The sequence below is a fragment of the Cupressus sempervirens genome, chromosome 5, assembly GCF_028749045.1.
Source record: "Cupressus sempervirens isolate cs-2001-9-10 chromosome 5, ASM2874904v1, whole genome shotgun sequence".
Classification (NCBI taxonomy): Eukaryota; Viridiplantae; Streptophyta; class Pinopsida; order Cupressales; family Cupressaceae; genus Cupressus; species Cupressus sempervirens.
In genome coordinates this window covers 555,235,963-555,308,051 of record NC_143122.1, presented here as the reverse complement: position 1 = coordinate 555,308,051, position 72,089 = coordinate 555,235,963, and the positions used below count along the sequence as shown (strand labels likewise).

The 72,089-nt window shown below is 35.6% G+C and overlaps 1 protein-coding gene across 1 annotated transcript; it reads right to left on the bottom strand.

Annotated features, from left to right (window-relative positions):
* Positions 1–27,797: 27,797 nt before the first annotated feature.
* On the bottom strand, positions 27,798–33,318 carry LOC149557139 (Ubiquitin carboxyl-terminal hydrolase family protein). The gene is made up of 4 exons (XM_089831855.1): positions 32,542–33,318; positions 31,558–32,367; positions 31,041–31,365; positions 27,798–28,431 (listed from the first exon to the last, which is right to left on the bottom strand). The coding sequence occupies exons 1-2, from the start codon at positions 33,236–33,238 to the stop codon at positions 31,748–31,750; spliced, it is 1,317 nt and encodes a 438-aa protein (XP_089687981.1). The 5' UTR covers positions 33,239–33,318; the 3' UTR covers positions 27,798–28,431; positions 31,041–31,365; positions 31,558–31,747.
* Positions 33,319–72,089: the final 38,771 nt, after the last annotated feature.

The following is a 72,089-nucleotide window of genomic DNA, read 5'->3' as shown; positions in this document are numbered from 1 at the left end:
ATAAAATTTTAATGACAAATCAGTTTAAAAGGATGGGCTTTGAAGGGCCCAACAGGTGTCCATTATGTGAAAATGTGGAAAAGGATAAAATCACATCCTTCTAAATTGTGAATATACTTATTCTTGTTGGGTTTGGCTTCTTAATAAGTTGAGGATTAACCTAGCTCTACCTAGCTATATCTTAAACCTTTTTCAATCCTGGCCCAGAAGGAATTATGATAACCTTTTCAAAGGGCTTCAAAGTGTGTCCTCTTCCATTATAATATGGGAAATATGGAAGGAAAGAAACATAAGGATCTTCAAAAATTCAAAGATGAGATGAGCATCTTACTTTTAAAATCGAAGTACTAATTATAGAAATTCAAATAGTCAATTGTTTAAGAATAAAGGGGTCTCTTAGCCCATTACCTCTTGGGATGGCAAGATGAGAAATAATTGGTTGGGACTATAACTTCCTTCCATTACAAGAGAATATGATAAAGCAAGTATTAAGAAAAGGGTTGAATGTAAATGACACGCACCTCTAACAAGGTGGTTTAAGCTTAACTTTGATGAGGCCTCTAGGGGTAACCCAAGGGCTACAGGTATTGGGTGTTGTATAAGGAACCAAGAAGGTGATATTAAAGAAAAGTGGTCTAAATCAATTGGTAACACCTCTAATAATGAAGCCAAACTCTGAGCTCTCCTTGAAGGACTATGGAAAAGTTCAAAATTAAATATCAAAAAAATGGAAATTGAGGGAAATTATTCTATTATTATTAATGCTTTCCATAAATAGATAATGCCAAATTGGAATTTGGGAGCATTACCATCAAAAATAGTGGAAATCTCTAGTTCATTCAGTGAATTAACAATAAATCACATATATGGAGAAGGCAACAGTTTAGCGAATAAACTTGAAAACAAAGGGGTAGATGGTATAAATGAAACATTTATTTTTAAATAGTCATTTTAATCAATTGGTGGTAGGATTTAAATTTTGAGTTGAGATAGTCATCATTGTATTTAATTTAGAATTGTAAGGACTGACTACTTTTAATTAATGCAGATTGTGTTATAGATTTTGTGAAGATAGTCTTTTCCCCATGCTTGAATTGCTAAATTAGTCTTTTCACTTATCACCAACTGACATAGCATTTATTTGGTTTGAGCAACTTAATATTTCATCTTAGTCCAGTAAATTTCTATTTATACACTTACAACCTCTATTATTAAGCACAAGCACTAAGGATGTCCCTTGAATGATTTGGATAGAGTGTTGGTCAACATTAGAAATAACCTTAATATTTCATTAGTAGAAAATTAAGATTTCCTCTATATCTAAGGAGAACTTGTACCAACCTACTTCATTATCTTCTTTAAAGATTTGGTAGGCTTTTGGGCTAATAGAGAAGTGTATGAAAGAAATCTCTACTTTCTTGTGTTCTTCTATGGTGCTTTGGATTCAATTAACGACAAAGGGCTCAAGGAATGCATCATGGTGGAAGGAATTCAAGAGGAAAGGCCACTCCAAGTGGCCATTTTAATCCAAGTAAGGCTCTTAGGGAGTTAGATATTTGACCTCTCATCTAGGCTAACTTGGGCAGTGATGTTAAGTTCTTTTTTTGGCTTTAGGAGGTGATTCTACATTTTAGGTTATCTCCTTGTTGGAGCATTCAATATGTATCTAAAGAAAAAATATAATTGGTTGTTTATTGCTACTTTGCTAGTTTTTTCTTAAAACTTTGTGATATATGGTATTGCTCAATAGTATATGGCTACTTTAAAATCATGGCTCTTTTTTGTATTAGCTTAATTGTATGCAATATCAGTATTTTAAAGTTAAAACTCAATAGAAATTCAACCTCTTCCGCTAACCTGGTTTCTTGGAATATCTAGAACCAAGAATTCACGCATAAATTAATACATAGGAAATTTGGTTGCATAGTTATTAAATAAACAAAAATAAACATGGTAGGGCTTATTTCCTGTTATCTTAAAGGCTTCATATTTTTTTTATTGGCTTTGCTTGGTCCTCCTGACTTTGTAAGATAGTTTGTTGGATTTAGTTCTCGTAGCTCAAACCTTTTGGGTGCAATTTTTTTACAGCTCTCAGTATAAGAAGTTCTAAAAAGGGCTTAATTAAAAATTGTCCTCATAGTTATATTGACAAACTCTACTAGTTGTAAATTTGTAGAGTGACCTGGCTTCAACAATTTCTAACTTTGTGAATATAACTTAGAAGAAGTTATTATATGTGGAAAATTTTGATACTATGTTGATTCTGCTATTTGTCTTTGAGTATTCTTTCAGCTTGCTTGTTTTTGGTGGTTTGTTTGGATAGGTTGGCAGATCTATTTTTTGGGAAAAAAATTCTAGCAAAGGTGAATTTTTCAATCTTCCTCAATTGATGTAATTCGATGTGTAGAGATGGAAAAAAAAAAATTAATGCCCTCAAAAGATAAGGTATATAAAATTATTTTTATATTAAGCATTGCATATCTCCCCTTAATGTCTAGTTAGAGGTGCAAAGGAAATAATTAATTTACGATTGTAAAAGAAGGTATGCTTTCTTTAAGACCCAATAATAGGCAATTTTATCTACTGTAGTAGGACTTTGATCCCAAGCTTCACTAGGGGTGCAAATGTTTAACTAATTTATAATTAAAAAAGAAAGCATGCCTTCTTAAAGACACAATAATGGACAATTGCATTTTTCTGGAGTAGGACTTCGATCTCAGGGTTTATTGAGGCTTTTCTTCTCCAATATTTTTCCCCTGGTGCTTGTACTTTGAAAGGGGCTAAGTAAAATGTGAATACTTTTGAAATTGATAAAAATAGGACATTTGCCTTTTTCTGATAAAAAAAATTAAGATGTAAAAAAATGAATTATATTACTCTAATAATTTGAAATTTTTTTACGACAATAGATTAAATTAATAAAAATTAATAATATTATACTCAAAATTTTAAGTCTTAACCTTTATAAGATTTTGAAATTACCTTAATATAAGTCTATATCCAATCATTAAGATGACATTTTATTAAAATGTTTGATCTAAAATAAATGAAAAATATGTAAATATTGAATAGATTATATTAAATATTATAATTATAATTAAAACAATTTTTTACTTACATTTATTAAATTTTATTTTCAATAAAATAATGAACTATTCTATCTAATTCAATTATTATAACTCGTGATAAATACAAGTCACTATGTGACATTAGTTTTATAGTAAATAAAATATAAAAGATAAAAAAAAATTAACAATGTAAAAAATAATTTATAGTAAATTAAGGATAAATTTTTTTTATACATTCTTCAAATTAGCAGGTGTCATAGCTTTGATTTTCACTTTGGAAATTCTAATAACAACAATACTGATAATTTTAAAAATATAAAGTTTAGGTATTCTAAAGGCAATTAGATGTTTTAATATACCTAATAATAGGTGTAATATTAGGATAAACATTTCATATTATATCTTCTACAAATTATTCCTCCAAAAATTATTAATTAGATTTGTACAAAAATGAATAGTTAAGTCCATTTCTTGTTTGCAACATGATTTGATCTTTTCATCATATGTAGAATAAAATATATCATTTACTATTGGTCATGTACGAAGGTTAGAAAATCTATTGAAGTAGAGCTTCTTCATATTACTAAGCCCTTTTAATGCTCCATAAAATAGATGATAAACCTCCCATAACTAAAGGTTCGTTTATTGTAAAGACTACCCCTGCAAAGCTAATGCCACATTAGAAATCTCCATAAAATGCAGAAGGTAAAAGAGAGTCAAGGTAATTGGAATATTGACCAATCAACATAAATATTTAATTAACACTAAATTTAAAAGAATACATATACCAGATACTAGATACTAGATAGTCTAAACATGACAACCAAAATGAAATGAGCTCCAAAACTTGTTTAAGAACACAAGGGCGTGAATATTGTAGGAGTGCTTTACCACCCTACCACGAAGCTATTAAGCTTCCTTGGAATATTTCTTGATATGAAAGATACTCAACCTGACAACAAGGAAGTCTAAATAGGTAAAACCAAGAGAGGTAATCGAAATGTGTGGTTAAAATAAATCATGTCCATCTCATAAGAAGCATTCTTTCATTTTCCCAAAGTACATTGCTAATCACAATAACCACCATATTTCATAATGAAATGCAAGGAACATCCAACCATAAGAAATCTAAATGCAACCACATAGGAAGATCAAGGATTATTTAAGTGTGGAGTTTAAAACTGAAATCCAAATGTGCTATCTATGCATAGGCATTCCAAAAGTTGTCTTCAATTTAAGGTACCCATCTTTTGAGAATCAATCCCAATGCAACTTTATTACCACATGATAATATCAATTGTTCCTTTCTCATTATCAAAAAAAAATCAAAACACTTGTTGGAAGTGAACTGGTTGTAAGATTTAAGCATACATTTCTACCATAAGGTAATTTAGATTCCATCTAATCACACACTGATCATTTCAAGCCAACTAAGTTTTGACAATTAAACTACCCCAATTGTCTTATTCGTTGTCAATTCTTAAATAATTATCATTCAGTAGATTGAATCAACTTGATTTATAAATAGTATTCTATGCTTATATTATAATTTTTTGTGCAAAACCATACAAGAACATCATATATTGCTTTTAAGTTGATGTGGTCAACCACCAAATATTCTGTGTAGAAAATCAATTCACTTTTGAAAAGAGTACAAGGGAGAGAAAATCAGAAATAACAATTTGACAATAGATGTATAAGTTTGAACATAGAACAAAGAATAAGTAAAGAGTGTATTAGACTAAGAGTCAACCTGAAGTAGTAATGAAATCATGTTTTAGTAAAAGGAAGAAAGAACATTAGGAATCCATATTTCCTTGCCATGTACTTGGTACAAACTGAAGTGGATTTCATGCTCATTTCATGAATATAGATAGGGAGAAACAATAATTCCCTTTTGCATGTAGTTGTTTACTAGCCAAGACTCAACTTTACAAGAGTAAGTTCTTTCTAAACTTTCCACCCATTAAATGAACCAATGTGATTTCTTTTGTCCTAAAAATTTGAATTCTAAGTTGAGGAGAAAAGAACATATTTATTGAAGTTTTGACTATTGATTCTGGCACTACACATTATCATCAATTTCCAGTGAAGTCTTCATGAAATATACATTGCTTGGCAATGGTCAACTAATTTCCATTACAGGTTACACATGTTAGTTTCGAGAGGCTTAACCAACCAATTCTTTTGGTGCTTGTATGAAGTTCTAATCTAGTCAAACTAAATGGTTATTGCATTAAAGATGATCAAAGGCCTCATGTTTGTGAATGCATGTCGTGAAAGACCTTTGGAAATAAAACATCTATTTAAAAGGTCCCTGCCTCTTTCATGGTCTATCAGAATAAAATCATTTGCAGTGCAGCAAGGCTCTGGCATATCTTCAAAGAGGGGCTGAAAGACCAATAATTATCGAGATTCCAAAACATAAAAAATCATCCTGTTGAATTCATAATATAATGCAAAACTTTCAAACTTTGAACTAGCGAAAGATGGATTTGTTGTTTGTGTGTCATAATCTTGTGAACCAGTTGACTAAGACATTAATCTTTATCAAACTCATGCAATTCAAAACTCAACTGAGTACAAATTAACATTCATGTCTACCACAAAGTCTCAAGCCTTTGAAATAAATTTAAGTGGCAATCAAATCTACTCTTATCCATACCTATTTATTTTAGACTAGTATAAACTTCAACCAAAATTTTATAGAGGAGAAACCTGGCAGATTTCATATGAGAGGTTTAAAAATGGGAATTCCCTCTGGCTATGCAGTCACCCCTCTAGTTCCTTTGAAAAACCAAAGCCGTCTCCTTCTTCCCTGACCAATCATGGAATGCCTCCCTCTTTCTTTTCCTTAGCAAAAACAATTAATATATATCTTAATTCCAGGATGTTTTTCCCCCCTTTCCTTCCTATGATTTCCTTCCATAGTCTATGGATTAAGGAATTCTAAGAAGAGTCGACGCACATTCACTAAACTGAAAGGATAAATTTTCCCCCCCACCCCGCATGCTAGGCCCAACCTCTTTTTTCCTAAAATAGATTCCTAACTAATCTATTACTTGTTTCAAGAAATTGCCAGCAAGAAAGATTGGTGGTGCGCATTATTAGGTTTATAACTGACTATTTTTATTTTTTTAACAATTACCTTCAAATATAAAGTCAATTTAGATAAAATTTGGCCAATCCTGAGATTCACCAATCCACATGGTAGAGGGAACACTGCTTTATTAGGTGTAAAAGGAACGAGTTGTGACATCCTTCCCCACTTAGAAAATGCATCGTTCCTGATGCTTGGTCAATATATGCAACATAACCAAAGAGAAACTAAGAAATTCATTTGAAAGTAATCATATTCCAAATTTTATTGCTAAAGATAGTTCGCATACATAAATTCAAATTCTATCACACTTCAATAAGATTATCTTTCATCTACTTTAATCAAGTAAGAGCTTTCAATTTAAATAAAAATTATCATGCACACCTTTCAAAGACAACATCCACATAAATTGAAGTAATGTAATAAAAAAATAAGTAGACACACTTGACATAGGTAATGCATCAATTAATCATTTCAACGATACTTTCTATGTGAGTGTGTGAATTCCATAACCATTCTATAGTTTAAAAAGGTTAGGCTACCTCTCTCAAACAATATTCTCGCCTTTCTTATTATGTGTTGTTCTATCTGTTACATACATAGGAACAACATCCAAGCATCAGTCCATTGCATATCATAATTTAAATCAATGAAATATCAAATCAAACACTTCATTATCTTAATGATCCTCAAAATTAAGTATCAACTTACCTTAAAATCACATGATATCACCCACATACCTATACTTACCATATCCTCGCATCACATGGATTTGACCTCACTTTTAGATAATTCATATCTACTTCCTGCCATACTCATACATATACACTTAACATAATTTAGCTCATTCACAATGTCAATAGCTAAGGAGGTAAGTTTTCAGTTATAAATATCAAGAGTGAATATTTTTCTTTAAACTCATCTTTAATTACACCTTGATCGTCAGTAACAAAAGAATCAATCATACGTACCATCTAACATGTGGTGCTTGCTAGGTGAAGAAGTGTCTACCTCAATAAATCAGTGTCCACAAAACACAATCAAATGATGCAATAAGACGTCCACATATAAATTCATCAATGTACTCATCAACATTTTATCATAATTTTTCATACAAATGCTTGCAGAAGTTGACATACAATGTAATTACATCATAATTCATCATATAACTCAGAATTAATGATATACATCTAATCAATAAGATAAGTAAATGGACAATATGAGGGCCACATAGTCAAATGTATCAAGCAACATTGACCCAAAATTTTGCATCAATAGGTAATAAAACCAAATCCCAACAAGACATATTGACCAAAGGTCTAAGTTGGATGCATAATAGCTAAGTCTATGTCATACAACATATCGACTAGGAGTCAAACAAATAACTCAAGATGACCAAATCATTGATCATCATTCATTGACCAAGTTGACTAAATAAAATGAGTCAACAACTTTCTATAAGGTAGAAGTCACATGCATCGTGGATCATCACATATGCATAACGCCATTTCAAAAATATTATTAAAAGTAGATAAAAGACGGATCTATACATACCCTTTTACATTCTCATAGGAAGACCATATTTCCACACACTTTCCACATAGGCCACAAAGTCAAGTTAGGTTAGTCAAGAGTCGACTACACATAGTTGAATGAACAAGTAGATACAATATCTTCCAATTAATTAGGCAACTTCATTCTAGTTTCCAACTTACATGATGACATGATAGGTACAATAATAATTACATTTATAAGCCAATTATCGACCAAATTGTTGAGCACAACATATCATCACATGAATATGACATACATGAATATGCTAAAGAAGTTGACCTACATGTCAAACTTTATTTCATCATCTCTACGAACCATGTCCTACTAAATAATTTCTACATCATCAATTGCAAGAAACATGAAAATAATCAAGCAAAACCCTAGTTTGAATAGTCAATAACTATTTCATTACCGTAATCAAGGATTAAAAAATAACTACCCATTCAAGAATGTAACACATGACATTATCCAAGGATGTCGACCTACACATCATCCATCCATCAAAATGCATAGTTTAATAAATACACGAAGTATAATCTAAGCTTATCATACCTCAATGGACATCATAGAAAATGTCGACTTACATGTTGGACATGGAACAATAAGCACATCATACAAGTGCAACACCATCTAGCATATGATCTGCATCATTAAGTGAATCATCTAGGTATGCTCATCAGTCACTTGCAAGGATTAGTAAATCAATTTGTTTTATCAATTTAGTGACCTAGGTCCTCAAGCCCATCTTGTCACCATAGTATGCTTAACCAACATATAACCACAAGTTGTGATGTATGGCCTTCATGCTATTTAATCATCACATAAAACATGGTTGAGGTGTTTTCCTGCCCAACCATGAAGCCTTACACTTCCATGTGATTCTACCTAACTCGTAGAATACCCAACTTTGTAATGCCCAAATATTACCAATAAGAATTTCCTTGGGATCCTACCTAACTCATAGAATTACCCAACCCAAAAATGCCCTAGTAATACAAAAGGTACTTTCTTGGAATCCTACTTAACATGTAGAATTTCCAACTATGGAATGCCCATATAGTACCAAAGACATGAGGTATTTGGTGTAACCATGAAACATACTACTTCACACATATGTCTAACCCCACATATGCCCATATAGCCATAATCATGGATGTGGCAGGGAGATGAAACAAGGGCAACATAGCTTTGGCCAAAGCATTTTGGAGTGTCAGTATTACACTAACAAATAGAGTAGAAAATGAGAGCATCACTTCTACCCCTCCCTGTTTGTCCACATTTAGCACCCACATTGGAAGGTAAGCTTTCCAAAATAAAAATAAAATAAAACAAATGCAAAAAAGAATGACATGGTCTTCACAATCTACTCCTTTCAACATCCTATCAATGTTCCACACTTAACATGATAGATGACATCACTTTCAAATCACAAGACTAGCATCATCAAAAATACATAGACACCCTAGCCACCTCAAGATCAAAGAAATCTTGAAAACAAGATTCATAATTCTCAATTCAAAGTCCAAAAAAGAAGTACAAAACCAAAAATAAAATTGAACAGGAGTCACAGTGAATAGGTCACATAAGAAATTAGTGGCTCAGTGGTCACAAAGAACATAAAATATCAAGCTAGTCCTTCATCACATCAAAGTTCATGAAACTAAACATAATAAAATGAAAACCCAATTCACTTAAAGCACAATGACTCTCACTAGTCACCAAGAGGGAGTAGATGTTTAATGACACCTTGCGTCCAAGGTTTGTCAAGAACATAACAAAACTTCACATGCATCACATGCAATTTATCTTGATAATAACACATTTTTAAATGCATAAAGGAATATGCAATACTTTTGCAAATAAAAGCCATGTTCTTCCTACTTATCATACTAGGTTACTCAATGAACCTCATGAATCTGGCATAAAATAAAAAATAAATTATTGCACCACATGTGCATCACATGTCATTTACACAATAAAAATACATTTCAATTGCTATCACAAGCCAAACCTTCATTTGGTAGCCACTCATAGCCTAGTGTAAAAGTCAACCAGTATTTGACTATTTCAACAGTTAACAAAATTTGACACTCTTCTGGCATCACAGTTACAAGAAACAAATACTTCAAATATAATATAGAGATATGCATATTATACCACCACATAATTTAAATCAAAATATAATCATAACCATATGAGATATGATAATTACCAATCACTGCATAAACTTTCCATTTTTGACAATCTTTAAAGGAATACAATTTCAACTCAAAAATTATGACATGCATAAGGCGCATCATATCCTTCTATGTCAAAAGAAATAATAACTGAGGGACACAACATGCAATCCATGTCATCAACTCATACAACATAAAGTAAACTAGTTGACTTACAATTGTGTGTGTTTAGCATAGTGAACTCAAGGCCCAAGTGTGGAACCAAGAGCTCTGATACCATATATAAAGATTGCCCCTACAAAACCAATGCCACATCATAAATCTCCATAAAATGCGAAAGGTAAAAGAGAGTCAAGGTAATTGGAATATTGACCAGTCAACATAAATATTTATTTAACGCTAAATTTAAAAAAAATACATATACTAGATACCAGATAGTCTAACCATGACAACCAAAACGAAATGAGCTCCAAAACTTGTTTAAGAACACAAGGGCGTGAATATTGTAAGAGTGCTTTACCACCCTACCACGAAGCTATTAAGCTTCCTTGGAATATTTCTTGATATGAAAGATACCTAGCCTGACAACAAGGAAGTCTAAATAGGTAAAACCAAGAGAGGTAATGGAAATGTGTGGTTAAAATAAATCATGTCCATCTCATAAGAAGCATTCTTTCATTTTCGCAAAGTACTTTGCTAATCATAATAACCACCATATTTCACAATGAAATGCAAGGAACATCCAACCATAAGAAATCTAAATGCAAGCACACAGGAAGATCAAGGTGTCATGTCCCCTTTTCAAATAATTAAAAATAATAATCTTTGCTAAGGCAGGCAGGCCCAAAAAGGTGAAGTTTTGGAAAAAGGGGATAATCTTTGGAAGCTAATGGACTAATAAATGAAAATTATTATTAAAATATGTTTTATTAACCCCTCTTGGACGTGAGTTAGGGTTATGCCCTCTTTTAAGGGGTTTGGAGGCATTTTGGGCTCATTCCAAAACTTGATTTTTGCTCATTTCTTTGTTATTCTTCAGAGGCTGCCAAACCTGTGGAGAAGGAGACCCAAGAACGGGAGTTTGCAAGTTTCTAGGAAGGCTAAGGACGGGAGTTTGAAGCCATTCCATGTGCATGCTCATGCAGAGTTTTCCTTTGTGCTGAACAGTGCAGATTTGTGGTTTTTCGGGTGTGTTTTTTTGTAAGAGTTTGGTGTTTCCGGTTGAGTATTTCATATCAGTTTGGGTTGCTGCTGTATTTCAGACTATTATATGTTAAAATAGAGCTGAATATATGTATTTGGTCGTGATTATACTTCTGTGATAGATTATTAGTATTTTTTGTGGTGTTTTCGGACTATTCTATGTTATTTTCGGGAGCCCGATGAGCATTGTTTTTATCCTCCATTTGGGAGCTGTTGTGTAAATGTTATACAGATCTGAAAATGTCATTTTGTAGGCTCTTATACTATTGAAATTTTTATAAAAATGCCCACTTTCAGATTTACTAATAAAATGTGAAGCTGTGAAGTTTTTGGCACTATTTTTGGCATACCCGATTTGGGGTTTATTGAGAAATTGGTGGATCTTTGAAAGATTGGTTGTTTGATCTTAAAGATCTGATTAGAGGCTTGAAATATCATATAAAATCAGAAAAGGGACATTTCAGTAGTATCAGAGATATGATCTTGCCAGCCTGAGGGTTTGTAGAAGTTTGCATGTCAATTTTGACAACTACCCAAATCTTGCATGTTGCTTCTAATCAGTTGCATGCCAAAATCTATGGTTGCATGCTACTTCTAATCATTTGCATGTTAGTTCTTGGTGAATTTGGTGGTTGCATGTTGCTTCTAATTAGTTGCATGTCAAAATCTATGGTTGCATGCTACTTCTAATCAATTGCATGTTAGTTCTTGGTGTTTGAAGAAGTTATAACCTATTGGGGTTACACTCTACTTTATCCAAAATGGACAGGTATAGTACAGAGTCTCAAAGGACACGATCTTGGACAATTGATATCCAGAGTTAGAACAGTAGAAAGGATGGTTATTTAGACATTCGAGATAAACTTAGGAAAATAAGCCATGACATGTCTGAACAGTTGGTTGAGCACCACCGTATAATGAAAGACATGTTGTCTGACCCAGCTAAGGTGGATAAGTTGACTGGATTTCTATTTGGCAGATTTTCTCACAGGGCAGATGACACAATTACCAAGAACTTGCATGAGGAGTTTGAGAAACTAGCTTATAGCTAGGCTGAGGTCTCAGATTCTACTCCACCACAGGAGGTAGTAAGAAAGGATATTACGCAGATTGATAGTAATGGTCAACTTGATACTCAAATTGAGACAATTGTATACAGGTCGTCAAAGGGTGATGTCACAAGTATTCAGGATGATATAGTTACAATAGGTAGTGACTATAGTGTAATGGGTTCAGATGATGATTATGAGGATGTTGTTGTGCATGATGGTGAGATACCTGGTAGAGATGAGCAGACATTGAGCATTCATGACTTTGCTGAGAAAGAGTACCAGGCACAGTTAGATGCTTCGACACATGAGGTTGAGGCTGGTAGTACTTCAAATGATTTGTCCAGCCAGCTGAAAGTGAACAAAGACAATATTTTGACTTTATTATCTCATCATGACAGGTATGTGGAGTTAGTTGGTATTGGTCATATTACTCAGGTGAGGAGTTTTCTTGAGTTACCAGCTGATTCTAGTTTACAGATATAAACTCGAGATTGTTATATTGGCATTTGGGATTCAATTGATTGGAGATCTTTAACACTTTTTGGTAGCAGTGTTTGTTTGGGTGCTATCATGGATTTGATTAGCAGATTGCACGGTGTTGTCTTTTCTTGTGCCAGCAGCTTGTCCGATGCTGGTATTAGTTTTTATACACCAGTGTTGGGCTTTGTTCATATATCCAATTGACCATACTTGCTGGAATGTGTTGATGATCTTTCATATTTGGCAGTGTGTACAGATGAGTCCCAGGATCATATTGGCATTGATGACATCCAGGAGGATGCAGTGGATAGTTTTGAAGACTTAGTTTCCTTGGCAGTTTCTTTTGGTACAGAGGAGTTAGACATCAGTGCTACAGTTTTTGATACTCCATATGTTGATATCAGCTTTGGAGTTGATTCACAGGATATGGATGGTAATACTCTAGAGACTAGTAACTTTGAGGATACTCCTTTAGACAGTGCATCAGAGGAGGTTTGTAGGAGACAGTCTAGCCAGTGCCATCATGTGTCTAATCAGTTAAGAGTTAGTGAGCGAGAAATTGCTATCGCTTTCCATCATTTTGATGCTGCTCGTCAGTTGTTAGCCATTTATGGATGGGGTTCTCCTACTAGTGATGAGCAGGGAGGCAGTTATCTTTCCTTGACAGAGTTTCACTCTTTATGGGAAGCTATCCAGATTCTAAGACAAGATTATATGCAGTTGGTAGCCGATAGAGATTATCTTATGGAGTGGGGCAGTACATCATACGATGCATTGTTGGCCAAGGAAGATGAGGTGAGTGAGCTTACTCAGCAGCTTGAGGTGACTTTTGAGATTCTTGAGAGTACACATTTGGCTTTCAAGGAGTCACAGTTTCATTTGGCTAAGGTGACCATGGAGTTAGAGCAACTACAGTCTTTACTAGATTCTATACAGTCACAAGCTATGGTGTCTGGTGATCCGAGGATGTCCATGGTCGAGATTGTCAAAGACAGTGGAGATGGGGATGCATCCATCCTTGATACTAACATTGGCATATCGGGTTTGTCCCCACTAGAGTTAGGTTTAGTTGAGTTGGGTGCTGCAACAGATTGTTGTGGTATGCCTGACATGGTGGTGACCTCTAGTACTAATGGCACGAAGATTAGAGATGATGTATAAAAGACCATGTGTGATGTTGGTGAGCCGACAGTTGGCATCGTTCTTGCTAGTAATACTACTCCCTTGGCAATGTCTTCAGAGGTAGTAGTCAGTTCCAACTTGGTTAGTGATCAATTGTAGTTAGTTACATCTGGATTGCAGTCTGAGCCACTGACTGAAATTGGCACATTCTATCGACATTACATTGTGAGGTATGCTCATCAATTCACCTTTGATGACCATGTTGATGAGATGATGATACAGAGATGTACTTTGGTTCCTAGTGCTTATCATCAGTTATGGGATAGTTTGATGCCTCAGGATGAGAGTTGTGATGGGCACGACATGGTGATAGGTCTTGCAGTTGATAGCTTGATAATACATGACTTAGAGAATGAGTTTTGGAGTGATGCTTCAGCGGGTGTTGTTATTGATTCTACTCCTTTGGCTATGACATCTCCTGACTTAGCTGGTGATCAGTCATAGTGGGTTGTATCAATTGTTCATGGTGAGTTGTTGACTGAGGTTGGTTTTTTTTATCAACATTATATTGCAGGGTATGTACATCAGTTAGCATTTGATCCTTGTGCTGAGGAGTTGATGGCAGACAAACTTGGTTTGGGTTCCATTTCTTGTTGTTTATCTTGTGATGGTTTTTCACCATCAGGGGTGCATGGGAGTTATGGTTATGAGATAGTGGCCAGTGATCTGCAGAGTTGTGTTGACTGCAGGAGTTGTACAGTGTGTGGATTCTCCATACTTGGTACAGTTTCATTCAGGAGCATTCACCATTGTTGCAGAGTTGGATTGTACATTCCGTATAGGCCAGTGGGATGCGTTGATGGTATTTACTATGTTGGCAATTTGATTTGTCCACTTTACTTGAGTTTTCATGTTCTAAGAGTTTGTGTCTTGTGGGTTTCTGACTGTGAAAGTTGTGACTTTGGAGTTTGGTTGAGTAGTAATTGTCAGTTTGATTATGGATTCCTCTTGGTTATATTGCAAAGGATATTGCAGGAGCCTATGTTAATTGACAATAGTATAGTTCATGACTACATTTGGGATCCAGGTGGATTGATTGGTCTATTGTTCAGCCATTGCTTGAGGACAAACAATATTTGGAAGGGGAGGACTTGTCATGTCCCCTTTTCAAATAATTAAAAATAATAATCTTTGCTAAGGTAGGCAAGCCCAAAAAGGTGAAGTTTCGAAAAAAGGGGATAATCTTTAGAAGCTAATGGACTAATAAATGAAAATTATTATTAAAATATGTTTTATTAACCCCTTTTGGACATGAGTTAGGGTTATGCCCTCTTTTAAGGGGTTTGGAGGCATTTTGGGCTCATTCCAAAACTTGATTTTTGCTCATTTCTTTGTTATTCTTCAGAGGCTGTCAAACCTGTGGAGAAGGAGACCCAAGAATGGGAGTTTGCAGGTTTCCAAGAAGGCTAAGGATGAGAGTTTGAAGCCATTTCATGTGCATGCTCATGCAGAGTTTGCCTTTGTGCTGAACAGTGCAGATTTGTGATTTTTCGGGTGTGTTTTTTTGTAAGAGTTTGGTGTTTCCGGTTGAGTATTTCATATCAGTTTGGGTTGCTGCTGTATTTCAGACTGTTAGATGTTAAAATAGAGCTGAATATATGTATTTGGTCGTGATTATACTTCTGTGATAGATTATTAGTGTTTTTGTGGTGTTTTCGAGCTATTCTATGTCGTTTTTGGGAGCCCGATGAGCATTGTTTTTATCCTCCGTTTGGGAGCTGTTGTGTAAATGTTATACAGATCTGAAAATGTCATTTTGTAGGCTGTTATGCTGCTGAAATTTTTATAAAAATGTCCACTTTCAGATTTACTAATAATATGTGAAGCTGTGAAGTTTTTGGCATTATTTCTGGCATACCCGATTTGGGGTTTATTGAGAAATTGGTGGATCTTTGAAAGATTGGTTGTTTGATTTTAAAGATCTGATTAGAGGCTTGAAATATCATATAAAATCAGAAAAGGGACATTTCACAAGGATTATTTAAGTGCAGAGTTTAGAATTGAAATCCAAATATGCTATCTACACATAGACATTCAAAAAGTTGTCTTCAATTTAAGGTACCCATCTTTTGAGAATCAATCCCAATGCAACTTTATTACCACATATTAATATCAATTGTTCCTTTCTCATTATCAATTCATAAGTACAAAAAAAATCAAAACACTTGTTGGAAGGTGAACTGTTTGTAAGAATTAAGCATACATTTCTACCACAAGGTAATTTAGATTCCATCTAATCACACATTGATCAGAATTTCAAACCACCTAAGTTTTGACAATTAAACTACCTCCAATTGTCCTATTCATTGTCTGTTCTTAAATAATTATCATTTAGTAGATTGAATCAACTTGATTTATAAATAGCATTTTATGCTTATGTTCTAATTTCTTGTGCAAAACCATACAAGAAAATCATATATTCTATAAAGCTTTTAAGTTGATGTGGTCAACCACCAAATATCTCCCTATTCTATGTGTAGAAAATCAATTCAATTTTGAAAAGAGTACAAGTGAGAGAAAACCAGAGACAACAATTTGACAATAGATTTATAAGTTTGAACATAGAGAATGAAATATCCCTTACTATAAAGGGCACTAAATCCCAATCTTGTACTGTGGCAATTCGTCAAATAATTTGCAAACAAGCTCTGATACCACTGAAATAACCCCGACAGGTTATTGCTTTCTCCAGCACCAAAATCTTAAACTTCAATGGTTAGGCATTTCGTCAAACAGTTATCAACCAAGGTTGTTTAACGAACTAGTTACAAACTGATGTCAAATTCTATTCTCGTAATCAGAGTTGTACTAATTCCCTATGAGATTGGTCATGAATGGAGTAATTTCTCACATAATTCACCAAGACATATCAAATGCAAAATGTAATCATACCTTCAATGTTCAGGGAGGAAGTCTTATTTCAATCAAATGTTACTATGCTTGACCATAATCCAATTTCCAAACCATAGCCCTGACTTATTGCTTATTGTAAGATTTGAAAACTGGATAATAACATGCTAAGGTTCTGGCTTCTGACATAGCTCCAAGCGACTTTGTCCAGTACCTACATTAGAGAGTTTTCAATGCAACTCTTCCACGCATTAATCATTATGGAGATCGAAAGGATGTCCAGCCAAACAAGAAATGTTTTCCCTGATTATAGTTTGACAGTTTGGGTCAATACTTCCACAATCTAGGTCGGCACTTTATCCAGCTGCCAAGCATGAATCAGAATGATTTCCCGTGCCTTATTCGTTGCCTTATTAATTCTGGATTGGAAAGCCAAACTACTAGTATCGTGGATGTTAATAATGAGTCCGGATCAATTGAACACTGTTCAAATTATCTCCAGAGAAATCCCGATCTCTGTGCTTTTTCATTTGGTTGGGCCCATGGACATGTAGACATTCGTTCTGATGGTAATCTTTGCCAACACCTCGATCACTGCTCCAACTACCCTTGTTATCGCTGGATCTTTGCTGCGTGCCTTTCTGTGTTCTTCCGCTAGATGATGATACCCGCACTTGTAATTGTTTCACCGGCCCCTCAGTGACCCTGGGTGGATTGATCAAAACCTTGTTTCTTAACTCGTCCCCTTCCAAACTGTAGGTGATCTATTGCGACTTATGACGTTGTGCCCAGATTCTATCGAGTGCCCTTATTCAAGATGCTAGTACTGATTACAGACTCGTCGTTGATACTCATATGTTGCAGAATTAAAGAGTTGTGATGATCACATAGATGACGAATGCCTGCCTATGATCAGGAATGGTCTAATACTATCTTTCAAACTGAATGAGACACTCGTTCCCTGATAATCAAATGTCCCTAGTCAATAAGTGCTTATCCGTAAGTGACATTTGCCTTTCGTCCAGGTTCGGCTTTAACGATTTGTGGCAGTGCCGCTGGAAGATTGACTTGGAGACTCGCCTTCTTTCCTAGATCTGTTCAATACTGCAACTGATCCTGTAAATCCTAGATTATATCTTCGAATATCAACCCTCAGAAAGATCCCCCGAAATTGTTGGTCTTGAGCCACAGATTCTGTCCTGATGAAATGACTGATTGTCACCTCCAATCTGCAATAATTCAGATGATATTTCACACCCTCAAAATTGCGTACCTATTGAGAGTTATCGTTCTCAACGGCCAACTATGACAACTGCGAAAACCCTAGGTTCCACAATGCACTTGTGATTAAATCACAATCTGAAAATCAAAGAGAGATAATCAACTGCCTGATTCGAATGGAGCCCCGGGGTGCCTATTTATTCTTTCCTCTCCATCTTCTCCAGAGACTTCTAGAACATTTTTTATCTTATCTCTTAAGTGACTTTATTAAATATTTTTATAATCCAAGTCACTTTATTAAATATAAAGTTATCTTTTAATGTTTATTTATTTAATTAAAATAATTAATTAGTCGTCCTTGGACAACCAGTATTAATTAAATTAATTAAATCGAACTGTTACCAAAAATTGGGGACATGACAATCCGCCCTTCCTGAAATTGCTTGTCCCCAAGCAATCGCTGAACCATGAACCAATTAGTCTGCCTGGATCCCAAATGTAAATCTGTGTATCATCCCAATCCGCATCATACTCCCATGGAGAAATCATCAATACCAGTAACTGAGAAACTGTACTCAACATCCAAACAACTGACACTTCTGATGAAATCATCTGAAAACCAACTGTAGATGCCGGTAGAAGAAAACATTCTGTGGAACTCAAGCCAACTGAAACATCAACTCTATCAAAACTCAAGCCCCTGTCAAAAAGACACCTGCACCCAACTGCATTGTAGATATGACAACAGCCATAGGTACCTGAATCATTGCCATCAAATCCAATCTCTGAAAAACTACTCCAGGTGTGTCGATGCTGCAGGCTGAGTAACTTGCTACTACCAATTTTATTTTCAAAAGATGGTGCCAATCTATCCCCTAATGGATGGTAAGAAACTGGAGCCAATCTACATCTGCGTGAAATAAAATCTTCTATCTCTGTGTCAAAAGAAAAATGATGAGCGTACCCTACCGTATAATGCCGGTAAGAACCTCCAAACTCTGCTGCTGGCTCATCATCACTGAACTGGGAATCAACAGATGGCTCCATTTTCTGACTCCGAGTGACTGTAGGCTGGATAGGATCCCGTGCATTCTGCTCAAAAAACCCTTCCTCGAGATCCTTGTGAGGTAGCATAGTAGCAAGGACCCCTATAATCTTCTCAACCAATCTGCAAATAACACTAGTATCTCGGATGAGAACACCTTCTGTCACTTTATGCAAGTCCAAATGAACACATGCACTATCCATCAAATACTCCATGAACGGTTCAGTGCAATAAAAATTATATGAGGAAACATTAACATACTCCCCTTTACACCACATACTCCCCTTTACACCACAACTGGTCCTTCTGTAAGGGTGGCATATTCAACTGTACCACACTATCAACTATTTGAGAAGAATCAATCTGGAAACTAGACTCTACAGGTATCTCGAACTCATTAGAACCAGCGCTTTCCAAATCCTGGACATGTGTGTCAACATGCTCCTCAGTAGAAACTGCAGGAGTGTACTCACCACCAACCACCTCAATAGACAAATGAACTGGGTCTGGGGCTGGTTTTGACTGCAAATCCTCCAACTCCACGGTCACCTTCTTTAACTGAAGTTGCGACTTTTGTAGATCTCGCTGTGTGTCCTCTAAAATCTCAGTAGTCGCTGTGAGCTCCTGGAAAAGCTCGCTCACCTCTTCTTCACGATCCAAGAGTGCCTCATAAGCTGTACTTCCCCACTCAACCAAGTGATCACGGTCGGCTACCAATCGTAAATAATCCTGCTTCAAAATCCGAACAGCTTCACGCAAGGCATGAATCTCTGCCAAAGAAAAGTAACCACCGCTGGACTCATCTGTCATAGAAGAACCCCAACCAATAACAGTCAACAACTGACGAGCAGTATCAAAATGCTCACAAGCGATAGCAATGTCTCGTTCACTAACTTTCAACTGGCTAATCACATGATGGCTCTGGCTAGACTGTCTTCTATAAACTCCTTCTGACGCATTGCCTAAAGGAGTGTCTTCAAAGATACTGGTCTCTGGATTATTACCATCCATATTTTGCGAATCAACTCCAAAACTCATATCAACATCCAAAGTGTCAAAATTTGTAGTTCTGCTGTCAAGCTCTTCTGTACCTAAAGAAACTGTCAAGGAGGCTGAATCTTCAAAACTGTCCACTTCATCGTCCTAGATGTTATCAATGTCGAAACGATCCTGGGACTCATCAATATACCCTGTCAAATATGAAAAATCTTCAACACCTTTTAGCAAGAATGGTCGTCTGCATATATGAACCAAACCTAACATCGGTGTATAAAAACTAATACCAACATCGGATGTTCTGTTGGCACAAGGAAAGACAACACTGTATACTCTGTTGATCAAATCCATCATAGCATCCAAATAATCATGGCTACCATAAAGTGCTCTCCAGTCAACTAAATCCCAAATGCTGCTAAAACATTCTCGAGTCCATATCTGTGAACAAGGAACAACTGGTAACTCAAGCAAACTCCTTACCTGAGTAATGTGACCAACTGGCTCTACGAACCTGTCTGACCTTGTCCTTGTATCCTGGATGTGAGTGCTAGATGAATGCGCAACATTATCAGCAACCACATATGTCCCATCAAATGTAGAAAGCTGAGTGTCAGACGTGCCAGATGAAACTAAGCTTAGCTCCATGCCATGCTCATTCCCATGTCTCTCCCAGTCCTGTAAAGCCAAAGGAGTATTTACCAAGGTTGCTTGATTGTCCTTAAGCTCACGAGAAAGCTTGGAAACTTTTTCCTCCTTCCTCCTCAAGGCATCTGAATAGTCTTTGGTAAGGCTAAGAAGATGGTCACGGTCTGATAGAAGATGTAAATAGCTTGACTTCATGGTTCCCATTCCTTCACTAATTGCCTGTAAGTCAAACCAAGAAGATTTTTCCTGAACTCCCTTATGTCTTCCTTGTAACTGAATCATTCGGATGTGCTCTTCTATCATCTCCCGCATCCTGTCATGATGAGATAAAGAAGCCACAATACTATCTTTGCTTACCTTCAGCTGGCTGGACAAATCATGTGAAGTACTGCCATTCTCATCTGCATGTGACGAAGCATCTAACTGAGCTTGGTACTCTTTCTCAGCAAAATCATAAATGCTCGATGTCTGCTCATTTCCACCAGGTATCTCATCATCAACATCCTTATCATCATCTGAACTCGCCTCACTGTAATCATTGCTTGTTGGAACCAAACCACCCTGAGTACTTGAGACATCACCCTTGGGAAACTCATATTCAACTGTCTCATCTTGAGTATCAAGTTGACAGTTATTATCCATCAGCGTAATATCCTTCACCACTTCTTCCTGTGACCGAACTGAAGCCTCTGACCGGTTGCACACTTGTTCCTCGAATTCCTCATTAAGGTTCCTAGTAACATCTCTCATTGTATCAGTCAACGCTTTGTGAGAAGATTTGACAAAACAAAATCCAGTTGATTTATTCACCTTAGCTGGGACGGACAGCCTGTCAATCATACGGTGGTGCTTAACCAACAGTTCAGACATGTTATGTCTGATTTTTCTGAGCTCATCCTGAATGCCTGAATAGTCCTCCTTTCCACAATTTCGACTCTGAATACTATGTCTATTACTTGTCCAAGATTGTGTCCTCGGAGACTTTGTGCTGTACCTGTCCATCTTGGTTGAAGTAGAGTGCTGATCACTCATGTAATTCGGTTTTCACCCCACAGGATGGCAAGAAAACCGCTTTGATACCATTGAAATATCCCTTACTATAAAGGGCACTAAATCCCGATCTTGTACTGTGGCAATTCATCAAATAATTTGCAAACAAGCTCTGATACCACTGAAATAACCCCGACAGGTTATTGCTTTCTCCAGCACCAAAATCTTAAACTTCAATGGTTAGGCATTTCGTCAAACAGTTATCAACCAAGGTTGTTTAACGAACTAGTTACAAACTGATGTCAAATTCTATTCTCGTAATCAGAGTTGTACTAATTCCCTATGAGATTGGTCATGAATGGTGTAATTTCTCACATAATTCACCAAGACATATCAAATGCAAAATGTAATCGTACCTTCAATGTTCAGGGAGGAAGTCTTATTTTAATCAAATGTTACTATGCTTGACCATAATCCAATTTCCAAACCATAGCCCTGACTTATTGCTTATTGTAAGATTTGAAAACTGGATAATAACATGCTAAGGTTCTGGCTTCTGACATAGCTCCAAGCGACTTTGTCCAGTACCTACATTAGAGAGTTTTCAATGCAACTCTTCCACACATTAATCATTATGGAGATCAAAAGGACGTCCAGCCAAACAAGAAATGTTTTCCCTGATTATAGTTTGACAGTTTGGGTCAATACTTCCACAATCTAGGTCGGCACTTTATCCAGCTACCAAGCATGAATCAGAATGATTTCCCGTGCCTTATTCGTTGCCTTATTAATTCTGGATTGGAAAGCCAAACTACTGGTATCGTGGATGTTAATAATGAGTCCGGATCAATTGAACACTGTTCAAATTATCTCCAGAGAAATCTCGATCTCTGTGCTTTTTCATTCGGCTGGGCCCACGGACATGTAGACATTCGTTCTGATGGTAATCTTTGCCAACACCTCAATCACTGCTCCAACTACCCTTGTTATCGCTGGATCTCTGCTGCGTGCCTTTCTGTGTTCTTCCGCTGGATGATGATACCCGCACTTGTAATTGTTTCACCGGCCCCTCAGTGACCCTGGGTGGATTGATCAAAACCTTGTTTCTTAACTCGTCCCCTTCCAAACTGTAGGTGATCTATCGCGACTTATGACGTTGTGCCCAAATTGTATCGAGTGCCCTTATTCAAGATGCCAGTACTGATTACAGACTCGCCGTTGATACTCATATGTTGCAGAATTAAAGAGTTGCGATGATCACATAGATGACGAATGCCTGCCTATGATCAGGAATGGTCTAATACTATCTTTCAAACTGAATGAGACACTCGTTCCCTGATAATCAAATGTCCCTAGTCAATAAGTGCTTATCCGTAAGTGACATTTGCCTTTCGTCCAGGTTCGGCTTTAACGATTTGTGGCAGTGCCGCTGGAAGATTGACTTGGAGACTCGCCTTCTTTCCTAGATCTGTTCAATACTGCAACTGATCCTGTAAATCCTAGATTATATCTTCGAATATCAACCCTCAGAAAGATCCCCCAAAATTGTTGGTCTTGAGCCACAGATTCTGTCCTGATGAAATGACTGATTGTCACCTCCAATCTGCAATAATTCAGATGATATTTCACACCCTCAAAATTGCGTACCTATTGAGAGTTATCGTTCTCAATGGCCAACTGTGACAATTGCGAAAACCCTAGGTTCCACAATGCACTTGTGATTAAATCACAATCTGAAAATCAAAGAGAGATAATCAACTGCCTGATTCGAATGGAGCCCCGGGGTGCCTATTTATTCTTTCCTCTCCATCTTCTCCAGAGACTTCTAGAACATTTTTGATCTTATCTCTTAAGTGACTTTATTAAATATTTTTATAATCCAAGTCACTTTATTAAATATAAAGTTATCTTTTAATGTTTATTTATTTAATTAAAATAATTAATTAGTCGTCCTTGGACAACCAGTATTAATTAAATTAATTAAATCGAACGGTTACCAAAAATTGGGGACATGACAGAGAAAAGAATAAGTAAAGAGGGTATTAGACTAATAGTCTACCTGAAGTAGTAATGAAATCATGTTTTAGTGAAAGGAAGAAAGAACATTAGGAATCCATATTTCCTTGTCATGTATTTGGTACAAACTGAAGTGGATCTCATGCTCGTTTCATGAATATAGATAGGGAGAAACAATAATTCCCTTTTGCATGTAGTTGTTTACTAGCCAAGACTCAACTTTACAAGAGTAAGTTCTTTCTAAACTTTCCACCCACGAAATGAACCAATTTGATTTCTTTTGTTCTAAAAATTTGAATTCTAAATTAAGGAGAAAAGAACATATTTATTGAAGTTTTGACTATTGGTTCTAGCACTACACATTGTCATCAATTTCCAGTGAATTCTTCATGCAATATACATTTCTTGGTGATGCTTAACTAATTTCCATTACACATGTTAGTTTCGAGAGGCTTAAACAACCAATTTTTTTGGTGCTTGTATGAAGTTCTAATCTAGTCAAACTAAATGGTTATTGCATTAAAGATGATCAAAGGCCTCATGTTTGTGAATGCATGTCGCGAGAAAGCTTTGGAAATAAAACATCTACTTAAAAGGTCCCTACCTCTTCCGTGGTCTATCAGAATAAAATCATTTGCAGTGCAGCAAGGCTCTGGCATATCTTCACAGGGGCTGAAAGACCAATAATTATCGAGATTCCAAAACATAAAAAATCATCTTGTTGAATTCATAATGCCGAACTTTGAGACTTTGAACTAGTGAAAGATAGATTTGTTGTTTGCGTGTCATAATCTTGTGAACCAAATGACTAAGACACTAATCTTTATCAAACTCATGCAATTTAAAGCTCGACTGAGTACAAATTAACATTCATGTCCACCACAAAGTCTCAAGCCTTTGAACTAAATTTAAGTGGCAGTCAAATCTACTCTTATCCATACCGATTTATTTCAGATTGGTATAAACTTCAACCAAAATTTTATAGAGGAGAAACCTAGCAGATTTGATATGAGAAGTTTAACAATGGGAATTCCCTCTGGCTATGCAGTCACCCCTCTAGTTCCTCTGAGAAACCAGAGTTCTCTCCTTCTTCCCCGACCAATCATGGAATGCCTCCCTCTTTCTTTTCCTTAGCAAAAACAATTAATATATATCTTAATTCCAAGATGTTTTTCCCTCCTTTCCTTCCATAGTCTATGGATTAAGGAATTCTAAGGAGAGTCGATGCACATTCACTAAGCTTAAATGATCAAAACTTCGATTCTTTCTAGCTCCTAAGACCACCTGTCACACAGGCATATACACACGTATATACACACGTGTATATACACGCGTTGTGACATATACACACGTGTATATATGGTAGAAATATGTTATTTTTAAGACTATATATATATATATATATATATATATATATATATATATATATATATATATATATATATATATATATATATATATATATAGTTTTAGCCTATAACTAGGTGTGGAGATTAAGAGCATATTGTGGTCGACCTAATTTTGTAAATAAAAGTTTTCCATAATTAGTGGTGCACATTTTTTTATTAAAACCATGAAATTTGTGAATGGTTTGATACATTAAATAGAAATTAAATGTTAAGATAGAGAACAATTTTAAAATTATTTACATTTTCCAATTTAAATCATTTATTTTTAGAAATAATTTTGGACATTGTTAGTACTATGTTGAGACTTGTTATGTTAGTATTCTTTGGAGATTTGTACAATTCCACTAGTTTTCCTCATTTTTTGAAATTTCTTATCAATTGATGTCAAGTTTTAAGGCACTTAGAGATTGGATCTCAAAAACTTCAATAATAATAATTGTAGTGCTTGAGTCCACTTTTTCAATATGTAATTTATTTCAATACCTATATGAAAGAAATTATTTTTTGGTAGGAACCTTTAAAAACCACCTTTTTATAATCCACGTTTAAGAACCATACCACACTATACAATCACTATATTTCAACACAAATAGATAAGTTTTTGTAAATCTTTTTTAGGGATGATACCTAACACACCATAGATTGATGATATAAAATTATTCTTGATTTTTTATTGTATGTTTAATTTTTATTAGTTTTTTATTGACTAAAGATAATTTTTAAAACCTCTTGCGTACAACCACATAATTTGATCAAAATATCACATTGAATTTTTTTTTTAACTTCAAACAAATTGTATGTAGATTGATGACATAAATTGTTTTTAGGATAATCTAAAACTTAAAAAGTTATTGAAGTTCTAGTGAATCTCACTAATTACGTTTAGGTGTTACTTTTGATTAATAAATAATGCAAGAATGGTAAAAAAAATCATAACACTATAAAATTCACATGTTTGAAATTAGATAGTGAAAACTTTTTTCATCAAAAAAAAAAAAGATCGACAAGGCCCTCTAAAAATTATGGCAAGGTTGAAATCTGACATTGCGATGTTTAGCTAGAGTTTTGGAGGTTAGGGCATAGGCTTGGACTAGGCCTAGCTTAAACCAAAAATCAAAGCGGAGAAAAAAATCTCTCTCCATGTTCTAAGAAATAGGCGCCTATTATTCAAAATTCAAAACATAGGTGCCTATTTCTTAAAAGCAAAAATCAATGTTTAAAATGCATTTTAAATCAATTTAAAAACAAAAATATGAAAATAAACACTACTTAAAAAATAGGTGCCCATTGTTTAAACTTTGGATTGAACGTCCAAATATAAAACAAGCACCAATTTGAAATTCCACAAGACTCTTGTCAAATTGGGACTCGACTTCTTTCACTTCCCATAAACAAACTTATACTAAGTGAACTGTCTTACAAATTTTTGAAACACTATTATATTCTCTCATAAGAATGTTGTTAAGAATTAAAAGATTTTCGTACTTTAATTTCAGCAATCAATGTGTAAGGTCCCACCTATAGATGGAAATTGGCCTATAATTAGTTGTTGACTATGATTGTTTTAGTAAGGTTTTATAAATGGGCATGACATTGATTGTGTTGTAAGGTCGTATAAATGGTCATGACATAAAATAAGATAGCACAATCATTGGAGAATCCATGCATCTATAAAGGGCAAGTCCTATTGTTTTTAATAGAGGAAAACTAATTTGAAAATCAAAAGTTTATAGCCAAAAAAGTCAAATCCTATCAACAGATAAAACAACCCAAAACCAGAGAGAAACTAGATGACAACAAGTACTAGTCAAAAATAGGGGAAGTCAAACAATGTTGTCTTGTGTATAATAGGTTTGTACTCCTTTATGCTTATATACTTCTATATTACATTTTCTCTCTTACTCCATTGGTAAAAGAGAGAAGAATCAAGGATTTCAAACGAGATAGCCTGAAATGTCTTTTGTATCTAATTCAAACCAGTTGCTGACACGACCTTTGCTGATTTGGACCACTTCAATAAGGGATCCATCCAGCTTCTCACTGACTTGAAGTGAAATAGCCATTATAGTTATTTATAATTTGCACTAGTTGACTAACTTTGAACAGTAATGTTCCTTTTCCAAACCTTACTATTTGTCCAAGTCTAAAGGGGAAAATGTTTAATCCGTACAGTGGAGTAGGATGTCGTAGGGTGGAATGGATATGCCCGTATAGAGGAATGGAATGTCGTACGAGAATTTGGGAGGATGGAAGATGGTGTTGGAAGATGGCAAATGGAAGTTTGTAGATGAAAGATGGAAGTTCGCAGATGAAAGATGGCAAATAGAAGTTGGCAAATGGAAGTTGCAAGAAGGAAGTTGGAAGTAAGGTGACAGATGCAAGCTGCAAGATGGAAGATGGTGGAAGGAGTAAAGGAGTACGGAAGGATGGAGGAAGAAGTACGGAGGGGTGGAGGGAGGAGTACAAAGAGATGGAGAGAGGAGTACAGATGGAAGGAGGTAGTATGGCAGATGTTGGGCAAAGTATGGATGGATGAAGGACTACAGATGGAGGGAGGTAGTACGGCAGATGGAGGGAGGAGTACGAATGGAGGGAGGTAGTACGGCAGATGGAGGGAGAAGTATGGATGGAGGGAGGTAGTATGGTAGATGGAGGGAGTATGAACGGAGGGAGGTGTACGGATGGAGGTGGATGGAGGGAGGAGTTCGATAGGAAGAGTACGTAGGGTATTGTATTGGAAAGAGAATACAAACTCATATACAAGTAATATTAGAATACAACACCATCAAGTAAATGCCAAGCATGAATAGATATTGAATACCGATATTCTCCAATTAATACTCACAGACAAAAATGGTGCTCCGATTTGTCAGATCCAAGCAAAGTATTACAGGCAACGAAATAGAGTGAGGGTTGAATCCCACCGAAACTGGAAAGCCAAGTAGGGGAGATCTTTCACTTCCGAAATGGTGAACAATAGAGAATTCCAATAGGAATTTGTAGTACAAAGAAAATAATCCAAATCGCATGCCTAAAACAACTTACAAGAAGGCCTTATAAAGGGCTTCAGGGAAACTTCCCGAAGGATTACAAAATGGCAATAAGCCAACAAGTACTAAACAAAAATAAAGAGGGTGCCTGAGAGATTTAAAAACATTGATTCTCAGCCACATACAAAATATTATTATTTAATAATATTGGGGACATTACATGCTCTCATATTGAAATTTCGTCTTTGGTATATCCTGCCCTGATTTTTACATACACTGGACGAGCAGCTTGCTTGATGGAGAGACCAAGAAACGTGAAAAATGCATTTTATGCTGCAATGTCAAATGAAGTGTACTGGCCCATGTTTATTAGTGCAACATACAATGTTGCTAGTCAGCATTGATCTCAGCAAATTTCCCAATTATAATGCAATACTTGGCTCTCGACTGCTTCTGTCAGGTGACGATAATACATATATCAAAGAAAAGTGATGGCCAGATTTACTCTCCTGTAAGTTAAATACGTCCTTCTAGTTGTTGGTCTTGCCATAGTGGTCAGATTCAAGTGCGGTCCAGAAGAAATGCCTATGGTATGAATTATTCTCGGTTACAAAGACAGGCAATTTTACTTTTCAAATCACCAAGTAAAGAAATAAATACTACTCCTGAATAGTAGGCTCTCAACCCATACAACATTATAACCTCATCGAATATGGTTGTTGCAGTTGTATATTTTTTCCAGTATTTGATATATACATTTTTTTACTTGATATTGGGGTGCAGAAGTTGCTGTTATTGAGTATGTTCATACAACATGTCTGTCAAACTTAGTGATGCTGGAAGTTTAGAAAAATGCATTTTCTATTTATTTTGCCATTCCTTATTGTATTTGACTCATAGAGGGAGTCTATCTATCAGCAGTGCTGAACAAGGCGCCACAGGGAGGATGGTTGTCATTTGCAGTTTCAATCATTCTTATGATTGTAGCATACTCTTGGTATTGTGGAAGACCAATCAAGTACAGCCATCTAACAGAGAGAAAACTAAGTACAGATGACCTCCATATGGTGGTTGCCAGTGTAGGATTACATAGCCAAGGAGTGTGTTCATTGTGCAGTGACCTCAATAATGGATTACCATCAATTGTGAGGTATTACATAAAAAATATGGGTTTCACGAAATTATGATTACCTTGACCATAGGGATTGTTCAAGTAACAACAGTGTTGTTAAGGGAGAAATTTCTAGTGGGAAGATTTGAGCATAAGGGTGTATATAGAAGCCTTGCACAATATGGTTACAGAGATGCGACCCCAAGCGAGGAAGCAGAGGATTTTCTAATCCTAGTCACCAAAAGCATACAAGATCTTATTTAAGGATAATATAAATGATCATAACAGAAATTCAATGGCAGGAGATATATACTTGGTTGCTGAACATAAGAAGTTGCAGCAGCTCAAGTTGGCAAACAAATGTAAAGGCTGTGTATCTCTTGGGAAAGACTGTACTAAGGAATGGTAAATGATTAATCTTTTTTCAATATTGATAAACTATATATATATATATAGTTTTCTTCAGAACAAGTAGGTCCACCATTTCTACCATGACAGTACCACCAGATCAGCTACTTAAAGTTGGAAGGGTGTATGGAATGTAGAATTCAGTGCAAGAAATTATAGTACTTTAAATAAAAGGATCTGGTGATGGCCATGAGAGATGTCTCAAACTGTATCTTTGGGTCTTTAGCTAATTGATTTTTGTTAGTGAAATTTATTTCTTAGATCTCCTATTCATATATCACATCATGTTTTAGTATGTTGAGTTTGAATTAAAATATATTTTCTACTTGATACTTATTGAATCGCTGCTACCTATTTTTACTCTGTGCTTTTGTGGTCCCTGTTCTATAATCTTTTAAAGCTAAGGAGTTAACCAACATAGATGGCTTCATATGCCATGTTATGTTGTATTACTAAACTAGATGTTCCTTATCACTTAGATGCTTACTGAAATTAGAATAGATGATTGGCATATCATCAGGATCATATTATGTTTTAGATAACCAGTCAAGTGCACCAAATTATTTGCTTTATGAGTAGATGCTGCCTGGCAGTCAGGTAAATTTAAATTATACTATTCATTGAATTCAAATATTATCTCTTTGAGATGACCAATCAAATGCTTCAATTTTTTATGTAACTGATGTTTAGATTTAGTCTTAACATGAAATAGTGTTTTCTATATTTTCAGATTTTGGAACCTTTTTAAAATCTAATTCTTTATTGACCTAATCCTATTGAAATGACCATTTTAAGTCTTATAAAAAATAATGAAAACAAGTCTATCCACCAATCCCCTTTTTAAAAAAAAACACAGATAATTCTGGAAACTGACAATGAGGTTTTAGACACATCCAACTTGTGCACAGATTTAGGACTTAGGCCTTAGGTCTCCAAGAAGGTGAATAGATCTGGGAAATGACTTCCGCCCCTTGATGATTTCTTGTGTCCAGATTTAGGACTTGGGCCTTAGGGCTCCAAGAAGGTGAATAAATTGGGAAATGACTCCCACCCCTCGACGATTTCCTTAAAATTCATATCCAGGTGTTCCAGAGGCCATTGGTATTAGGTGGCATGGTGAAGACAGGCTCAGTTCAGTTTCTCTTCTCAATAATTATACATTTGCCTTGTAATACACTTAAAGCATAGAATAATGCATGGCTCTACACATCGTTGAATGAGTGATTCAATTTCATTTATTAAATGATTCATTCTTGCAAATGCTAACCTATGATATAAACATCCAGATTATAGAGAACAGATATGGATTCACTTGCAGTTTGTGTACAAAAGCAATATCATACAAGTGAAAACATTCTAGCAAATGTGATTTAGACAAACAGTTCTTAAACATATTGATAAATAATCCCTATTCTGAACTGCAGAAAGCAGAAGAATTTTGTATTCTAAACTTACAGCATCTTAGAAGCTTCAACCTAAAACAACTTGAAGCAAATCTAACAGATTTTCATATTCATAATGGTATCATTCACAAAAAGTGTACCTGTGACGAAAATATCAGTGTGCATGTGATATTCGCTGTCAACAACTCATTCATCTCCAGGTAAGGAATCTCTCCATAGACTACTTATGCACACGACAATTATAATTTGATTTTAGACAACAAGGATTAGAGCGGAAACACTAAGCCATGCTTATTAAGACACCCAATTTTGGAGCATGGCTGCATCGACATCCTCCAGTAGGTAATACAAACTGGTTCCCAATGACCAAAGGCTTCAATTGATCACATGAAGAATCGCCCTACTCCTGCAAATGACAAAAGACTCGAAAGTCTCATTGTTGCGCACCTGATAAGAAGATCTGTCCTGTACAATTATAAAAACATCATAGAGGAGGGCATTAGATACCTGCTCCTGTGTTTGCTCAAAAATAAATTCAAGGATGTTGATTTCTACACAAAGTGTGTTGCATACAAGGAAACTAAAACTATATATAAAGCAAGAGATAACACAAGTCATCAATCATGTTATTTCCCTCAAAATGCATTTGAAGCATACCTGCATAATGGCTGAATATATGTCGCATACAAGGAGACTAAAACTCTCTAGAAAGCAAGAAATGACACAAGTTCTCAATCCTGTCATTTCCCTCAAAATGCATGTGAAGCAAACCTGCAAATGGTTGAAATTCATGTGAGGTGTGGATATAAGATTGTGGCATAGTTTGTTAATAGGCAATCTGCAGGACTCATCTTGCGTCAGGATCAGGCCATGCTTTCTGAAACCTTTCTCTGGCTTCTTTCTGATACTTCTCCTCTTTGCCTTCTACTTCATTATCAAATATCTCTCTTCCCAGCTTCTTAAAATCATTATTCATCTTCCACAGAGGTCTATTTGCTCTTTTCTTCTCCAAATTTGCTTTCCTTCGCCTCTCAGTATACTCATACAACCCTTCCTGCATGAGTTCGCCAAACTTTTCCTTTGCAACAACCAAAGGATCCTTCTCAACAAGCTCAGATTCAGCATAACCATCTCTGAGAACGACCGTATGGCTATCATTCTTGTTTGAAACATAAAATATCCCAGGATGCCTCATCAACATGTTGATCAGATTTCGAGGAAACCGAAACTCTCTCTGAAACTTTGCCAGCTTCGCAATCGAGGCCCGCTTCCACATTGTCAGAGAGAGCAGTTCATGAATAATCCCAACTGTTCTTTTCTCATACTGTTCAGATCCTTCTTCCAGATCCTCACAATCAGCATACGGTGAAATGTATGGAATTTTCTGAAATTTATTAAACTTTTCTGCCTGTAGACTGTCATCACTCTCTGATGCCATATTCTCAAACATAGGCACCAGATGCTGCCCTGTTTGAAGGAAGAATCAGCGACTAATATTCACCATTAGGCTAATTTACTCAATCTTTTGTTCTCTCTTTACATGGAAAAAAATTCTTATAAAAAAAATTAAAAACTCAATATTGAAAATTAGATAGCTTTCTCAACTAACAATAATTAGAACTTCCAGAAAAAATTCCCCACCTGTTTTCTGCGTCATTTGCTCTGCTCTTCTCTCCAAAACAGAAAGAGCCAAGCTAGGGTTCCAGGAAATCAGCTGAATTTCTAAGCTATTTTTCTTGGCATTGTAGTCAATAACCCTAAAAAGCTCTGGATATTTGGGAACGATACTCAGAACATAATCGTCGGGTAACCCAAAGTATTTCCTTAGGTCATTAAATTTCACAATGTTTAATTTCTTCTTCCAGGTCAACATAAGTATTTTAGCCAATCTTTCAGCCATGACAGGCTCCAGCTGCTCTTTCAGGTCTTCTTCCTCCTCTATCAGGAGTCGCGCTCTCTTTGTAAACTTGCAGTACATCTCGAAATTCTCTGTGTAGATATCGAAGAGACAAGGGTATTTTCTGAGCCAATTGAGAACATTACCTTGCCTGATGTCGAGAGAATTGAATTTTTTTTGCAGGAATCTTACTGAAGCGGACTGTTGTGGGCATCTCTGAAGAATGTTCTTGAGCTGATTGTTGATCGTCCACCGGCGGTTTCTTTTCAAGGCCTTCTCCAGAGCAGGGTCCTTTTTCATTGACCATAATGACGCCCTTTGGATCCATGAATTCTGGGCTTTTTCAAAATGTGGAAGGGCTTTTGGATTGTTCAAAAAGATGGGTATTTTCGATAATGGTTCCACAAGCAGTTTAAGATTTAGTGCTATCCTGTACGCCATTCTTCATTTTCCAAGCTCGACTTCACGACAGTGTCGATCGAGAGGAAGGCATCGTCAGTTGGAAAGATTACAAAAGAACCTTATTTATCACACTACACTATTAATCTTAAAGGACAAATCAACTATAGTATATGAGATTCTCTTAGCTTAAGCATATGTAGTTATTATTCTTCTATTAAGCTATTTAAATAAGGTTGAAAATGTAGATACATAACATTGACTCAAGTTTATGGTTGAAAAAGGATTAGATCAAAGAAAGAAAAGATGGATGAAATAAAATGAAAAATGGTCAATTAAGTGGGACATTGACACACTACAACGCCCAAACACTAATGAAGAGATAAAAAGCCCAGTGTTGGAAAAATTTAAAGCTACCATTGAACAAAACAAATGGGAAAGAAAATGGCCCATTATGTGAGAGTTCAACCCCATGTGGTGTCATAAGGTTAAAGACTACCTACAAGTGGACATGAAAGGTAAAAATAAGCAACTAGTGGCACAGTTAAGAATGGGATCTCATCATCTGTGGTGTGAGATGGGTAGATGGACAACATCCAAGGAGGATTGGGAAGAAAGATAGTGCATCTAGTGTGGTAAAGGGTGCATTGAAATGAAACTTTATCTTTGAGTCTAATCCCTACTAGGATATTCGGGAACAATTTGAGGACAATTTGAAGGAGGGCAACTTGCATCAGCTTTTTTTGGAAACAAGACTACACAAAACAAGTTTTTTTTAAGCAGATTCACAACATGTGGGCTAGCATAAAAAAGAACATGAAAGTGGTCCCATAGGTTGGTTGGCCTTGTGGACATTATTAAAATGCCTTCATTCATTCTTACCATATAAATTGATGGATTTATTTATAATTTTTAATATTTTTTCACTTTGGGATGACTGGAAACAAAAACTTTAGATGTCTTTAAGGACACTAGCCACGAACTGTTTTTCAAATGTTATTAAAGGTATCACTCGTTTGGTCTATTTAGTGGGGAGTATGAATATTTGGGGCATTCATCATTAATTTGCATAAGATAGGGTTGAAATATAGAAATTAGTTTGTGTTGAGTTTTATTGCATAGGTCACTTTTATTCTTGTTATAGAATTATTATTATTTTCTTATATTTTTCTGTCTTTTTATTCTAATAAGAAAAAAACTATCTTAAAATTACACTTAGGGCTTGCATTGCAAAGAAGTGCAATGATTATGTTAATAACAAGAGGTGTTATAGGTAATACATGAAAGATATAATAAAAAATAACTTAAAAAATAAAGAGTATAGTGGAGTTTTTTTTCCTATATGGATCAATAACATTGTTCAAAATGTATAGAACATGTATGTTCTAGAAATGCAAATTGAAATAATGTAAATGATGTGGTTAACTTTCAAACTCAAGATCCACACAAATACAAATAAAGTCTAAGGTATGTGCATAAATTCAAATGATATAGATTTTCTATGAGATCTTCTTGCATATTTTTATATTCATTATGATAAAATAAAGCTCTGATGCTTGATATTGAATGATAGCTCTTGGTGATGCTTATGGACACTTGATACTCAATGATGTGGTTTGTACCCCAATTTGCTAGATGCGCCTTTGATAATAATGCTAGATATAAAGAAATGGAACATTGAAACTCATAATATGCACAACAATAGGTTAGGGAAAGGATATGCAATCATGTGTAAATACAAAGAGACAAAGGTATATGCAATTTAGCCCATTCATTAGATCCAAATAAAATGGATAGCAAACTGCAAGATGGAAAGTCTAAAGCATATTATGCAATAACATAGAAAGTTATGAGAGGAAGATATGATGAACATAATGCAAATTTATGCAAGGATATAAATGATAGATAGCATATGATAGGCTAAACAAGTTGCTTTCTTTTTGTTACGCTTTGTATCACCATTGAGTGGTCTAGAGAAATACACAAGAAAATAATTATGAAGAGCAAGACAAATGAAAAATAAAATGACAAAACAAACACCTTGAACTATTGCTATCTCTCCACCAAGATATTAGGATCAGAGTGTCTTTAAGATGCCCCATTGATCACTCTTTATTGTGATATCAAGATCAAGGGTTCTATGCACTTCATCAAAATGGGTGGAGATAAAAGATAAATAAAGGATCAAACATACAAAAATCAATATCAAACTCTAGAGAATAGGCAATGCATGTGTAGATGCAAGTATATAAAATTAGCCCATTGATCAAGTCCAAAGTAAAATATATGAATGAATAAGAAACTACAAGATGGAAAGGATATCATGTGATAACATGGACAACTATTAGAGCATATATAAGATGCACAAGATATGATGGACAACATGGAAAGTAATAATTATGGAGATCGAGACAAAAATGAATCAATGGTAAAAATAAACATCATGATTTATTCCCTCGTTTTCCACCATGATATTAGGATGAAGGGTCCTTTGATATCCAACTTTTTCCTCTCTTTATCACAGAACTTTTTTTTTAATAACTTCATTGATATTGTACACATCATTATATGTTCTTATTCCTTATACAACCAAATTATTGATACTATATTTTTTATCTCTCATCCACTAACATTGAATGAAATATTATACCTTTATCATGTATCAAACTTCTAGTTAAAATGTTATGTTTTAGACATTCCATATATTGAATATCACGAGTTTTAGTTTACCACCATCAAGACTCAAGGTACCAATCTAATGATGTTTTCAATAGAATTTTACCAAGAGTAATTGCTCTACAATTAAACATATTCAAAATTAATCAACTTTATTTTATCTATGGTCATGTAGCTAGAGAATTTGTTATTGATGATCCACAAATTCATTTCCTTCTGAGCATTAAGTGTTATTTATGCAACCATATAACTTCTGATCTCTTATAAGTACGAGATATTTTCCACAACAAGTCAAATTGTGATATTGCTATCAAGATTTAACTATGTAGTTTTTGAGTCAAACTCATTGACCAATCTTTGTTAAGTTTTGTTCCTCTCCAAACTCTCTCAATTTCAATCTTCTCATTCATCAAGATATTCACCTTTAAATGTGATTTTCAAAATTAATTCTACAATGTCTTGCAATATGCTCAAAACTGTTCTACTTATAAATGTACCATCTTAAAAAGTGCACACTTTCTTTGCAAGACCTTTTAGCCCTCCTTAGGCCTAATTTTAGTGATCTCCTAGAATTTGGATGCATTTACACTCGATATATTTCCTTTCTCAAGTTTATTTTTGGTTTTGACCATTTTTTATCTATCTTCAATATTTCAAAGAGTATCCTGATATAGGAAGCCTCTTGAGTTGACATGAAGGTGGACCTCGACCTGAGTCATTTTGCTTTAGGATCTAGGGTACATTTTGAGGTTTAATATTTTTGTCACCTAGTGCAATTGACCCTTTCAATTTTGATCCCAAAATCATTATAAAAGGAGGCCTTCTCACTTCATTGGTCATTCACTCTATATGCAATCTATTGATCCACTACATATGAGAGCAATTCAGACTTTCAAGCACACAAGTCATCATTTGCAAGAAAGCTTTCAAGGTGCATTCAAGGAGTTCAAGACAAGAAAAAAATGATTTATTGAAGGCCCTAATTTTATGTCATCATTCAAGAATTTCCTTCTCAAGATCTAGTTTTATTCTTCATAGGAGATATTAGAGTTGGCCATCAAGGAAGGAGTTCTACATTCATCAACATTACACAAGTATTTATCCTTCAAGCATTTAGAGGCATGTTTACATTCATGGATCTTTGATTTGGAACTTGTACATCTATTGAATTTTTTGATAATGTCACCATTTTTTATCACTATAAACATGTTGACCAGTCTCTTTTCCCCTAGGTTGGTGGCCATATATATTTCACATTCTTATATTTGACTCATAAAATGCCATGCAAATTAGAAAGGTACGTAAAAACCATGCATACTTTTTTTACCCCTAAGTTTTTGGTCATACCACCTTGCTATGCTTTTACCTCTAACATGTCATAAGTTATGACTAGGCAATCAAATGCCATGGTGGTTGTTGCGGCTTCGCAAGGGTGAAGAGTGTAGTTACATCTTATGTTGCGACTAGGTGACATAGTTAATCAGGTGGTTGAAGCAATGGTTTGCATAGTCGCAGAGGGTTAATGCTAACCCAAGATCAAGATGGTGACGCAATAAAAGCCTTGTTCCTGTAGTCATAAAAGGTTAATTATAATCATGGGTTAAGATAGTAATACAATGATTGCCTTGATCACATGGTTGCAAGGAGTCAAGCTAACCAGGGAGTAAAGATGGTGACATTGTGAAAGCTTTGTTCACATGGTTGTGAGGGGTTAAGACTGATCATGGTTATGACTGTGAAGGTGCAAAGGGGTGACACATGTACTAGCGGGCCCATTTTTCAACAGCAGTTCATATGCCCTTGTCGCAGCATTGCAATGGGTTAATTGTAACCTAAGGTTAAGGTTCTAATGCGGTGATGCCTTTGTCATTTGATCAGAAGGGTTAATGTTGGGTTATGTTTTCAAGTTGCGAGTGTGTGACCAAAAGATATATGTAGCTTTGTCGCATGGTCGCATGGAGTTTACTTTAACCCTGGGTTTATGGTGCAAAGCAACAATTCCTTTGATTGCAAGGTTGCCCAGAGTTAATGAAGACTCATGGTTAAGCTGATGATAATGGGATTCATCCTTTGTCGCATGGTCATAAGGTTAAAAGCATAATCCCTAGTTATGATTGCTAAGGTGCGAAGGAGTGACACCTATCTTATGGGCCTCATTGTATTTTAAGGAGAACAGATGCACCTTATGAATCGTTAGATCTTCCCAGATCAATGGTGGGCATATGCCCACTTTTTGAAATTGATCAAAGTTTAACGAAAGCACGGATACACTTGCACAATACGTGTACTAGTGGGTCCAGTTTTAGCAGCGATTAAAAAATTTTCTATCGCATGTTCACATAAGGTTAATGCTAACCCAAGATTAATATGGTGATGCAGCAAAAGCCTTGTTTGCGCAGTTGCAGAAGGTTAACTATAATCATGGGTTAAGATAGCGATACAACAATTTCCTTATTCATATGGTTGTAAGGAGTCGACCTAACTAGGGAGTAAAGATGGTGATGTTATGAAAGCTTTGTTCGCATAGTCACGGGTGGTTAAAGGGTAATCATGAGTTAAGCTTGCGAAGCTATGCAAAGGCTTTATTCATGCAGCCACAAGGAGTTAAGCTTTAAACCACAATTTTGACTATGATGATGTGTTTGCCTTGTCGCATGGTCATGGGAGTTAAGGTCAAGTTAAACCATTAAGTTGTGACTAAGCGATCAGAACATGAATTTTCCTTTAGTTGCATGGTCACATTAGGTTTAGCTTAAGCTTGGGTTAACGTAGCAAAAGGGTGACTTGAAATGTCCCTTTTCTGATTTTGTATGATATTTCCAACCTTTAATCAGATCTTTAAGATCAAACAACTAATATCACAAAGATCCTCCAAATTTCTCAAGAAACCCCAAATCGGGTATGCCAGAAATAGTGCCAAAAGCTTCACAACTTCACAAATTATTAATAAATCTGAAAGTGGAAATTTTTACAGAAATTTCAGCAGCATAAAAGCCTACAAAATGAAATTTCCAGATCCGTATAGCCTTTACACAACAGTTCACAAATGTAGGACAAAAACTATGCTCATCGGGCTCCCGAAATTAACACCAAAATGCTCGGAAACACCACAAAAACACTAATAATCTATCTCAGAAGTTTAATCACGTCCCAATACATATATTCAGCTCTATTTTAACATCTCAAAGTCTGAAATACAGCAGCAACCCAAACTGATATGAAATACTCAACTGAAAACACCAAACTCATACTAAAAACAAACCCGAAAACCCACAAATCTGCACTGTTCAGCACAAAGGCAAACTCTGTATGAGCATGCACATGGAATGGCTTCAAACTCCCATCCTTAGCCTTCCTGGAAACCTGAAAACTCCCGTTCTTGGGTCTCCCTGGAAACCTGTAAACTCTCGTTCTTGGGTCTCCTCCACAGGTTTGGCAACCTCTGAAGAATAACAAAGAATGAGCAAAAATCAAGTTCTGGAATCCCCCCAAAATGCCTCCAAACCCCTTAAAAGAGGGCATAACTGTAACTCACATCCAAGAGAGGTTAATGAAACATATTTTAATAATAATTTTCATTTATTAGTCCAACGGTTTCCAAAGATTAACCCCCTTTTTCTGAAACTTCACTTTCTTGGGCCTGCCTGCCTTAGCAAAGATTATTATTTTTTAGTTATTTGAAAAGGGGACATGACAAGTCCTCCCCTCCCAAATATTGCTTGTCCTCAAGCAATGGCTGAACAATAAACCAATCAATCCACCTGGATCCCAAATGTAGTCATGAACTATACTACTACCAAATAACATAGGCTCCTGCAATATCCTCTGCAATATGACCAAGAGGAATCCATAATCAAACTGACAATTACAGCTCAACCAAACTCCAAAATCACCACTACCACAATCAGAAACCCATGAGACACAAACTCTTAGAACATTAGAACCCAAGTAAAGTGGACAAATCAAATTGCCAACACAATAAATACCATCAACGCATCCCACTGGCCTATACGGAATGTACAATCCAACTCTGCAACAATGGTGAATGCTCTCAAATGAAACTATACCAAGTATGGAGAATCCACACACTGTACAACTCCTACAGTCAACACAACTCTGTAGATCATCGGCCACTGTCTCATAACCATAACTCCCATGCAACCCTGATGGTGAAAAGCCCTCACAAGATAAACAACAAGAAATGGAACCCAAACCAAATTTTCCTGCCATCAACTCCTCAACACAAGGATCAATTACTAACTGATGTACATACCTTGCAATATAATGTTGATTAAAAAAACCAACCTCAGTCAACAGCTCAGCATGAACAAGTGATACAACCCACTGTGACTGATCACTAGCTAAGTCAGGAGATGTCATAGCCAAAGGAGTAGAATCAATAACAACGCCTGCTGAAGCATCACTCCAAAACTCCTGCTCTAAGTCATGTATTATCAAGCTATCAATTGCAGGACTTATCGCCATGTCGTGCCCATCACAACTCTCATCTCGAGGCATCAAACTATTCCATAACTGATGATAAGCACTAGGAACCAAAGTACATCTTTGTATCATAATCTCATCAACATGGTCATCAAAGGTAAATTGATGAGCATATCTCACAGTGTAATGCCGATAGAATGCGCCAATCTCAGTCAGTGGCTCAGATTGCAATCCAGATGAAACTAACTGCAATTGATCATTAACCATGTTGGAACTAACTACTACCTCCGAAGATATCACCAAGGGAGTAGTATTACTAGCAGCAACCATGCCAACTGTCGACTCACCAACATCACACATGATCTTTGATACATCTCTAGTCTCCATACCATCAGTACTAGAGGCCACCACCATGTTAGGCATACAACAATCTACTACAACACCCAACTCAACTGAACCTGACTCTAGTGGGAATGAACCTGATATGCCAATGTTAGTATCAAGAATGGATGCATCCCCATCTCCATTGTCTCTGACAATCTCAGCCATGGACATCCTCGGATCACCAAACACCATAGCTTGTGACTGTATAGAATTAAGTAAAACTGTAGTCGCTCTAACTCCATGGTCACCTTAGCCAAATGAAACTGTGACTCCTTGAAAGCCAACTGTGTACTCTCAAGAATCTCAGAAGTCATCTCAAGCTGCTCAGTAAGCTCACTCACCTCATCTTCCTTGGCGAACAATGCATCATATGCTGTACTGCCCCACTTCATAAGATAATATCTGTCGGCTACCAACTGCATATAATCCTGTCTCAGAATCTGGATAGCCTCCCATAAAGAGTGGAACTCTGTCAAGGAAAGATAACTGCCTCCCTACTCATCACTAGTAGGAGAACCCCATCCATAAACTGCTAACAACTGACAAGTAGCATCGAAATGCTGGCAAGTGATAGCAATGTCTCGGTCACTAACTCTCAACTGATTAGACACATGATGGCACTGGCTTGACTGTCTCCTACAAACCTCCTCTGATGCACTGTCTAAAGGAGTATCCTCAAAGTTACTAGTCTCTAGAGTATTACCATCCATATCCTGTGAATCAAATCTAAAACTCATATCAACATACGGAGTATCAAAAACATTAGCATTGCTGTCCAACTCCTCTATACCCAAGGAAACTAAGTCTTCAAAACTGCCCACTGCATCCTCATGGATGTCATCAATGCCAATATGATCTTGGGACTCATCTATACACACTGCCAAATATGAAATATCATCAACACATTCTAACAAGTATGGTCGACTGGATATATGAACAAAGCCCAACATCGGTGTATAAAAACTAATACCAACATCAGACAAGATACTGGCACAAGAAAAGACAACACCGTGTAATCTGCTAATCAAATCCATGATAGCACCGAAACAAACACTGCTACCAAAAAGTGTTAAAGATCTCCAGTCAACTGAATCCCAAATGCCAATATAACAATCTCGAGTCCATATCCATAAACTAGAATCAACTGGTAACTCAAGCAAACTCCTCACCTGAGTAATATGACCAATACCAACTAACTCCACATACCTATCATGATGAGATAATGAAGTCACAAAACTATCTTTGTTCACCTTCAGCTAGCTGGACAAATCATGTGAAGTACTACCAGCCTCAACCTCATGTGATGAAGCATCTAACTGTGCCTGGTACTCTTTCTTAGTAAAGTCATGAATGCTTAATGTCTACTCATCTCTACCAGGTATCTCACCATCCTACACAACAACATCCTCATAATCATCATCTGAACCCACTACACTGTAGTCACTACCTATTGTAACTATACCATCCTGAATACCTGTGGCATCACCCTTTGACGACCTGTAAACAATTGTCTCAATTTGAGTATCAAGTTGACCATTACTATCAATCTGTGTAATATCCTTTCCCACCACCTCCTATGGTAGAGTAGAATCTAAGACCTCTACTTGGCTATCAGTTAGTTTCTCAAACTCCTCATGCAAGTTCTTGGGAATTGTGTCATATGTCCTGTGAGAATATTTGCCAAATAGAAATCCAATCAACTTATCCACCTTAGCTGGGTTGGACAACATGTCATTCATTATACGGTGGTGCTCAACCAACTGTTCAGACATGTCATGGCTTATTTTCATAAGTTTATCTCGAATGTCTAAATAACCATCCTTTCTACTGTTTTGACTCTGGATATCAATTGTCCAAGATCGTGTCCTCTGAGACTCTGTACTATACCTGTCCATTCTGGATAAAGTAGAGTGTAACCCCAATAGGATATAACTTCTTCAAACACCAAGAACTAACATGCAAATGATTAGAAGTAGCATGCAACCATAGATTTTGACATGCAACTGATTAGAAGCAACATGCAACCACCAAATTCACCAAGAACTAACATGAAAATGATTAGAAGAAGCATGCAACCATAAATTTTGACATGTAGCTGATTAGAAGCAACATGCAATATAAATTATGACATGCAAGATCTGGGTAGTTGTCAAAACTGACATGCAAGATCTAGGTAGTTGTCAAAACTGACATGCAAACTTCTACAACCACCAAATTCACCAAGAACTAACATGCAAATGATTAGAAGTAGCATGAAACCATAAATTTTGACATGCATCTGATTAGAAGCAACATGCAACCATAAATTATGACATGCAAGATTTGGGTAGTTCTCAAAACTGAAATGCAAGATCTGGGTAGTTGTCAAAACTGACATGCAAACTTCTACAAACCCTCAGGCTAGCAAGATCATGGCTCTGATACCACTGAAATGTCCCTTTTCTGATTTTGTATGATATTTCCAACCTTTAATCAGATCTTTAAGATCAAACAACTAATATCACAAAGATCCTCCAAATTTCTCAAGAAACCCCAAATCGGGTATGCCAGAAATAGTGCCAAAAGCTTCACAACTTCACAAATTATTAATAAATCTGAAAGTGGAAATTTTTACAGAAATTTCAGCAGCATAAAAGCCTACAAAATGAAATTTCCAGATCCGTATAGCCTTTACACAACAGTTCACAAATGTAGGACAAAAACTATGCTCATCGGGCTCCCGAAATTAACACCAAAATGCCCGGAAACACCACAAAAACACTAATAATCTATCTCAGAAGTTTAATCACGTCCCAATACATATATTCAGCTCTATTTTAACATCTCAAAGTCTGAAATACAGCAGCAACCCAAACTGATATGAAATACTCAACTGAAAACACCAAACTCATACTAAAAACACACCCGAAAACCCACAAATATGCACTGTTCAGCACAAAGGCAAACTCTGTATGAGCATGCACATGGAATGGCTTCAAACTCTCATCCTTAGCCTTCCTGGAAACCTACAAACACCCGTTCTTGGGTCTCCTTCTCCACAGGTTTGACAGCCTCTGAAGAATAACAAAGAATGAGCAAAAATCAAGTTCTGGAATCCCCCCCAAAATGCCTCCAAACCCCTTAAAAGAGAGCATAACTGTAACTCACGTCCAAGAGAGGTTAATGAAACATATTTTAATAATAATTTTCATTTATTAGTCCAACAGTTTCCAAAGATTAACCCCCTTTTTCCAAAACTTCACTTTCTTGGGCCTACCTGCCTTAGCAAAGATTATTATTTTTTAGTTATTTGAAAAGGGGACATGACATGACTACTTTGTTCACATGTTCGCAAGGGGTTAAGACTAATCATGATTTAAGCTTGTGAAGTGATGGAGAGGTGACACGTAGCATTGTGGGCTCTATTTTGACTATCAAGAGAAACGATTTTGCATCTTCCTAGTCATCCAATCAAAGATAGATTAGTGGTCATCATTATGTCACTAACCAAAGAAGCACGGATGGTATCCATAGCAACAAAGTGATAGATGAACACATGGATAAGGTGGGACCTATTTCAGTTTGTGGGTCACAAGTGAAAGGACATCAGAGTGAGTTGGCATACAGATGCATTCCAATTGATCAAGGAGACTGACATAGACAGAAGAAAGCTTCATTATTTCAAGGTTGTTAGATGATGAAGATCAACAATCTGCATATACCCACATTCTAAAGGTGATCGACAGTTAATGAAAGTACGGATATGCCCTATTGACGCTTGTCTTAGAGGGCCTAGATGGTGAAGTCAGAGCAGGAAGAAAGAAAATTAAATAATGACACATGGCATGCTCTAGATGGTTGAATGATCAAAGGAAAATGGTGGGGCAGTTTCAAATGAATTTCATTATATTCGATAAATAAAATAATATTTGTTATATGATATATTCATTCAAAGAATAGTCAACATTAAAGCTTGGTGTAGTGTCATAGCTAGAATCCAATGGTTACAAAAGATGTTGTGAGGTTGTGACATAGTCAGTGATTATGCTCGTTGCATGATCATGGTCAAAAAGGATGTTAAGAGTTTAACTGTGGCGATAGAGTGATTGAGTTATGATTGTAGCATTCAGAGATCGGGGGTCAAAGTTTGAAGTTGAAGTTATTTTTTCAACTATTATATCTATGATCTCATTGGGCAACTAGTTATGAATTTAACCAAAGGTCGCAAGAAATGATAGGTTCAAGTTACAGAGCTGAAACAGGAAAATGAAGATCTAATCCTGGATAAAGCAGAGCCAAGAGATCAAAAAGAAGGATAAGATATTTCAAACAGTCCTAGGGAAGAAATTGACGTGGTAAGAGCAATTGAAGGTATCATGACTCTATCAGTTGACGCAATTGAGGAATTTCATGATGAAAGGCAACAAAGCCAATCATAATCAATTAAAGAACTCCTACAACAAGTACCACCTAGCATTTTTCATGATCATCTTCCTAGTTTTACTCGAATAAAGAAAATGTATAATGTAAATGTAAGATGTAATTAACTAAAAATGTATGTTTTTTTCCAATAGTTTTTGAAATTTGCACCCCCCCCCCCCCCCCCCATCTGAAGCTTGTTGCAATGCTTCTCTTTGTAAGGATTTCAAAGATGTGAAAAAGGGGCTGGCTGGTTGAATCCTAAAATTTTCTTTGCGAAATTGATGTTGTCGTGATTTCTTCTAAATCCTTCATAGCATTTTTGCATTTTTGCTTATAGTTAGTCTAGAGGAATGTTATGGAACTACCTTTGAAATCTAAATAAATGAACAGTTCAAAAGTCCTTACCATGTCCTTGCGGATCAAACTACTGATATGATATAACTCTTGTGATTTATTCTGGATCCCTAAGTCTATGTCTCAGTTTTATTTGCAAGTAAGGTTTTGGATGTGTTCATACAAGTTATAAGTCATGAATTTGTGCTTTATCTCAAATAGTTAATTGTGAATGTTAGAATTCTCTTTAACATCTTGCCTAAAGTGCTTTCCTTCTTATGAAATACTTATGTATGAGTTTCTAGTAATCAATATTGTGTTTATTTCAACTATTCAAAAGTGTTTCATCATGTCAGCCCAACAATATCCTCATATTAATGTTTGGTGTATCACCTCAGTTTACCTTTTAGAATTTTCTTTTATTGTAATCCTTCTATCCCTTTCCCTTTCAAGTTTAATTTTAATTTGAAGAAGTAAATAGGTGAACATCATAAGCAACCAGCTTATAACCCAGAGATTCACTCCTAATTGTGGTACTTTCCACTACCTAGGAGTGTTTCCATGTTACTTGAAGTAACTGAATCCTAGAATTTTAGTTTTCAGTCGATACACTATACATTATCATTCTAAATTAATCATACATCTATATACAAGAATTCATACTTTTTTGGATAGAAAATCTAGATCCATCTATAAAGATTTAGTAAGCAAGGCGAATATTTACATATGTCTTACATTTACATTAATTTTCACTTTAAGGTTAATTCCTAAATGGATACTTGAACAAGGAAATCACCTCCCCCCTTCCGCCCTTTTCCCTCCCCCACAAAATCCATTTTTCATGTGTGTAGGACTAGATGTATAGGTTTTTGGAGTAGCAAACCTAGATTTAAAACTAGGGTTTTAGGTTTCTAACAACTTTTCCAATGTCAAATTTTTGTGTAGAGTAGGTTCATGAGGTTGGCCTTGACCTCAACCTAAGTTTATTGGACCTTAGGTATACATAGACCCTTTAGGTTGACCTTTACCAAAGGCTCCCATAATTTTGGAATTGATAACTAGTTTCTATTTTATAAAGCTCTATTTTAGAGTTGATAAATCTCTATTTTAGTTTCTGGAATAGTTTGATAACTAGTTTTCATATTTAAATTGGCACCTCTTATTGGCCCTTAAGGAGAGTTTGAGTACACATTTTTTGTTTCATAGAAATTACTTTGATGTTTCAGTTTGGATCCTTTCATGTGTTTAGCTATCATAGATGCTATTATATTTACTTTCTATTCAATTGGTCAATCTACCTTCATTACATTATGATTTCTTCTCTTAGGGAAATGGGGAAATAAAACCCAAGAGACTTATACATTTAGAAGATCATGCATTTGGTACTTATCTTTGTACTAATTGGATCTCCTTTATGGAGAAATCTTGGCATTCCACCTATTCTCATATGTGTTTAAGTAGGTTGTATTCTATTACATGGTGATGTATCCTATTTTACCCATTATATTTAGGTAAACCCACCTCTTTCACACTTCATAACTTTTTTATATTGGTGTCAGATTTTACTTTGCATCATTGCATGTTCAACTTCGTAATTACATTTTGTTGAACCCATCACTTTAACACTTCATACCTATTTGATATTGGTGTTATATTTTACTTCGCACCATTGTGTGTTAATCACCTTCATCTTTACATCAACGAACCAAACTCTTTCATGCTTTATACCTTCTCATTTGGTAGTTAGATCTCCCTTGCATTTAATGTCTACATCTAATTTGTGTGCATTTCATTTACATCTTTGTTACATTGTGTGTATTATATCTACTATATCTACATTCTTGCATTTTATGTTTCAATAATACAAAAATATTTCATTTCAAGCACTCATTTAGTCATATAAATCATTTCATTTCTTGCTTATGTGTTTGCATATAATTTCATTTTGCATATCCCATCATGAATATTTTATATAGGTTGATCTAATTTTGTTCTCCTAAGCACCCTCCCCCTCATAGGGATATATTACGCCAAGATAATAATCCATATCTTTTTGATCTCCCTATTTGGGATGGGCCATTACAAGATAATGTTTATTATTCTCTTAATCTTCTCCATGAGGATATCATTCAACCCCTTAAGGATACTTTACCTTCTCTCTATCTCAATCATCTCTCTTATATTAATTATGACTTAATGAGTAATGATCCTTCTCCTATGGCATTATGATGATATCATAGTGCAAGAGGAGGATGTCATAAATGCTTTTAAAAATCACCTTAGCTTCATTTGACACTCTTAGTAGAGATGAAGCCTTAATAGAAGTTCATAATCCCCATTCTAAGGCTACCATGCAAAAAGAGGATAGTATAAATATCCTTGATGTTCTCCCTTCCAATGATGAACCGATGGAGAATAAATAGCCTAATCAAATTAATGTTTTAAATATTCATGCTCAACCTTTGATAGTCAATAGGCCTAGGCCTATGATAAGTATCAAAGGATACCATCAATCTCCTAATAAACCTCTCATTACTATCAATAATTATCCTCAATAATATAATCATCCAACTTCTACTATACCTCTCATTAAAGTTAAAGGATGTTCAAACAAGCCTAATTCAATAGTGAATGAAAAGCTAGGAAGTTGTTTAGAATTCTTTCAGAATTATCATGTGATGGCTTACACCCATTCTACACAAAATAACCCTCAACCTTCTAATCCTATTGTTTCTATTTTTCTCACACCTTCTCAAATACATTTTCCTCCTCTAACCTATCTTCCTTACACTCTTGGAAAAGAGTATGATTTGGTATAAAATTTATGTAATACTCCTAGCAAGATTTCTCTTTGGGATCTTCTTTATGTTGGAATTATGATATATTTGTCATTAGTGCAAACACTTATTCGATTCTGAATGCTTACCGAGCTCATCAATTAGTCTATAGTGTATACCAAGCATTCAGTGGTTACCTTATAAGTTCAGCAGGTAAACAGTTCACACCGCGCATTCTAGAGGATACCGAGTGAATGGGTAGTTCAGCAGTGTTCACCGAGCAAAGCAAGGTAAACAAAGAACTCAGTGTTCATCGAGCAAAGCAAGGTAAAAAAAGAACTCAGTGTTCACTAAGCAAAGCAAGGTAAACAAAGAACTCAGTGTTCACCAAGCAAAGCAAGGTAAATGAAGAACTTAGTGTTCACTGAGCACAGCAAGGTAAATGAAGAACTCAATGTTCACCGAGCACAACAAGGTAAATGAAGAACTCAGTGTTCACCGAGCACAGCAAGGTAAACAAAGAAGTTAGTTTCTACCGAGTGACACTATATCTATCGAGTCACCAATGGTTATTGAGTTCCAAGCAGTATTGTGTGGCTAGTATGAATCGAGCCTCTACTTCTATTAAGTGCATGACAATGCCGAGTATCAGAAGGTCATTGAGTCAGCTTGTGGAACCTGAGTTTTCTACTATCTGGCTGACTCAGTAATGTTTTGTTCACTTGTTTTGGCCGACCTTGTAGTTGTAAATATTGGAATGGTATATATGTAATGTATTATATCATTTGCAAAAAAAAATGTGATATGGATGACTATGAAAAGGAGAGACATGTAATGTTTTGCAAATCAGTAGAAGAATAGAGTCTTCAGCAAGGTCTACAAGAAGCAGAAAAGATTCATCTGTCACAAGAGGTGATCTATACTTCAAGGATCTAATCAGTAAATTAAGTTTGTAAGCAGATCCACTATTTCATCCTAACAGGTGAATGAGTTTTGTGAATCCTTTAACATGGTAGACTTAATAGTCTTTTGTAAATCTCCTAACAGAGTGCATACTTCATTGTATGTTTGTAAATCCTCTAACAAGGTGGATCTAGCAGTCCTAATTGCTCCTAACAGGTAAAATCATCAGAAGTGATCAATGTAAGCCTTAACCGGCCAACTTCATACTATAGTAACAAATTTTTGTGAGTATCATCCCCACCTCAGTTTTACTTTCTATTTGGAAGGTTTCTGGGTCACCAAATCTCTGTGTACATGTGCAATAAATGTTTGTTCCTTTAGTTATGCAGTAGATTAGATGAATGAATCATGAATGGTTAAAATGTTGAATTGTTTAAAAGTTTTATAAGTTACTGATTCACCCCTCCCCTCTTAGTAACCTACCTTATCCTAAATATTTCCAACAATTGGTATCAGAGCTTTGTGGTTCTCAGGATAAAGTTTGACAGCTTGAGCAAAGATCAAGGACAAGGGAGATATTCAGACTTGACAAATCTATTGAAAATGAAAAGCTAGATCTGGAAATGGCCATGGCTCAACTCAAAGAAGCAAAGGAGCATCTTTCTCAATCTCTAAAAAGAAGGAAGGAACTTGCAAGACAAATGAATGATTATTAGTATGTTGAAGAAAAGATTGAAGACCTTTTACCATCAAGCAGTTCAAATGAAGCTAGTGAAGCAATCAAAGAACTCCTAGCAAAAAATGGCTTTCTCCAAGAAGAAGTAAGAAAGCTTAAAAGAGAACAAGAAATCCAATCCATCAGGCTATGTGAAGCTTTGGAACAAAGAAACAAGGCAAATAAAGACTTAGAGGTAAGTAATAATCAATTCCTTCAGCATGAAAATCTTGTAGGTCAACTATCTAATGCAAATGAAGAAATTATGAATCTAAGATCTGAGAATGAATGTTTGAGAAATGATTTAATTACTGAAAGAAAAATCAATGCAAGCTTACAAAGTGATCTAAGATCTGAAAGACAAATCAATGAAAGTTTGGAAAATGACTTGATCACTGAAAGGCAAGTCAATGAGAGAATAATGAAATCTCAAGTAGACATGACTCAATTAAATCAGCAAAGTGAGCAAAACTTTCATAGACAAAAAGGTAAAGCTGGTCTTGGATATAAGGAAGAAGGTGAATCCTCTAGACAAGGTGCCCAAAGGAATCAGAGACCCACTTGCAATCACTGTGGCAAGATAGGTCATAGATCAAACAAATTTTGGAGTAATGGAAAGAAAAAATTCAATGGTAAATGCTTCAACTACAATCAGCACGGTCACAAAGCTAATGAATGCAAAGAAAAATCAAAATTTGAAGGAAAATGTCACAAATGCAAGAAACAAGGTCACAAGGCATCTAAATGCAGATCCAAATCACTCAATCCAGTTGAACAACTTGTCAAAGAAATCTTTGGATGGGACTACAATACTTGGTGTAGATGTCATTATTGTGGAGAATATGGACATGTTGGCAAAGACTGTTCAAGGCATCACTCGAGGAAAAGAGACACAACAGTAAGATGTTATACATGTACAGAACTTGGTCATATAGCCAAGAATTGCATGAATACTAAAAGAATTGAAGATGAAAAGAAAGCTAAAGGTGATAACATTCGGATGCAGATGAGACAAAAATGGGTTCCTAAATATATCGAGCAAGATAGTTCAAATAATGGTCATGTCACTCAAGAAATGGGTGACTCCATTTCCAATTAGATTTAAGAAATATCAAGAACTGCATCATCAAGCCATATCTTAAGCAGTTCCAGAATGAAAGAATGCAAATGTTCAAATCAGTATTTCAGATACAAGGACCAAATAAAAGTTATCATTCACTGTGTTGCATTTACCGAGCAAGGTTGGTTAAAGACCTTACCGAGCTAGGTCAGGAGTATCAAAGATTTTGTTTGATCACCGAGTTGCAAGCTTTTACTAAGTAAGAGCAATGACAGACTGGCAAGCACTATGTCATCTCATCTACCTTCGTATCGAGCATTAATGATATTATTTTCATCAAAAGGGCAGAATTTGTTTTCATTTTTCACCGTGACTTAAGATTACTCAAAGCTAAAAGATTTTCAGTGAATCCTGAGAAAATTCCAAGCGATTTGAAGTGAATTTCCTACGAAGAATTTGTTCAAGATTTTCTTATATTTATCGAGCAGCAATGGCATCCACAAGCACCAGCAGTAGCAAAGTGAAAAGAGGTTCAGAGATGTTAGTAAAGGGCACATAATGAAAGGCGGCCAATTTCAAAATTATTTCGACCGTTGCTGAATCACTCGACCCAATCGGAGCTCAATCACAAATACCCCCCAAGGTACTTCTTATCAATGATATTCATACTCATTTCAAATGTTATATTCAAGAAATTGGAAACCTAGAAATGGACAATGCCCTAGGTGAAATGAGTGTAGTTGGCTCTCTGAAACCTGAGTTCAAGCATCTTGAAACCAAAGGCTTGACACATATCTCGCATATGCCTAGAAACTTCCAAAACAAATGGATTAGGTATATCTTGAGTAGGATGCATAATGGACAATTATGGTTAGAGCAACCAGTGATAATCACTAAGAAAATGATTCACAAAATCACGGGTCTCCCTATACTCAGCAAAGCCAAAACCATCAAAACCCTAAGTTGGGAGGAGTTACAAAGGCAAACCCTAGCCGAATGGGATGGTAGAGGTTTAAAGGTAAATACTGTATCTAATGTCGAACTAAGATTCGACATTCATGTAATTGCATATAAATTATACAGTTCCAGTAGACTGAATAGTGTACCTTGTGAAGCTGTGGATTTGGCCCTTAAGGTTGTAAAGAAAAACCTTGAACTTGATCTGTCTAAAGTATTGCTGAAACAATTGAATACAAATATGGATAGTATAAGGACTTCCAAGAATAACCCTTGTAAATTCACTTCTCTATTGATTTGTTTATTTTTCTATATTCAAAAATTCTTTCCATCAAAAGGAACTATCATATGGAGAAAAAACATTCCAATTTTGTATCAAATAAATGAGTTTACAGCAGAGATGGGTGAAAATTTTGATAGCATCATGGAAAACTATTTTGAAGATTTCAAGGAGAGAATGAATAATAGGTTCCAGATTCCTCCTAAGCTTGTTGAGCATTATAAGGATGATGTATGCTTCATGGTTGGCTATGATAAGGTGTACATCCAGGCAGTCAGACCCCGAGTTACATGGGTAAAACCTCTTCCCTATGAGGTAAATATTGATGAAGCCAGCGACATCATAGAAGTACTCATAAATGAGCCAGTAGACCCAAGGCAACAAATTTTTGGAACCTATGATGAAGCAAAGGCCAGAATTGAGTTTGAAATCAAGCTACCATAGGCCATAAGCAAAGGCAAGAGGAAGATAGCAAAATTGAAAATTGCATTTGGCCCTCTTATGCTAACAGAAAGAAAAGGTGAGGATGAAGGAGATGATGAAGAAGAAGAAGGAGAAGAAGAAAAAGAAGAAGAAACTGAAGAAGAGCCTCTGGAGAAGAAGGGTAAGGTAATAATTACCAAACCTAAAAAGAAGCCTATTGCAGTATTTACCAGAAGGACCAGAAAAGGTAAGCAGGAACCTATATTGGTCAGGCCTACACCTACATTTGAGGAAAGGCTCAAACAATTGGAAGAAGGAGTTGGCATCACAAATTTCAAAGCATTGAAATTTGAAACTAGAACAAATGCTGAGAAGATGCAAATAGAGGAACTAGTACTAAGCAAGATGGGTAAATGGAAATACTCCTCGGACCAGCTTGCCTCCCAAATCTCAAAGGAACTATTAGAGAGATTGCAATCAAGATGAGAATCAGCAACCCAAACGGTAAAAGATATCTATGAGCAATCCCTAAAGAATCTTCAACCAAGTCTCACTGGAGCAAAAGTAAAAATAGTAATGAAAAACCATGAAGGTAAAATGATGATCAGATTCCACACATGTTTAATTTTGATCAAAGACATTGAGCATGTTGTAAATGATGCTACAAACATGTGGAAAAACATCTATCATCTGCATAAGCCCAGTGAAGACCCAGTGGAAATCAAAGATGATGACAGTAGTGACAGTGATGATATTGATGGCACTCCATCCATCACAGTTTCACCAGGTGAGCTTCATGCATTAATGGGAGAAGACAAGGAGGAAGAAGCTGAAGAGGAAGATAAGGAGGAAGATGATCTAGTAAAAATTACAGTAGCAGTCATTGCATCCCTTCCTCACTCTCCACCTAAAACTATCACATCATCAAGGTTGGAGTGAGATTCAGCAGGTTTGATAGCATCCACATCATATTTATCATCTGCACTTGCCACATCACAACTCCAGGTATCATCAATGGAAGTGTCTACCACTTCATCTACCGAGATGCAGCCCTCTCCTTCAGCTACTGAGCCAGCCTCCTTAGCTCCATCATCTTCAGTTGGTATAGCAGTAAGTTCCACAATTTTGTCAGCTACATTAGCACCAATTTTTGCACCAATTAGTCCTCCCATTATAAATATTCTAGCTTGTTCTACAATTTTGTCTGCATTATCTGCATCTACTTCAAATCTAGTTAGATCAGATACTGCATTACTGAGTGTATCACCATTTTTGGGAAGTACTCCAATTTTTGATCTGGTAAATACTCCTATTGGCACTCAACCCTTAAGTATCCCAGTCTTCACTGCTAGTCCTTCCATCTCCACTATTGTGTCCACTCCCAAGGCCAAATTATGTCATCACAAAAGCCAAAAAAAAACAACCATTAAGACTTCTGCTCACTGGAAAAGAAATTCCTGAGGATATTGACCTAGACACAGAAATAGTGATTCCAAAAATTGACTACAAAAATGCTACCATTGAAGAAATGAGGTATGCTAGTCAACTAATAGAGATGAAGGCTACGCAAAAGAAATTAAGGTCTGAAAGGGATAAGGAGTACAGAATAATTGAGAATACCAGAAATATAATTACAGAAGCTATAGCTGTTGAAGTAGATTCTACTCAACACATTTTGATTCAGTTAGAAGAGGTTGTAAATAAATTCAATGAGGACACCTCCGGTGAAGAAAAATTGATTGAAAAGGCTGAAAGAAAATTTGATAATAAGGTGCTTGAGCACATTGCTTAGTAGATTGCAATAAAACAGATAGAATTGTCCATAATTCTGGTCAATCTTAAAAATTCTTTTAATAATGTAACTTCACTTTTTGCCAAACTTTGTGATGTTACCAAATATACCAAGGAGATCAAAGAAAAATAAAATAAAATTGATTAGGATATGAAGGTCAGTGCCCAAAAGATGCAACTTGACCCCAATTCAAGTTCATCCCATCATCTCAGAATCAGATTTTTGTCAAAAAAGCAGGCAGAACTATTGAGAGAGGAAGCTAGGATAAGATCTACACTGATTGACATCCAGAACATGATTCTTCCTATCATGGACACAATGCAGAAACACACTGCCTACTCCAAAACATTGATCCATGACAACAATTTTTCAGTTGCAGATCATGTGATTGAACTTCCAACTGAAGTTTAGATAGCACTCTCCACCTGTAAAATTTTGCAAGAAAATTGGGATAAGATTTTGGCTCTTATTCTCAAGGTACATTATGAGTTTATCTCCCATTTTGGTGTTTCTATGTAAATATATATTGTTTAATTTGGCATTATTGTCAAAAAGGGGGAGATAGAGTACCAAAGAAGAGATAGATACATATGTAAATAATGTAGCCATGTGTAAAGATAAGAGATATTTGTAAATACTATGTGCATATTGTATGGGGGAGATATATGCAAATCAGGATGTCAAACTTTGCACATAAGTTTTGGCTCATAAGTACTTTTGTCACTAATGCCAAAGGGGAAGATTTTTGGAATTATGATATATTTGTCATTAGTGCAAACACTTATTTGATTATGAATGCTTACTGATCTCATCAATTAGTCTACAATGTATACCAAGCATTCAGTGGTTACCTTATAAGTTCAACAGGTAAATAGTTCACACCGAGCATTCCAGAGGATACCGAGTGAATGGGCAGTTTAGTAGTGTTCATCGAGAAAACCAAGGTAAAAAAAGAACTCAATGTTCACCGAGCAAAGCAAGGTAAACAAAGAACTCAGTGTTCACCAAGCAAAGCAAGGTAAATGAAGAACTCAGTGTTCACCGAGCATAGCAAGGTAAATGAAGAACTCAATGTTCACCAAGCACAGCAAGGTAAATGAGAAACTCAATGTTCACTGAGCACAGCAAGGTAAATGAAGAACTCAGTGTTCACCGAGCACAGCAAGGTAAACAAAGAAGTTAGTTTCTACCGAGTGACACTATATCTATCGAGTCACCAATGGATACCGAGTTCCAAGCAATATTGTGTGGCTAGTATGAACTGAGCCTCTACTTCTACCGAGTGCATGACAATGCCGAGTAATGTAGTGGATGTTGAGTATCAGAAGGTCATCGAGTTAGCTTGTGGAACTCGAGTTTTCTATTATCTACTCGACTCAGTAATGTTTTGTTCACTTGTGTTTTGGCCGACCTTGTAGTTGTAAATATTGGAATGGTATATATGTAATGTATTATATCATTTGCAAAAAAAAAAAAAACATGATATGGATGAATATGAAAAGGAGAGACATGTAATGTTTTGCGAATCAGCAGAAGAACAGAGTCTTCAACAAGGTCTACAAGAAGCAAAAATGATTCATCTGTCAAAAGAGGTGATCTATACTTCAAGAATCTAATCAGTAAATTAAGTTTGTAAGCAAATCCACTGTTTCATCCTAATAGGTGAATCAATTTTGTAAATCCTTTAACAGGGTAGACTTAACAATCTTTTGTAAATCTCCTAACAGAGTGCATACTTCATTGTATGTTTGTAAATCCTCTAACAAGGTGGATCTAGCAGTCCTACTTGCTCCTAACAGGGTAGATCATCAGAAGTGATCAATGTAAGCCTTAACCGGCCAACTTCATATTGTAATAATGAAGTTTTGTGGGTATCATCCCCACCCTAGTTTTACTTTCTATTTGGAAGGTTTCTAGGTCACCAAATCTCTGTACATGTGCAATAAATGTTTGTTCCTTCAGCTATGCAATAGATTAGATGAATGAATGATGAATGGTTAAAATGCTGAATTGTTTAAAAGTTTTATAAGTTACTGATTCACCCCTCCCTTCTTAGTAACCTACCTTATCCTGAATATTTCCAACACTTTAAACTTCTCCTACATGCCATGAAGACTTGAAAAAATATTTAACCACTCTTCCAACTCCACCTCCTAATCAAGATAATATCAATATATTTTTGCACTTCACGTATGCTACCCTTGATCTACCTCAAATTATGTTTACTCAATATGATTTATCTCCTAATTAAATTCAAGATTGCTATGATTCTCTAATGGTAACTTTCCACATAAATTGTAATCTTATCCATAGGACCTTATTTTTTATAATGGATATGTGCTTAATATATATAGTATGGACATGCTCAAAGAAATTGAAGTTGATATTTAAAGTATTCAACCTGATAATATTCTTATACATGGCTTTGATAATGTTTCTAATAAAACCTTATGCGTCATAACTTTACCTATAAAAGTAGGTCCAATTATTTTGGATACTCTTATTAATGTGTGATGCATGGATCTCTTAATTACAAATTTTTTTTTGGATAAACCTTGGTTACATAACATGCATGTTGTTCCTTCAACTCTTCATTCGTAAATTAGGTTTATTTTGTAGTGCCTCTCCCATTTGACTTCTGTAAGTCATCTTGATGGATGCAACCTTGCTGATCTTTTGTTGTGATGGGATCATGATTGTGACCCTAAGTGGTCTACACCGTCGAGGTGTTTGGATTTATGTTTCTGTATCAGTTGCTTTGTTTATGCTTTTGAATGATCTTTGAGATTATGATGTGATTTTTGATTCACTAAGGTTTGTGCCAGTGGTTACCAAGATTGATGTGGTATCATGAGGTCATTTCGTGATTATCTTGAGATGTGTGCATAGATTGCACTATGTTCTATTACCATGCTACACTGGACTAGGTTCTTGTAGCAGTGGTTAGTCATGTTTTTTATTGTGTTTGCTTATGTGTTTTAAGTGCCTTTTTAATGCAGAGTAATCAATCTTTATTTAATGCAATAATGATTAGAAATGGATTGTTCATGTGGGATTATTTGGTTATGTGTTGTGGACATTTACCTTGTTATATTTTTAATTAGAGAGATATTTGTTACTCATGTTATGTTCCAATTTGAGACAACTCGAGGGTCAGATGTTACACTTTGATTTTAGTATCATAGATTTTAGACTACTATGTTGTTCAATTAATCATATTGCATGATGATGCCATTTTGAGTTGACAGTGTGTTTTTATGATGATATCTAATTATCTCGTTTTTGGACATTCCTCTGATTATGTTATGTGATGGATTTAATGCTATGGTTATTTACTTCATTCTTGTGTTGTTATGCTTTATGCGAACGTGAGTGATGTAAATAGATTATTTCAATATAATTAAATAAATGGTTAAATTAGGTGATTTAACGCATTATTGCTTGAGCTATATTATTATATGCAATTGCACTTGATCGTGTTTTTTAGTGTGCAGGATTTATATCCCTAGCAGTGGCACATGGAGTTAGTGATTCATCCTTTCACATTTTACCAATGTCGTCCTGGTATGGTCGATATATCTTTAATTAAGTGTTTAAATTAAACCTTTTGGTCATTATTAAATCCAAACTCATTTGCATTATGTGATTACACCTGTGAGCGTGTCTATGCATTTAGAGGTTTGCATTGTCGCAAAATTTATTAAGGAGATTTATGTGTTTTTGGATTTTCGATCTTTTTAATTGATTTATTTTTATTTTTGGCAGCTTTTCCCTAGATGAATTCCTATTTATAGGAATAGTCTGCTTTCGTTTGGGTCGATTAGAGGTTTAACTAGGTTGGCTGGTTATTTGCCCTAATTGATTATTCACTCGAAAAGTGAATAAGTATCCAAAAAAGAATTTAATTCCTCACTTCTCACTTTCAAATTAGAAAGTTGGAGAGTAAAACTCAAAATCCTCTTCATGAGGATTTACTGTTTTGTTCATTGTGGAAGCTACGGTCATGGAATCGTCGCGAGGTTGAGCTCATTGGATCTAGCTCAGGGAAACCTTGGATTGCCATGATTTTCAGCTACTTCTACGGGATATTTATTTTATGGTTCAGATTCCCAGTTTGCCCTTTTGGCTATGAGGTAGGGCTTTCCTGTTTTATTGTTTCTGCTTCATTTTTTGGTAGTTGTTTGTTTGGAGGTTGAGAACTAGTGTTCCCCTCTGTTTCTGTATGCTAGTTCTACCCGATTGGGCGAGTATGAACATTTCCCTATTTTTTGGGATGAGCGTTTGGAATTTTACACCGTTATGTTGGCCGTTTTTGCATACGGTGTCCAATTTCATTTATTTTTGGATTTTTGGGGTTTTTGAACCCAAAGGTCAAATGGGTTTTAATTTTGGAATTTTTCTAAAATTTGAAGTAATTACCTTGTTTTGTGTGCCTCCCTGTTTTCTTAGGTTCTCTTGGCACAATGTGGGTCGTAGACTTGGATGATCTATTTGGATATCATTCAAACCACTATTGCACCTTTTTTTGCATTGGAATGCATGTCGCACCTGTACTCTCAACTTTGTGTTCGATTGAGTGATTTGTTACCTGTTATGGTTTCTTTTGGACCTTTGCTTTTATTTTGTGAATGCTAGGATTCGTGTAGAATCCATACTCTCGGATTGAGGTCGGTTGAGTGAGTTCATGATGTTTGGTCTTGTTGCATCATTAGGATTCGTGTAGAATCCATACTCTCGAATTGAGGCTGGTTGAGTGATTTAATGATGTATGGTTTTATTGGCTTTGGGATTCATGTAGAATCCATCCTTCTTGTGTTGCTTTCAGTTGGGTGTTTTCTTTGCATTGTGTTCTCATTCCTATCCTTGGGTTATGATCTTTGTGATGGTGGTATGCCACACACGAGTACGTGTGCGTACAAGTTATGATCATTGGGGTTGGGATGGGAGTATGCATGCCCATGGGCACTTGTTGTAGGATGAGCATGGGTAGGGTAGGCTAGCATATGGAGGGGGCTTCTATCTTGTAGCCCGGCGATCATGACGCCACAGGTATGGCTGAGAGGAGATTGAATAGGTGATAATTAAAGAAAATGTGTGACTGGTAATAAAACTTAAGATAATAAAACTTTGTGTGATGGTTCCAAGGGAGTACCTCGAGAGGGAAGTACCTTGTGAGTGTTTCCACACATGATTCGAGCTTGGGCTTGTCGATGCCAAGTGACTCTCCATGATGTCAGCCCCTACTTAGTAGCCTTTTGAGTGTCTAACCAGGACCTTTACTCCTTGCATTGTCTTAGGTTCTTGGTTGTAGCCATCATACTATCTAGCGTGAGTGTTAGCCTTGGATGTTGTGCTTTATGTGTGTTTGTGGTTGGATCATTATCTCCATCAGCACAACGTGTGTGGACCTATGGGTGCCACATGGTTGGGAGGCATAGCTACCTTCACCACTGCTAGGGATCGGTGTACAAAGACGGTCTTTTGTCCTAGTGTGACCATTACTAGATGTTTTCACTTGGTACTTTGAGTTTCAAAGTATACTTTATTGTGATTTATGCTTTCATTGGGATGCTTGTATATCATGTTTAGATGATGTTATTTTATTTGACGCATTCCATTATTATGATGTTTAACATATGATTAGATGCTGTGAATTGTTGTATTAGCATATCTATTGGTTATTGTTGTTTAGCATGTGATAGGTGATGTTATCTACTGTAGGATTATCTTATGCTTTACTACTAGCATGTTAGATTTTCTTATGCTTATATTGTTGCATGTTTTTAGTGGTGACGTCCCTATTATGACAGTACCGACGATCTAGTCGATGGCTTGGGATGTTATGCGTAGGGGATGTCTAGGACCCATGATGGTCTTATGATGCTATTGACGGTTGGGAGGAACCGCGTACTTAGTTTGGTTGTTTAGTTCACTGCAATGTTTATTTCAGTGTGTTCTTTGTTGCTGTAGTTTAGATGGATTGATGTTCTTCTTTCTGTGTTGTTCTTGCACTCGAGTGTTCATTCCTTGAGCCTTTATGGATCTGGTACTCCTTGGTGTGGAGGTTCTTTTCTCTATTTTTGGTCCTTTTTGCTTCTGGGAGTATTTTTGTGTTTTTATGGGTGACATTTTGTCAGCATTGTGCGACATAAAAATGTATCATACACCTTCTTGAGAAATGTCATACGACACTGGAAGAGTGTCGCATGCCTTCTTGAGAAGTGTCATATGATCCTGTAAAGTATCGCACGCCTTCTTGAGAAATGTTGTACGATACTGGAAGAGTGTCGCACGCCTTAAGGAGAAGTGTTGGCCTCCCTTAGTAAAAAGTGTCGCACGATTTTTGTAAAAAACTTGCGCGTGCCATTAGCGAGAACTTTTCTTCGTGATCTAAACTTTTTGAGAGTTGTTTTGGATACCCTATTTGGCGTTCTTAAACCCTATGCTATTGCATTTTGAATTATGTCTAATCTAGTTTTCATATTTCTGTTTTAGTTTGTTGGGGTTTAAAATATATCATTTAAGTATAAGTTGACATAATTTCTTATACTTAAGATATATTTTAATATATGCAATGAATATTTTGAGATAGGTTTCAGACCTCTTCGAGATAAGTTAAGGATTCTAGGAAATTTTAGGGCTTCAGAAATCCAGACTTAGCCAATTTTCAGGGCTTCAGGATTTCAGGCTTAGCCAAATTTTATGTTTTTGCATTTTACCCCAGCTTGGTGTTTTGTTGATGAGTGGTTGTTTCTTATGCCCTCATCATGTGTGTTGTCATTGTTGGCTTTGTTTGGGTGTGTCAGTTTGGTAGTGGCATTTGGAGATTTGTTGGTTGTCAAGATTGTGGTGAAGTCTTCTGTTGCGATCATTGTGATCCTTGTATGATGTTGTCATGTGCATTCATACTTGTAAAAAAAAATTCTTGGCTTGTATTTCATCCTTGTTTCCAAGGATCTCTGGGCGGGGCATTACATATTTGTAATAATGTAATGTATTCTCTTCACATGACTAATAAACCAAATAATTGTTTATAGACTAAATCAATCAATTTTCCTATTTTTATTCAGGAGAAATAAGCTCAAGAATCTAATGACGATCCTCCTTCCTCTAGTCCTCTTTTAGATGATGATTGGAGTCCTTAGAGTTCACACCAACTTATTGGAGAGCAAAAAGTTTTAGACCTTCAATTTATACAATCTATGTTTGAAAAACAATTCAAAATGACTCCTCTATCTAAATAGGTTAGAAATAATTTTGTCACTACTTCCACTCCTAATGAATCTAGAAAAGAAACTTATCAAAATTTTCCTTATTACTAATTCTTTGGATCCCCCTAGTGATGTAGATGACACAATAGTACTAGGTGGAAACATTCCTTCTAAATCATTCACCCTCTATTAAAGTATTGCAACCAACCTTATTGTCATATTCCTTGAACAAATGTTGATTCCTCAATCTTAGCTCTTTAATTTTCTTTTCCTCTTTTTGTGCTATTGCAAGAGAAAAATGGGAAGATTGAACATATTATTCAAAAATTTGTACATCACTAGTATCACTAACTCTCTACAATATCACATTGCCTCTCAATCTAGGATCAATGTTAGTGATATCTCTTGTTTTGTCTACACGACCAAGGGAACAAATTGCTAAGGTGGCATAATATCCTCTATAATAAGAACCCTTCAATGTTACATTCACTTCTTCAGATTATGTGCCATGTAATATCATGATTTTCCTAACAAAATTAAAGCAAATAAAATATTAAATGTCCCAGCCCCGTGTATAATATTCCTTTCTTTATCTAGTGATAGTATAAAATATATTGTGCATTTTTAGTTGCACTTGATGAATTATCTCATGCTCAGATGAGTTTGGCTTCTCAGCTCTTCTCTCCTCCAATATTCTCTAATATTCATCTACATATTTTTTCTATAAAAAATATTGAAAGGAGGGAAACTTAATGAAACTTACATCATGCAAAAATTCATTGTATGCTTCCATTCCAAGGTATATGTGGAGTTTACCCTACTCTTCCAATGATGAAAAGTTAGGAAGAGGTGCAATGAAAGAGGAAGGGAATCAAATGGAAAATCTTCCATAGGGATAAAAAGTATATCCTCCTCATCAGTATCACTACCACTATCATTTGGAAAATGTATTAGTATAATTGATTTATCATCCTTGCCCTTCTACTTTCCTTTACTTGATTCAAATTCAATTTCTTTATCTTGCATTTCCATAGGAGGGGATGAAGGAGATGGCTCCCCCATTGGAGGATCGTGAGGCTCCAGGATACTAATGCCCTTAAATGTCTTGCAAGGAGGTAAATTTCTCTTCTATAAACCATCTTCTACTCCCCCCCCCCCCCCCCCCCTTTTTTTCCTTTCCTCCTCATCATTGTTTGAGTCACTAACTTGTTCACTCCTAAATCTTTGAAAGTTCTTTGCAGATGTCTTATCTTTTGAAGATGGGGGTCTTTCCTCTAGTGACCTCCCCACTTCTTATTCATTACTCTTTGAATATGTCAATGAAAGATTTTTAATCCTTCCCATCATTTGTCTCAAAGTAGTATAAATATACTTGAAAATTTTGAATAATGTAGACATTTTGATAGCAAAAGGAGTTAAGGACTTGAGGGGATCATAAATAAGATATATATATATATATATATATATATATATATATATATATATATATATATATATATATATTGATCTCATCCAATACATTATTGTATACAATTCATTTTCTCATGTGTTCCTCCTACTCCTCTTCATCATAAACATTTTGGAGTCTAAATCTTTTCCTAAATCTATTATGGAAACCCTAAAGGTCATTTCATCTAGACACACTAACTTTCATACACTAGGGTTTAAGGACCTTAACCAAGCACTACTACATTTGGCCCTAATTTCTTATGCCATTTTCTGCTAGAGGAGCACATTTTGTGAGATTGGTGTTTTTTTTTACAATTTCCCCCCAATATTGTTAGAATCCTGACTACCTATTTTGAGGTTTTTAGAATATTGACGGTCACCCACTAGCCCAAAAAAAGGACAAAGACAACATCATTTTCATAGTTGACCACACACAAAAGGCATGATTAGGCCAATGTGAGGTTTGAGTGCAAAATTTCCATGTGAGTCACTCAACCTTGCAAGCCCACATATCATTGATATTGTTAGAGTAATGTATTAATTTAATGGCATTGGTTAAATTAACTTAACTCTCTTCTTAAGCTTTCTCTTTCATGCATTTGCGTTAGTCATATTTAATAATTATATTAATTATTAAAATATTTTACCTGATAGGGTTTCCCTTTTAGGTTTCTGATATCCTTCTATAAGGATTGATCCATTGTATATTTTACTCATTCTTTTAGCTTGATAATATAATCTTGCATATTGTTAAAGCCAAACCTTTGTATTTTATTTTTTTTGCCTATATGTGATAGGTTCTTGCATGTAGATGCTCTTCAGAGTTTTGTGAATTCTTATTTCTCAAATTCTACACGGTATTAGATATGGATCTATTGCAACTTGTTCAATTTTGAAGGAATGAGAGAAATGAGGGTTTGAGTGGATCATATATGTGATTTTAAAGGCTTTTTTATTGCAATAGGGGGGTCACAATTTTCAGTTCACTTTGAGATCAAACTAACCTCACCATTGAGTTTGTAGTGCCCAAAAAGCCCTATTTTGATATAAGGTGAATCCCATTTGGTCATTGTTGCTCTGGGACACAAAAAAATTAATGTCGAGCCATGCATGCTTTCTAAGGCAATGATTTTACTTTAAAAATAATAATATCAATAACACTTTTTTTTATTAAAAAATAGCTTGACTTTTTTTTTAAAGTGCATGCTTTTATGGATTTTAAAAATGTTTTTTAAACAAAAGTTGCATCATTGAGGATGCCTACCTTAGTTGTCAAATCATTGTCATAAATAGTAATTGATGGTTTTTTTGCCATATCTTAGGCATACACTGTCAAAATTGGGCAAACAAGATATTGTCAGAAAGATAATTCTGAGACCTATCCAATGGTGTAGGTTTAATCTTTTAGTTTTTTCATTTTAATCTTTGTTTTCATAGTCAAAGTCAGAAGTTCTTTTTTGCAATTTGAGAGGCATATCTGTGCATCATGGCTCTGATTTTTTATCTAGAAAAAATGTCACAAAGATCTCCTCAAGAATTGTCCAAATTCTCTGTTATTTTCATTAGAATTTCTCCAAGGTACACATAATTCACATCTAAATATCTTTTACTCTTTTCTTTTATAAGCTTTCTATCTAGCTTCTGGGGTTTGGTAATTATCATTGTAGGGGGTATTTTTCTTTCTTTTTTTTGTCATTTATATTAGTAAACCAGAAAACCTTTGACATGGCTTCCCCATTTAAAAGGGTTGTGGTCTTGTTTAGATGTAGTGCAACTAGTATTACAGAGGCCTTTTGAGGTCATGAAACATAGGAACAACATGGATGAGGTCATGGAGTTGATTTCTTTATAGGTTTTAAACAATTTTTAGTTTCATCTTGATGGGTGCAATACCCATCGAGAGATGTGGGCTAAGTTTGAGAACTTATTTGGTATCATTAATGAGTTCAAAGCACCTCAGATTAAGGTAGAGCTTACCTATCTTGTACTTAATTATTTTCTCTCCATTGAAGACTTCTTGATGAAGTTCAAATAGTTGAGATCTTTGCTACATGGTTGTGGGAAGAATAAGACTAACACAAAGTGCATTTACCTGATTCTTTCTAATCGTCATGAGACCATTTAGATTTTTCTTCTACCTTTTATTCCACCAAGGATGCTTTGGGTCCATGATTTACCATGCCATCATTTGAAATTTTTTGTGATCATTTGACTTGAGAGAAAGATAAGATCTCTTAGTTGAATTCTCTCACAAGATTTAAAGAATTAAGCATTGGTAGCTTACACATCTTCATGAAAGAAGGAGAAGAAACAAAATGCACATCCTATAGAGCCTCAGAAGGATTCTATTACTCAACTCTCCTTAGGCCCACCTTCTCTTCAAGGAGAGAAATCAAAGATGGAAAGCCTAAAATGTGCTTATTCTCAAAATCATAATCATGACAAGTCACGTTTCCATAAGAAGAAGATAAATGGATATGAAAAATAAGTTTTAGGTTTGATCGCTCTTCTTCAAAAGAGCAACATTGATATTTCTTCTACTTCTCATAGGGCTTCTTCATCATCATTTTAGATAGATGGACATGACATAGGAAAGGGTCATGCTTTATGTGCAACTACTACTCCACACTCTTCTAGATAGCTACTAGATTCAGGTGCTTCACACCATATGACTTCTTCTTGGGATTTTTTCTCCTCCTTTGAGGCTTCTCCTACTCCACACATTTTGATGGGGAAAAACAATGTTATCATTGTATGTGGGAAAGGTTCTATTAAATTATATGATGGTGCACTCCATGATATACTATGTGTTCCATCTTTTTACTCTAACCTTATCTCTATTTATTAAATTACTCAAAGTGAGACAGGGAAGATAGTTGAGCTCACACAAGACTTAGTGCATATCAGAGATAATGAGATAGACAATATTGTTGCTATAGGGACTGTTGATCATACTTCCCACTATACTTTTTCTCTCATTTTTGTCCACCATCTCCACTATTAGAAAATTTCTTTCTTTCTTCATGAGAGCCTATTGAGGTAAACTCATGTCACTTGAACTTGTGTGTTGTTCTTAAGACTAGTATTGTGACTTCTACACCTCTGCCTCCTCTTCAGATTCCATATGTTAGATAGGATTACTCTTCAACATTGCTTGACATTGCAGCTCCATTCATCATATCACTTAGCACATTTACTAAGGATATATTAGAGGATAATGATCTCCTCTCAGATGACAGATACATCACACTTTTTATCCCACCTCCATTGGAGATTCTATTACAGGATTCATGCATTCTCTTTTGAGAATCAACTAGAACTTATAGCTTCACCTTACATTTAGGGGTTTCATCTTCCTTGTCCACTACCTTTGTTTCTTCTAGATTAAAGCCACATTGGTTTCATCATTGACATAATATTTCTACCATTCTGAGGGGTCTATGGAGTCTTGAGCCTCTATCATGGGGTGGTTTTGTAGTGCCTACCCCTAGTTTACTTTTCATGTTATGTTGTTGAATTCTTTTAGGCTAGCTTTTATGGCTATGTGTTATGATTTAGTGGTACTTGGGGGTAAATGCACCAAGGTGGTGTACAAAAAGGGGATATAAGTGGACACCTTTTTTTTTGAAATCAGGTAAACCTGAACTTGGACTAAACTTTTGAGGGTCATCCACTTGAAATGACTAAATGTGTAAAACATATAAATTGTATTGTTGTGAATCTATTTTCTATAGTACTAGAGCTTTTGCAAAATGGATAATATTAGGTGGGTCAAACCCTACACACACAAAAAATAGTTCCTGGGTTTTTTAGAAAACATAACATAGTTATTTTCATGTGCATCACAAAAGGCATAATTATATTTGGTATTTTGCAAATCCCTTTGGTAGGATGATAGTCAAGAGTGATATCTGGAAGTTATATATTGTTTTGTAATTTTTGATGAGTAATTTTTTTTAATGAATTATTGAACTAGCTACATCGTGAAATTTTGGTCCCTGTTCGTGTGTTGAGCATAACTTGCATCAAATAATAAAAAATGAAAGATTTTTATTTAAAAGTGTCTAAAATCAAGTGTAGAATAATAATATGTAATTTATTTTGAATTTGGTTAATTATATAAAAAGTTATTAAAAATGGGTAGGCATATGTCTGTGAGGAATATCAAGACATTGGTAAAAATTATTAAAATTTACAATGATAATGCTGTCCAAAAATAGAAAAAAAATATGGTTAGAAAACTAAGAGGATGTGTAAGATTATGGTGGTGATTTTAGAAATACCCACTTTATCATTAGTAATCCTGATGAAGGGAAAGACAAGAATTTGTCTAAGAATATGAAAAAATGTCTAAAAGAAAAAGCAAAATGGAGGAAAAATAGTTTCCCAAGCCTTTGGGTCATTTCCCTATGCTTCTACCAAGCCATAACTCGATTGAGTTTCTAGGATTCAAATAACCCGATTGGGTTATGCAAATCAAAAAGTACATTCAAAACCCAATTGGGTTTTGAAAAATTAAAAAATTACTTCTTCAAAATTCAATTAGGTTTTGAAGAACTAAAAATGGGTTCTACTTCAGAGGCCATAACTTTCACATATAGAGTTTGATTGACTCCATTCCAAATGTGTTGGAAATATATGGAAGAGATATATAAAATAATATAGATAAACCAATCCTATGGTATCAAAATTTCATTTTCCATCAATTTGAATTAAGTATGGTCTAAAATAGGTAGTTATTGTTTCCCAAATATGCAACCAATAGGCAAACATGAACGGTAACATATTTTTAATTCTCTCACTCTCACAAACAGAGACACACAGACACACAGACACACACACAAACACACACACACACACACACACACACACACACACACACACACACACACACACACACACACACACACACACACACACACACACACACACACATCTCTCTTATAAATTCCTAACCTCTAGCATTCTGTAACTAACTCCTAATCTCTCTCTCTAACTTGTTACCCTTAAGTGATGTCTCTCTAAGTAACCCCTACCCCACTCACTCTCACTAACCCATAAACACACACACACACACACACACACTCTCTCTCTCTCTCTCTCTCTCTCTCTCTCTCTCTCTCTCTCTCTCTCTCTCACACACACACACACACACACACACACACCAAAAATATCTCTGTTACTAACTCCTAAATTCTCCCATTCTCTTACTAACTCCTAACCCCTCTCTCTCTTCTAAAATTTTACCCTAACCTTTTTCTCTCCCTAAGTAACCCCTAAACCAATCTCTCACTAACCCTCTCTCTCTGTCTCATATCCCCTAATCTCTCTCTCTCTCTCTCTCTCTCTCTCTCTCTCTCTCTCTCTCTCACACACACACACACACACACACACACACACACACACACACACACACACACACACACACACACACACACACACACACACACACTCACTCACACTCACACACACACACACACACACACACACACACACACACACACACACACACACACACACACACACACACACACATACAAAATATTAATCTCTCTCAAAATAATAACCTTCTAATTCTATCACTAAATAATAAGCTCTCTCTTTGACTAGCTCCTAACTCCCCCTCTCTCACACTAATACCTAACCCACACCCACCCCCCACCCCCCCAAAACCCCCCTCCTCTCTCTCTCTCTCTCTCTCTCTCTCTCTCTCTCTCTCTCTCTCTCTCTCTCTCTCTCTCTCTCTCTCTCTCTCTCTCTCTCTCTCTCTCTCTCTCTCTCTATGTGTGTGTGTGATGAAAAGTGCACACAACAGAAAATTGGGCGACCTTGGTAAATCTTCCAACATGCACTGATATGATGTTCAATGTTGATTCAAGCTTTCACTCTTCCTTTTCTAGGTTTACTCCTTACTCCTAGGGTTTACCTTCCTTTGAAGGCACAACCACTTACAAGGTGATGATCCAAGTCCTCAGGTACTCTATACTTTTTCAAATGATGGATTTATCCTAAACATCAACAATCAAAACACCTTATTTAGTTTGGACACACAAACTGCAATTTTGTGGCTTTTATCCTTCTTACAAACTAGGTCTCTCCTAGCAGTTTTCCTCTGAAACAAGGCTAAGGCTATGGACTTAGGAAATTTGAGATGGATTAAATCTAAATCATATGTAACACATTCACTTCCCCAAACACCAAGTATCGATCTTACTCTTGCAACACAAAACACTTGCAAACATCACTTTAGCCTAATTGATTAAGTTAGACCAAGGCTTGATATAAATGCTTCAAGTTGGGTGCATGAGATTGCTCCAATAATTTGGTGGTATTATAAAGACTTATTTTTATCCAATACATCAGAATATTAGGACCCACAACCTTCCTATGTTGTTACCACACTCAAACAATTCATTTTCAGGCAAAATACATGGGCTTATTTAGCCTAGGGCATCAAATTACAACCAACAAACAAGCTTCCACTATCCTATCCTTTTGGAATAATGCATTAAAATGTCCTAAATTTTATTTAACCAAGTATCATTGAATTCCAATGCTGAACTGAGAGGGGGGGTGAATTAGTTATCGAAGGTCTAGATATACAAATATTACTTTTCACAGCTTAGTGAACCCATATCCATAAAATATATTCATCATGCATGCATCCATTAGATCATACAATCACTTAAACTTTGTAGGTTACTATCAAATCAACTTTGTAGAAATGTAAGCATGAAACATAACAAATTCAATAACACATTTGACACAATAATTTAATGTGGAAACCCACTTTAGGAAAAACCACCAGCAGCAGGCTACTCATTCTCACTTTTCTAAAGTGATGCCCTATGAAAGGCCAACCCTGTTAAAGGTTACAATGCACACTGTTAAATGTGACCTAGTTAGAGGATTTCAATCATCCTATTAGGAGTGAGCCTTGTCAGAGGACTTTAGACCATTCACTTGAAATGTCACCTAGTTAAAGGATTAACAAATGACTGTTAGGTCAACCTTAATCCAAAGGATTTACCCTAAACTGATACAATTATTAGAAAGTAATAGTAAGGCTTGATCTGATAACAACTTACAACTCACTTTATAGATTATAGATCTTTTTTTTAGTCCTCCACTTTACTTGGCTTTCACACAATTCAGCTCTGATAGCTTGTCCACCCTTTAAACATCCATACCCTTAAGCCTTCTTACTTTTCTTTCCAATAGAAGTCTCTTCTCTTTGGTCACTGAATGAAGCAATACCTTTGACTCCTTGTCTTCCTTAGTTTCTCATCCATGACAACCTTTGCTTCTAACCAACCATCTCTCTATATAGAAAATTTAGATCTTTTTTTGTTCATCCTCTATTATACATTTTAGGGTTAGGTAGGATTAGGTAGGATTCAATGAATCCACCCATCTTTTCATTTTATTCCCTTTTAGAAACTTCTTCTTTAATCCTCTTTGAATTCACCTCAAAAAGGTTCATCTTGAATTTTGTGCCACCAACTCATCAAGCTTATCTTCCACACAGTTCACACAATCCAATAAATCAAACTTGTCATCTTAGATCCATAGAATTCATGTTCTTTCTCATAATGCTAACACTCGATATTAACTTGATTCTGATGCTTGGTACATACTATGTTGCTCGACATCCACTATCAAAATCACTTGGCATGAACTAAAGTTTACTGTTGCTTGGCATCAACTAAACTTTACTCAGCTAACACTATATTACTTGGCATACACTAAATTTTGACTTTCCTCGTCTCCAAATAATTTTTTTCTCAGCTTACACTAACTTTTCTCGACACCTACTGTGCAAATTGTTAAGCTTGGTAGACTTAATTCTTTTTTACTTGTTCTTCTAAAAGTGTATCTAATATTTGCAACCTTTAGTAGATAATCAATGCACTATAAATTCACTGTCTTAACTAATCTTTATACTCCTTTTCCATATCATAACTCAACATTTCCTCTAGGTGCTATTGTTATCTCATTTGATCAAATCCTTTTCATCAATCAAACAAATGATAGTTCTCAAATCATCTAAGTGATTGTCTTACCAACAAATAACAGGTTTGACATTAGTGAAAAAATAATGATTGAAACACATTCTTAGTCTTGTATCAATCTATTTTCAACAATCTCCCACTCTGGCATTGATGGCAAACCAAACTTAATTAGTACAACCAACAATTATACGAAAAAAGAAAATGTTCCTTGTATTGAAATCTCTCCCTCTATCAACAACTTACATCTTCTGTATAGGTTACAAAATTATGTCCTGGTCAACAAACAATAAACTCATCCTTATGACTTCCTCTTGATCACTTCTTATATCTCTTTCAACACTATCTCCCTCTTACTAGGTAGGTGTAATCATTTCTTACTCTATACTAACAATAGGTACACTATCTCCCTCTGAGTAGATATTCCATTTTTTTTTTTTAATCTTCTATCTCCCTTAAATTTCTTTCAACCTATATCTTCTATAATATCCCTCTTTAAACAACAATGCAAAAGACTTGTCATCTTAATATGAAAATATGAACATTTCCAGTTTCTCCCTCTATCACCTAGCTTGTGACTGATTTGTAGCTCCAGCTCTTTGATTACTTTAGGCAGCTCCTAAAGTAAGATCCACTGCATCGATGTGTAACATATGTCAATCATCTTGTTTCATGCAGGGCACTTCTCATGCTTCTTAAATAGCCTTTGATAGGGGTATCACCCCTAATTTAACTCTTAGATACTCATGATCATCCTTAGGTAATGCTTTTGTGAAGATATCAACTATTTGCTCTTTTGTGTTAACATATTCCATCTTCACCTCTTTATCTTGAACTAACTCTCTCAAGTAATTATACTTGATTGCAATGTGCTTAGACTTTGTATGCACCACAAGATTCTTTGATATATTTATAGTACATGTATTATCACAATAAAGTATCACAGGTTCAGTGATTTCCTCCTTCATACCTTTGAGTAATTATTTGATCCATACAATGTTTGCACAATTTACTACAGTGACAACATATTCAGCTTCAATAGTAGATTGAGATATGCAGTTTTGTTTCTTGCTAGTCCTT

Bases quoted from the DNA above. Each gene is read 5' to 3' on its own strand.
- LOC149557139 (XM_089831855.1), bottom strand. From the start codon at position 33,238: ATGGCGTACAGGATAGCACTAAATCTTAAACTGCTTGTGGAACCATTA. The intron at 32,368-32,541 runs GTGGGGAATTTT...TCCTTCAAACAG, and splicing joins GCAAATGACGCAGAAAACAG to GGCAGCATCTGGTGCCTATG.